This window comes from Bufo gargarizans, chromosome 10, assembly GCF_014858855.1.
Source record: "Bufo gargarizans isolate SCDJY-AF-19 chromosome 10, ASM1485885v1, whole genome shotgun sequence".
In the NCBI taxonomy this organism is placed as follows: Eukaryota; Metazoa; Chordata; class Amphibia; order Anura; family Bufonidae; genus Bufo; species Bufo gargarizans.
The window spans coordinates 26,482,694-26,543,641 of NC_058089.1; the positions used below are offsets into that span (position 1 = coordinate 26,482,694).

At 43.7% G+C, this 60,948-nt stretch overlaps 1 protein-coding gene across 1 annotated transcript; it reads left to right on the top strand.

The window, feature by feature from the left end:
• Positions 1-6,724: 6,724 nt before the first annotated feature.
• On the top strand, positions 6,725-53,737 carry CD81 (CD81 molecule). The gene is made up of 8 exons (XM_044270725.1): positions 6,725-6,856; positions 39,991-40,105; positions 42,077-42,174; positions 43,918-43,992; positions 45,455-45,565; positions 51,437-51,505; positions 51,603-51,686; positions 53,079-53,737. The coding sequence occupies exons 1-8, from the start codon at positions 6,791-6,793 to the stop codon at positions 53,139-53,141; spliced, it is 681 nt and encodes a 226-aa protein (XP_044126660.1). The 5' UTR covers positions 6,725-6,790; the 3' UTR covers positions 53,142-53,737.
• The last annotated feature ends 7,211 nt before the right edge of the window (positions 53,738-60,948 follow it).

The following is a 60,948-nucleotide window of genomic DNA, read 5'->3' on the forward strand; positions in this document are numbered from 1 at the left end:
AATAGGGAGGAATGCCCTGATGTGCTCAGTAGATCTTCAGGACGCCTACTATCACGTCCCAATTCATCCAGAGTCACAAAGGTTCTTGAGGTTTGCCATCCAGGACCACAAGGGGGTAACCCGTCACTTCCAGTTTACGGCCCTTCCCTTTGGGATATCATCTGCACCCAGAGTCTTTACGAAGCTGTTAGTCGAGATGGTGGCCTTCCTGAGACACAAAGGACTAGTGATTATACCATACCTGGACGATTTCCTCCTAATTGGAAATTCAGAGAACAAACTCAGAACAGACCTACAAACCTTCCTGTCTTTCACTCAAGATCTGGGATGGTTGGTGAACCTGAAAAAATCGAACCTGGTGCCCTCCAGCACTATTCCGTTTTTGGGCGTCATCCTGGATTCCCGAACGCAACATACCTTCCTTCCACCAGACAAGGTCAGAAACCTTCAATTACAGGTTCGACGATTCCAGAACAGGAGGTCTTGTCCCATAAGGGAAGCTATGAGTCTCCTGGGTCTTCTCTCGTCCTGCATCGCATCTGTCCCATGGAGCCAGTCCCACTTCCGATCTCTCCAGTCGTGGATCCTCAGAACTTGGAACAAACAGCAGTCCTCCTTGGATCACAAAGTTCTGATCCCTCTAGCGGTGAAGACCTCCCTAAATTGGTGGAAAAGCACAAGCAATCTGTTCTTGGGAGTTGCCTGGGAGAAGGCTCCCTACATTCAAGTGCTTACGGATGCAAGCAAAAAAGGATGGGGAGCGAAAGTGGGAGATCATTTGTTCCAAGGTTCCTGGATTCCAACAATCCGCTCTCAGTCCTCCAATTTCAAAGAGCTGAAAGCAGTCTGGAAAGCCCTGAAAGCTGCAGAGATCCTTCTGGTGGGTCAACACGTAAAGATTCTTTCGGACAACACGACGATGGTGGCTTACCTCTCTCACCAGGGAGGCACGAGATCGGAGAAACTGATGTCTATTGCAAGGAAGATTTTCAACTGGGCAGAGTCCCACGTGAGTTCCATCTCCGCAATTCACTTAAAAGGGATACTGAATGTGGAAGCAGACTATCTCAGTCGCCAGTTAATAGATCATACCGAATGGTCCTTAAATCAAGAAGTGTTTCAGGTCCTGGCAGAAAGATAGGGCACTCCACAGGTGGATCTGTTCGCCTCCAAAAAGAACGCGAAGGTACCAACGTTCTGTTCGTTAAACCCGCGGGACAATCCCTGAGCGCTGGATGCGCTCACGGTTCATTGGGACTGGGATCTCAGCTATGCATTCCCACCCTTGCCTCTACTTCCCAGGATAATCCAGAAACTCTACCTGGAAGATACAACACTAATTCTAATAGCTCCCTATTGGCCGAAAAGGAGCTGGTTACCTGCTTTAAAAAATCTATCAATAGAGGACCCATGGCCTCTTCCTTCCAGGAGGGATTTGCTTCACCAAGGGCCAATTCTACACCCAAATCCGAGCTTCCTCAAGTTGTCAGCCTGGATCCTGAGGTCCAGGGGTTGAGGTCACAAGGGCTCTTTGACCAAGTGATAGCTACCCTAAAAGCGAGTAGGAAGAAGGTTACCTTCTCAATTTATCTAAAGATTTGGAAGAGATTCTGTACCTGGATTGGCAACCCTGCCCCAAACTTAGAGCCGCCCAATTTTCTGAAAATCTTGGACTTCCTCCAGCAGGGACTTGAATTAGGTCTCGGACCCTCTACCCTGAAGGTACAGGTCTCGGCAATAGCTTTCTTCTTTGATCGAGATCTAGCCAGTCATCGCTGGATCAGAAGATTCATGAAAGCTGCCCCCCGACTACGCCCCTCTCTAAAATCTAGGATCCCCAACTGGGACCTCAATACGGTACTCACTGACTTAACTCTCGCTCCGTTTGAGCCCCTATCTAGTTGTTCCACCAAACATCTATCGTTTAAGACTGCATTCTTGGTGGCCATCACGTCCGCAAGAAGGCTAGGCGAGATCCAAGCACTATCGATACAGGAACCCTATCTCCGTATCACCGATGACAGAATCATTCTTAAATTAGATCCAGGTTTTTTGCCTAAAGTAGTATCGGATTTCCACCGTAACCAGGAGATAGTCTTACCTTCCTTTTGCAGTAATCCCTCTAATGTTATGGAATCTATCTTCCACTCTCTAGACGTAAGACTCTCTGTCTTACGGTATCTCGAAGTATCAAAAGGTTTCCGTAGATCCAACAACCTATTTGTCTTATTCTCAGGTAAGAATAAGGGTCTAAAAGCCTCCAGGTCCTCCTTAGCACGGTGGATAAAGGATTCCATTTCCATCTCCTATGAGTCCCAAGGCCTGTCTTGCCCCTCAAATTTGAGAGCTCACTCTACCCGGGCTATGTCCTCCTCCCAGGCCGAGCGGGCCGGAGCTTCTCTTGAGGATATCATTAAAGCAGCTACTTGGTCTAACATCCACACCTTTACAAAACACTATAGGTTAGACCTATCTAGTTCAGACTTGTCTTTTGGACGTAAGGTCCTTCAGGCGGTCGTCGTCCCCTAAGCTATATTTTTTTATATCTCCTTGTAGCCGTCGTGGTGATGAGGTGGAAAGCCGGAATTAGACTTACCGGTAATTCAGTTTCCACGAGATCACCACGACGGCTACAAGGAGATTGACCCCTGACCTCTGTAGGGGCAGGAACAGAGAGAGGGTTTAAATCCCCCCCTCCCACCACCAGCACCAGTGTGTCCAAAATTACAGAGACAGAAATAAGTGGTGAGAACAAAAATACAATAAATCGAGAGGGTATTACTTCATAACCTCCCAGGTAAGGCTAAAGGAAGGGTAGGGAATAAATGTGCCGTCGTGGTGATCTCGTGGAAACTGAATTACCGGTAAGTCTAATTCCGGCTTTCTAGAAAAGACGGTTGGCTTGCCTTTGGGAGCTGAAGAATTCAAGCTAGCGATGAGTCAATTGATTCTAATCTGATTTGTTATGAATTTTACAGAAATCAGTGAACTAAATTAATATACTGTAGCAGTTTCATTCCACCCATTGTATTACCATTGTGACAGGTAGGTACCAGGGCTCTATTGCAGCACATAAGGCAGCAACACTAGATCCTTTGGGAAAATAGAACTGGCCATCATGCCAAATCAGAACAAGTCTTGTCCTCCACCAGTGAACAAAACATCACTTTTGTCATGGAATGGTGAAGTTTTTCACACACCTGCAGCTGAGGCCAATGAATACATCTGTCATTGGTAACAGTGACTACTGAGCGACAGCTCCGTAATACCACTGATGCTGTCTGCCTGCCTACCATCATAGTCTGCACTGTATGGCTGCTGCAGAAACAACCACAGCTGCTCCTCCCTGATGCTATTCCCCTGCCTCTACTGCCACTACAATCACCCCTACACTGCCGCCACTAATATGACTACTACCCCAGCACATCTATGCACACATCTAGTTGCTGCCTTGTCTGTTCCATGCTGTGCTGCTACTACTGGCACTACTGCTGCTGCCACTATAACCCCTACACAACTTACCCTTTCTACATCCCCACTGTACTGCTGCTGCTCCCAAAAAAAAGAGATAGTTTTTCCAGGCTTGTACAACTTCAGCCACCTTTTCCTCTGACAACTAACACATATACTGTATGATTTAATAAGCCCCTATTAACACATAATTTTTGAGTGCTCATACAGAACAAGCCACTGTTTTTCGTGACATTACCATGTGTGTGCTTATGGTGTTTTTTTCAATAACACCATAAGTATTTAAACACTAGCTGCCCCCAATAAGGCCTCTTGTACATGGCCGTTGTTCAGCCATTTCATGCATTTGCGGGGCAGAGGTAAAGAGCACAAATTCATTAAAAATACAAAACAGAGGATATAAAATAAATCTGGGTCCTAGGAGACCTCAGGGTGTCTTATACCAATTTTCAGGCCAATTAGAGGATTTTTCTTTGTACAGAATCAATTCATCCATGAAATTTTTTTATACAAATCAGACACAAAATGCATTTCAAGAAGTTTTCGCATCTCTTGCATAAATACTACCATTTCCTTGATATTTCCTGTCTTATTTCTATATTTATTCACTCAGAGTCAAGACTACAACCTCTGCATAAAAGGCCTTCCTCTCTTTCTGTTGGGGCACCTTCCTGCTTTCTTCTACACAATGTCTAGGAAGGGACATCCGGGCTGAAGCTTCCACTATAGACTATAAAATTTAAACCACTTGAAGAATCCCACTATCAAAATATAAATCCCTGTTTGCCTATACTGAAATGATCAAGTATGCTAAAATCCAACATGTCCAATCCTTTACTTCATAATCTACAGATGATGGATGTAATGAGTTATAGATAGATAGATATGCGATGATGACGATCGATAGATAGATAGATAGATAGATAGATAGATAGATAGATATAGAGATATAGAGATAGATAGATTTAGGCTCGGACTGGCCCACCAGGGAGGCGGGGGATTCCTCGGTAGGTCCCCAGTCTCCTGCACCTGGAGATAAAACGGAGGAGTAATTATTTCTCTTGTTTCTCAGGAGAGATAATTATTGTAGCCACTAGGTGGCAGTATTGCACAGTGATGCAGTCTCCTTCTGGTGTAAATAGTACAGGAGGCCCCACAGTGTCTTCTAAATTCCAGGCTGCTGGCAGTGAAGGAGGAGAGAACATGTCTGGCCATCATCCTGCCCTCCCTGCTGTCAGAAAACTGTGAGAGTGTCCTGGGCCCTTTATTTATGCGCAGTTCAAAGGGTGTAACCCCTCAAAGTAAAACATGATTGGTTTACAGATATTTCAATAATGGCTTTTGATGAAATAATACTTCTGATTGGTTACAACTGAATCCATCTATTGATTGGCTAATTCCAATAATGTGTTAAATGCTGAGTTAGGTTTATTGGCAAGAAATGCATATTTGGTTATTAGTAGGTACATGCACTTATCTTAACATACACGGCTAACTTCTACAGTTTTTGCTTATGTCATCTTGTCTTGCAGTTGTCGCCGCACACAGAGAAAATAAAAACATAAATGCATTTTAATATCCACTTTTAGAAAAGCTGGATAATTTCCTTAACACCCCCCTAATACCTCTGCTCCAGGATCACCACTATTTCCCTGCCTCAGGCGACCCTAATGTCTCTGCTTCAGTTATGACCCTCCGTTTGTGCCCTTTGCTCACGTTGCTCCTCTAGCGCATTTGTTTGGGCTTTGTTAAAGGTTATGACCTGCAAAGGGGGTTGGACTTATGCCAGAAAAATTCTGCACAGTACGTCACATTCTGCAGTATTGACACGTATGGTTTACATGTCGGCAGTGATGATATTCTGTATTTACAGGCATCCCTGCTGCCATATAAAGAGATACGGAGAGGCATATGCTCCACCTGCCACTCAATCAAGAAGGGTGATCAGTGGGGGCTCCAGCGTTCAGACCCCCACGGATCACTTAGTTATCCCCGATCCTGTGGATAGAGGATAACTAGAAAAGTGGACCCAGGCCCTCTAACAGGTGAGCATTTCTATTTTAGTTTGACACATATTTTGGGCCAGATTTTTAATTTTATTTATTTTTACACCCAAAGAAAACATTTAAAGGGTTTCTCCCATCAGAATTTGTGTTATGTAGCTGACTGACATTAGCGATGTGCTAATGTCAGCAGTACATAACAGTATGTTTCTAACATTTGTCGCTGCAGCCGTTCTGCTAAAATACACACTTTTACAATATGCTAATGAGTCTCTAGGTGCTATGTGGGCGTAGATTCAGCACCTAGCGGCTCCGTCTACTAACCATGTATCCCGCCCATGTCCTCCATTCTGCCCGCCCCGCTCCTCTCGATTGATGTCCAAGTTCCATGCATCGTTGAGGAAATCTAGCGCCTGCGCCGTTCACTTCTGTATAGGCGCAGTGAGTGAAGGCCGCACTCCTGGCCGCACTTACATTGTGTGTCAGGACGGATCCGTTTGACTCAGTTTTATCAAGCGAACAGCAAAACACTGCAGGTAGCGTTTTGGTGTCCGCCTCCAGAGCGGAATGGATACTGATCGGAGGCAAACTGATGCATTCTGAGCGGATCCTTTTCCATTCAGCAAAACTGATCCGTTTTATGAGAGCCCATGACGGTTCTCACAAACGGAAAACCAAAACGCCAGTGTGAAAGTAACCTAAGGTGCGCCCCCAGAATCAGTTACACTGGTGGGCCCTAAGTACCGCAGTCCGATACGGGATAGATAGATAGATAATAGAAGGAATAATACATTTTTTAAAGAAAATAAAGTATTACGTAGAGATAATAGAGAAATATTTTACAGATACATGGTAGATCTATGATCCGTCTCTCTAGCTCAGACTGGTCTTCCATGACCCTCTGTTTTTGCTCTTTCCTTTCATTGTGACTCTGACCTAAGGATCGCACTATCTCAATGAAGTTTTGGAGATGTCCCAGCCTCCCGTGTCTGTTTATTGTCACAGGCTCTCAATGGAGCATTGAGGTCCCCTCTTCCCAGCTCCTCACCAGTTAGCTGGTGTCTGGATCTCCATGAAAAACCCCTCTAAGTTACCCTATAATAATATATAAATAAAAAAAAAGAAGAAGAAGTAAATGTGTTCCTGTAAACGCTCCCTCATCCCCCTCCCTTACATAGAGGAGGGGGTGGCAGGAGGAGTGGCACTAAGTGCAGCATGGGGAGGAGGCCTGGGCTCTGTCTGCTCCCTCCTTCCTCTCCAGTCACTCATCTGTGATCCTCTTTGCAGCCCAGATAACGGTCCCTGAAGCAGTCGCCATGGGGGTAGAAGGATGCACCAAATGTATTAAATACATGCTCTTTGTCTTCAACTTCATCTTCTGGGTGAGTCCTCCATGCTGTGGATGTCTAGAGGATGTGCTGCATTTACCTACAGCCTCCTACATGTTTGTGTCTGAGCATCTTCTAGGGGTGGGCTGCTGGCTTGCTGTGTAGAGTCCCCTAATGTGCCTCTGCTGCCTGTTAGTAAGCTGTGCACACATCCTGCCTAGGAAGAGACAGTGTAGCACAATGTGCTAAACAATAAGATTGCTCAGGACAGGTGCAGATTTGAGAATTTCTCTGCATATTGGTGGAGAGGAGGCAGCTTGGTTGAAAACAACATCTTTATGCACGGACCCCCCCCCCCCCCCCAACCCCACGTGGTGCAGCAGGGGATCTGTGCTGTGTGGGTTTGTGGGGAGGGCAGAGTCCCTCCATGGTACCCCTCCCTGTCACTGGTCTGTGGGACTAACAAAGCAGCTAACAAGTGGTGGGAAAGTCACCAAAGACGTACATAGTCACAAAGAAGTATAATCTAAATATGTTAGTTAAATATAATACTAAAAGTAAATAAATAAATATATACATCTAAAAATAAATTATACATATGTAGTTATATAGAAATGTAAATGTTATATCAATATACAAAAATTAATAAACCTAAAAAAATATATAAATCTAAAAAGCAATGAAGTCACATAGAAATATAATATAAATATGCTATTTATATATAACACAAAAAATAAATGTATAAATCTAAAAATAAATTATACATATGTAGTTATATAGAAATGTAAATGTTATATCAATATACAAAAATGAATAAACCTAAAAAGAAATAATAAATCTAAAAGCAATGAAGTCACATAGAAATATAATATAAATCTATTATTTATTTTTAACACAAAAAATAAATGTATAAATCTAAAAATAAATTATACATATGTAGTTATATAGAAATGTAAATGTTATATCAATATACAAAAATTAATAAATTGAAGAAGAAATAATAAATCTAAAAAGCAATGAAGTCACATAGAAATATAATCAAAAATTAATAAATTGAAGAAGAAATAATAAATCTAAAAAGCAATGAAGTCACATAGAAATATAATATAAATATGTTATTAATATATAATACAAAAAATGTATGTATAAATCTAAAAAGAAAATCTTTATATGTAGTTATATAGAAATGTAAATGTTATATCAACATACAAAAATTAATAAATATTAAAATAAATATTAAATCTAAAAATACATTATATATATATAGTCACATAGAAATACAATATAAATATAAAAAATATAAATGTACAAAAATAACTGTATAAATAAATATATATGTGTAAATATATATATATATATATATATATATATATATATATATTCCCAAAGAAAGCTAAATATGTTATATAAATATAATACAAAAAGTATTCCCCTACCTCAATCCACTGATCCATATCCTGAGCTTAACAATTATACACATTTCATTGTGTACACCATGATGATTCTTTGAGAATAAGAGTTTACCTGCAGTCCTATGCAAACCATTCAACTACGCTACTTGCTTTGAGGACTACAGTCTTACAATACACCGGGTTATTTATAATGACTATAATCATCTGATAGATTAGAATTTTGCTCAATTATTTTTATTTAACCCAGTATTCTATGATAGGATGATAGGATTTCCCATGAACGTCATGAAATATTGTTCAGAATGCAGCAAACATTAAGATGATTTACATTTTCTGACAACCCCGATGGGAAATTTCCAGGAAATTGTTAATTGACACTAGAATTGTAGTGATAGTAACTGGCAACCTGTGATATATTTTTCCGTACAATATTGGTTGGGACTGGAGAGGTCTGCGCTCCTATACAATATTCATCGTGGACCTTTACCGGTCATCCTAATTCCTTTAAACATTATTTATTTATCTTGAATTGTTCGTTTTTTTTTTTTCCTCTGCACTTATATGCCTCTATCTGTGGAACTTTGGGCCTCCTTGGACCATGGGCCTATTAGTTCACCCTTTTGTCCTCATTAACCTATTGAAAATCATGCCAACTGCCAGTCATGGTAGTGATGTGGTAACACTAAGTAATCCCTTGTACCATAATGTCCATGAGCAGCTGCGCAGATGGTACGCCGGCCCCTGCAATGACATCACTCTGGAATTTATAGTGCTATGTAGGGTCTGAATACAGATAGAACCCACACCTGTTTTTCATCTACAAGTCTCAATCTCTACACAATGTTAGCGCATAAACAGTATTTGATTCCCACTGATTCATTTCCTCTTTCAAAGGGGTTTTTCTACAATTACTAGATGTTTTCATAATTCATTGTACTATATATTTATGTAAATAAAACATTGTTAATGCGCCTGCACTGTCAAACAATGTGGCTGCAAATGACGTGTCATCAAATGCGTCATCATGCAACTTGAACACCGGACATGACATTAATCACAGTACCCTTTGATAAGATGTCACATTGGACCTTACATCACGCACAACCATCCATAGAGACTACAGCTGTGGGGTTTTGACCGGGACCACCAACAGAAATTTCTGGGCCCCATATAAGTCATCAGTATTAGATCAGTGGGGGTCCGACACCTGGGATCTGCTGTTTGAAAAGGCACCAGCGCACACAGTTGCACCGAGCAGTCATATTTCCCTGATGGTGGCCCTGGTTTTGACAGTGGGGAACTAGTGCTGATTTCTAAACTGCATTACTTGAATTCATTACATGCAGAGGGTAAAGTAGAAAACCATTTCCTTTAATTCCTAAAAAAGAATGTAGTGTCCTCCATGTATCGTTGTGCACCCGAACCATTGGTGGTCTTCTGTTTACTTAGCTCAGGAAAGTGTCCCCCATCCTCAGTCCACTGGTCCACATCCTGAGCTTAATGGTTCCTGCTTCAATCCCCTGTTCCTCTTGCTCAGTTGCCTCTGTAGCTCAGTACTCCTCTTCTGCATCTCAGGATTTCTCTTCTTCAGATCAACATTTCACTTCCACAGCTCAGTTGTCCCCTGCTGTTTGCTTTCTTCACCTCAGTGTTCTTCTACCATACCTCAATGTTCCCCTAAGTCAGCACATTATTCAAATACTTCAGTTCAGTGTTCCCCTTCCTGTTTCCCTACTTAATCTCAGCGCTACCTTTTGCCCTCTCAGTGCTCCCACCTTCAGTTCAGTCTCCTCTCAGTTCTTTGCTCCCTAGCTTCAGTTCAGAGCCCCTCCTTCAGTTCTTTGCTCCCTAGCTTCAGTTCAGTGCTCCTCCTTCATTTCAGAGCCCCTCCTTCAGTTCTTTGCTCCCTAGCTTCAGTTCAGAGCTCCTCCTTCAGTTCAGTGCTCCTCCTTCAGTTCAGTGCTCCCCCTTCAGTTCAGTGCTCCCCCTTCAGTTCAGTGCTCCCCTCTTCAGTTCATAGCCCCCCCTTCAGTTCAGAGCTTTCCCTTCAGTTCAGTGCTCCCCTCTTCAGTTCAGTGGTTCCATCTTCAGATCATTTCTTCCCTCTTTAGTTCAGTACCCTCATGCTTCAGTTCACAGCTCCACTGCCTCAGCTCAGTGCTACCCGCAGGGGCATAGCTGTAGGGGAAGCAGGGGGGCCAGAATTCAGAAGGGGCCCCTCAACAGTATTATACAATAACATAATATACAGTGACAGTATATACAGTGAGATGACATACAGTATGTACGTGTAGCAAACGGATGGAGCAGCTGCCTGGTCTGGTCTCAGAGAGATCTTGACTAGCCACAGAAGTTTGCTGGGTGGGGGTGGGGTGCGGCGCCTTCAAAAATTCACTGTGGGTCACAGTCATTTCTAGTTACACCACTGGCCAACTGGCTTCCCTCCAGTTCAGTGCTCCCTGCCTTCAGATCAGTGCTCCCTTACCATACTTCAGTGGTTCCATCTTCAGTTCTGTGCTCTCCTTCCTCAGTTTAGTGCTCCCCTCCCTTAATTCAGTGTTTCCCTTCTTCAGTCCAGTGCCCCTACCTTAGTTAATTGTTCCCTTACCTTAGTTCAGTGCTCCCCTTCCTTAGCCTAGTGCTTCCCCCTTCATTTCAGTGACCCCCTTCTTTAGCTCAGTACTCCCACCTTCAGTTCACTGCCCCCCTACCTTAGTTCAGTGCTTCCCCTTCAGTCCAGTGCCCCTACCTTAGTTCATTGTTCCCCTACCTTAGTTCAGTGCTCCCCTTCCTTAGCCCAGTGCTTCCCTCTTCAGTTCAGTGCCCCCCTTCCTTAGCTCAGTACTCCCACCTTCAGTTCACTGCCCCCCTACCTTAGTTCAGTGCTTCCCCTTCAGTCCAGTGCCCCTACCTTAGTTCAGTGCACCCCTTCCTTAGCCCAGTGCTTCCCCCTTCAGTTCAGTGCTCCTCTTCCTTAGCTCAGTACTCCCACCTTCAGGTCAGTGCCTCCCTACCTTAGTTTAGTGCTTCCCCTTCAGTCCAGTACCCCCTATCTTAGTTCAGTGCTCCTCATCTTCAGTCCAGTACCCCCTATCTTAGTTCAGTGCTCCTCATCTTCAGTCCAGTACCCCCTATCTTAGCCCAGTGCTTCCCACTTCGGTTCAGTGCTCCTCTTCCTTAGCTCAGTACTCCCACCTTCAGTTCACTGCCCCCTACCTTAGTTCAGTGCTTCCCCTTCAGTCCAGTGCCCCTACCTTAGTTCAGTGCTCCCCTTCCTTAGCCCAGTGCTTCCCCCTTCAGTTCACTGCCCCCTACCTTAGTTCAGTGCTTCCCCTTCAGTCCAGTGCCCCTACCTTAGTTCAGTGCTCCCCTTGCTTAGCCCAGTGCTTCCCCCTTCAGTTCAGTGCCCCCCATACTTAGCTCAGTACTCCCACCTTCAGGTCAGTGCCTCCCTACCTTAGTTTAGCGCTTCCCCTTCAGTCCAGTACCCCCTATCTTAGTTCAGTGCTCCTCATCTTCAGTTCAGTGCTCTCCTTCCTCAGCTGGTTGCCCTCTTCCTCACCTCAATACTCTACAAGAACTAAGCAGCAAAACATAAACTATGAAACAATGGCACAGCGGAGGATGTGTTTGTGCAGGATGTGTATATTCACAGCTATAGTAATAGGGATGTGAGTGCTCAATTACTTTAGGTAGAGATATGGAAGTAGCAGAGTATTCTAGACATTATTGTTTTCAATAGAACCTGTGTAATTTCTTTACCAATAAATTAGGATTGCTTTATTCTAAGCATCTTTTGCTACAACTGAGCAAAAACTACTATTAATATGTGCAAATAGTCATCTACATCATCGCTTTGACTGGGGAATCAGAGCGGTTAGTATGATAGCAATGATGTAGCACTTTGGTGCATCTCGTGTGGTCCTTTTACAAAATATAGACTGCTGCATTCTTCTGACCTCACATGCAGTAAAGCAGTGAGGATTTTCATGTATTGGCCATAGCTCGCCTTGGTATTTAGAATAACAGTTGCAAAGGAGGCTCTTCAATTAATAACATTCCTCCAACATCCCGCACCCCTCTTCTCCCTCCGCTTAGCTGTTTTGGACAGCTGCTGGCTTCATAAACTATACAGTGAACAGAAGGCTGCATCCACTGAGTATTTTCCTCCATGCTGCAGCTCAGTTCCTATTCACTTGAAAGGGAGCTGAGTTGCAGTACCCCAGCATGGCCACTATGCAGTGTTCGGAACATTGTGCTTCCGACTCCATCTACTGTATAAATTCCACCACCAAAGGCTGCCAGAAACAGCTGATCGTGGGGGTGCCGGGTGTCATACTCCCACCGATTTGATGATCTATCCTGAGGATATGCCATTAATAAAGTACCAAAAGAAAACTTTAAAGGGGTTGTCTGACCTAAGAGTTGACTTACCCATCCATTAGAACATGTTCCCATATGAGAAATAAAATACTCTCCTGTCCACAGTCCTGCTTTCACAGCACTACATCCCCCTTTTCAGGTGCTTCAGGTTCCCCGAGGTGACTTGGACCGCTGTAGCCACTCACTGGCCGGAACCCGGACATACCTCCATTTTCCCCCCGGCAGCCCCCCTGACTTGAGCATCGGATCAGTTCTTGCTCCGATGCTCTCCTTTGCCCTGTGCTAAATCGCGCAGGGCAAAGGCATTTTTTTGAGATCCGGTGATGTACCGGGGCTCTCCATGGGGCTGCCAGGAAGCCCGGTGACGTCACCGGCACTGATGGGCGGGATTTAGCGCTGCCCTAGCCAGGAAAACGGCGGTGTGTTATTGAAAACAAAAGAGACCCTAGCCTCAGGGGGGCTGCCTGGGTGAAAAGAAGGGTATGTCCGGGTTCAGCTCTGAACCCGGACAACCCCTTTGAGGCCTCATGCACACGAACGTATTTTCTTTCCATGTCCGTTCCGATTTTTTATGCGGACCGTATACAGAACCATTCACTTCAAAGGGTCCGCAAAAAGAAACTGAAGTTACTTCGTGTGCATTCCGTTTCCGTATTTCCGTTCAGCAAAATAATAGAACATGTCCTATTATTGTCCGCATTACGGACAAGGATTGTACGGTTCTATGAAGGGCCAGCTGTTCCATTCCGCAAAATACAGAGTGCACACGGGTGTCATCTGTATTTTTTGCGGATTCGTGTTTTTGATAAGGTAAGATCTTCCCACGTATGGTAGTGGTAAATTACGCCAATTTGCCAATGTATTTTCCAGCGCTTCGATATACGGCAGAACATTAGCCCCATATAGTCTCGTAGTTATAGTGGCCCCCAAATATGTTATTGAAGTCGATTGCCACCGAAATGGGAAGGGGGAGGCCCATTGTGGTTTAGTTGGGCCCTTTAAAAGTAACGTCTCTGATTTATCAGGATTCAATATATATCCTGAGAGTTATCCTACATGTTGGAGTTCAGTCATGATGTGTGAAAGAGTTTGTGCTGGATTTCTAATAATCAGTAAGATATTGTCAGTAAATGTGGTCACTTTGAGGTCGTGTGAGAAGGAGTTTGGCGTGTTTGAGGGAGATAATGGGTGTAAATAATAAAGTAGTGGGTCAACAGAGAGGTTAAAAAGGATAGGGGATAATGGGCAGCCCTGGCATGTTCCTCTGAATATGTCCAGAGGTGCTGTATTTCGGCCATTGATTGTGAGCGTGGTTTAAATGTCTGTTTGGATGTGTTTTATAAAATCACAGAATATTGAGTTGAAACCCCTTTTCGTCATTGCAGCCTATAGGAAGGGCTAGGAGACCTGATCAAATGGCTTCTCTGCCTCAAGGCTGAGTAATAGGGTGGTGGGTACTCCCTGGTCACCTGCAGTTCTGATATTTTTTATAGATTGTCTGTTTCTGAAAAAAAAAAAACTCTGTTCTGGTTGTATCAGATCTGGTAGAAAGGTTTGGAGGAGACTAGCCAGAATCTTAGTTAGACATTTATAGTCACTGTTTAGCAGTGATATTGGTCTGCATGATTGGGGAAAGGTATGGTCTTTTTTGGGCTTGGGGAGAAAAAATGGTCAGAGAATCCAGGAATAAATCCACGGGGATGTTCTGATTGTATATTCCATTGTACAGTGTTGTCAGGAGTGGTGTTAGTTCCAGGTTTAATATTTTAAAGTATTCATTGCTAAACCCATCAGGGCCTGGTGTTTTGTTGTTGGAGGATGACCCTATTACCTCTTTCACCTAGTCCTCTGTGATGTTTACCTCCAAGACCTTTCTATGTTCCTCGGCCAGATGCGGGAGCCGAATGCTATCTAGGAATGTATTTATATCCTCCTAATTGTGGGTGAAGCTCTATAAAGATCCTCATAGTACTCATAAAACACCTCCCCTATTTTGGTTGGGTCTATATGGGTGGTGTTGGTGATAGGATTTTGGATTGAGGTTAATGGTTTGTATTTAGTTTGGTTAGTTTGGCTAGGAGACGTCCTGGTCTGTTGGCCTCTCTGAAAAAGTTGTTTTGGGCGACCTTATTCAGCCACACTGCTTGGCTTTGTACCAGTGATTCCAATATCAGTTTTTTGTGCCTGTAGCAGTGTTTTGTGTATTAAATGGAATTGATTTGTTGCCTGTTTGTGTTTTAGTGTCACATAACTTATTATATGACCCCCGAAGACCGCCTTTGCTGTGTGGCCCATAATAATGGGGTGTTATCTATGTGTGTCATATTATCATCTATATAGTTGGCCCATTGTGTCTTTAGATAGTCTCTAAAGTCATCCGAGTTGTATAGGAAATTTGTAAATCTCCATATTTTAGTCCTTGTTGTGGATTCTAGGCCTTGGAGTGTCAATGTGACTGGGGCATGATCGGTTATAGCTATTGCCTGTATGGAAGTGTCTGTAACTTTATTGAATAGGGAGGAAGATATTAAGAAAAAAATCTATTCTGGAAAAGCTATCATGATCTGAGTGACACGTATATTCTCTAGAGTTGGTATTGAGTGTTCTCCAGGTATCATACGGAGAGAGTGTCTCCATCATGTGTGCAAGATCTCTGGAGGCTAGGGTTATGGGTGCATTTTGTGCTGATCTGTCTAGTAAAGGATATATAGTGGTATTAAAGTCTCCCCCTATAATGAGTTTGGGATCTTGTCTTTTAAGCAAGAGAGTTTTAAGTTTGGAGAAAATTTTTGTGTTTGTTATGTTTGGGGCGTAGATGTTCAGTAGGATATATACACAATTATTTATGCGGACTTGCAAAAGGATGTATCTACCTTTTTCATCAATTAGTTCCTTTCCTACAGAAAGCGGCAATCCCTGGCAGAAGAGTATTGCCACTCCTCTAGCCTTTGAGGTATAGTCAGCTGAGTAACATGCCTCCAGCCAAGGGGCTTTTAGAGTAGCGCCTATTTGACGTTTCCAGTGTGTTTCTTGCATACATATTATATCTGGTTTGGCTCTTTTCACAATACAATATAACAGTGCCAGTGTGGTACCAGCCATAACATTAAGAAAAATAATGAACAAAACTGAGGAGATAGGGGTTTGGGGTAGCCCCTAATATTCTGCCAGTAAGGCAAATGATTTGTATGCACACACTCCTTTGTGTGCTCATTGGTGATCAGTCATCATTTCGGATGTAGAAGTGTCGATGTGCTGAGGTCAGATCTTCGAAAAATAGTTGTCTGTCGTTATCTTGAACTTTCAATTTTGCTGGGAATAGAAGTTGGAAACGGATTTCTTTTTCGTGCAGGTATCAACATATAGGAGTAAACGCTCTTTTCTTTTGGGATACTGTGGCGGAGAAATCTTGGAAGATTAATAAAGTAATATTCCGGACCTTTAGTGAGGCATTAAGGATTTGTTCTTTGATAGCCCAGTTAAGGTATTTGGTGATGACCGGTCTTAGGCAGTTATTTCCTCATTCTGGTTGTTTTGGGGGTCGGATTCTGTGCGCCCCTTTCGATGCTAAGCTTGTCGATGGAGATAACTGCGGCCAAAGCTTGTGGAAGGTCTTCTGTGAGGAATTTTATGAGATTGTCTGCCGCTATGGATTCTGCTATGCCAATAAACCTCAGGTTGTTGCGACAGTCCCGATTCTCCAAATCCTCCAGCTTGTCTCTCAGTGTAGATTCCATTTCTGGGCATTGTGTTCCAGGTTAGCAGTGGTTATTTCCTGGGCTATGACTTTGTTTTCTAGCTCTGTTATTTTTTTGGCGTTTGTGGTGATGAGAGCCAGTGCTGAATTTATAAAGGAATGGAGGACGTCCAGCCTCTTGTCAAATAGTTGCAGTAAAATACGGGACACTTTCTGCGCCACTGCAGAGGCATTATAAATGTCGGGTCTTGGAGAAATTATCGGGTCACGGTTGGGGGATACGTTTGGTGATGTAGCGTCCTCTTCCTGCGGGGGGTTTGATATATTTATTATGTTTACTTTTTTATCTTCTGCGTGAGAAAATTATTTAAACTGGTTGCCTCTAATTTGTCCATATATTTATATCACTAGTTAAAGGGGTTCTCCGGGAATTAAGAAATTGAAAATACTTAAAGGGTAACTGTCATATTTTTTTTTATTTGCTAGTTTATTAGAGCTAGGCATGTATACCTGAGTTAGTCTGTCAATGATTGTCAAAAGATCTGTAATTACCTTATAATAACAGCTTTCATTAATGTCCTCTGTCCCTTTCCACTGCTCCGTTAAAAGACCTTTGCTAGGGCTTGTCAGTCTTCCTTTTAGTATAAACAGAAGACAGAGGGGCGGTCCTCCACACTGCATTCCTGCATTAGGCTTCAGAGTGAGGAGGCGTGTCTCTAAGTAATCCAATCTGATTAGCTGGCAGGGAGTTTCTGGCTACAGCAAGTATGTATGGGAAGTGAGGGAAAGCAGTTTTGGCCTCAGAGAATTGGCAGAAGAGCCATCTTGAGAAGGTCCTCTTATTGTAAATGTTTAAACAGCCGTAACTAAGGGAAAAGCTCAAGGAAAACAGTGGTATGTGAAGAAACTAAAGATTGCTTTATGCATAATGCTGCTGCAGCAGTAACATGCACAAAACTTTATTTTTTTATGAAAACATTTTTGACAGTTACCCTTTAGATAATACTTTATTATAAATATATTTCTAAATACCTTTTATTTGTTATAATAGCTCGTTTTATCTAGGGAGCAATCATCAGGAGAAATAAAATGGCCGCCGTCCTATTAGTACACACAAAACCTGTCCTAATCTCACTGAAGGACAAGTTACTTCAGGACACTGAAGTAAAGAGCTGCCTCATCCTCCTCTCTGCTGTGCTTGTCAGGGATTATGATAAGATCTTCAGCTGAATCTTTGTGTGAATGGCGTTAATGAGGAGACATGAAGTACAGAGAGGACAGACAGGACAGACTGTGGTAATGGAGATTGCATACAAGAGCTGCTGCTTGCTAGCCACATCCCCACCTCCTCTCTGGATTTCATTCGTACAGAGATGCAGCTGAAGATCTTATCAGCTGCATGCAGGATCATAATCTCTGACAAGCAGAGCAGAGAGGAGGTTGAGGCATCTCTTTAGCTCAGTGTTGTGAAGTAACTTGTCCTGCTGTGTGATTAGGACAGGTTTTGTGTGTACTGATAGGATGGCGGCCAGTTTACGTCTCCTGATGATTGCTCCCTAGACAAAATGAGCTATTATAACTAATGAAAGGTAGTTGGGAATATATTTATAATAAAGCAATATTTAGGTATTTTCAGTCATTTTATTTTTTTTATTCCCGGAGAACCCCTTTTACATTTCTAAGGACTTAGAGGGAAGTAGTGCTGGAAGTAGACACTGGAACTACACAGTTTTGTCCATTGTGTAGTTGACAGAGCTGGGTACTGCAGAGCTGCTTCTATTGAAGTGAATGGGAGGAACACTGCATAAACCAGTCCACTACACAATGGATGGAACTGTGTAGTTTCGGTCCTGGAATTACTGCAGAACAGTTGATCAAAGAGGTCAGATATTGATGGTCTATCCTAAGGAAAGGCCATCAATATAAAAGTGCTTGACAATCTTTCAGATAAATGACCTATCCATTGGCAAATATTTTTAATGTAAATTTGACTCCCATCATGCCTGTGGGTGGACTAGAGATTTTATGTCGTGGGACGAGTTTTCTCGTCTTCCCTTTGTCTCTCCTGCTGAATTCTGCACATTTCATGACCTGTCAAAAGGCGTGGGATATGTGACAATGTGCAGCTCAGAGAGTTCTTGTGTGGGTGTCACTATATGAAATAGCCTAAATAAGACATATGTGAATAGTTCATTGTCTATTTACCATGAATATCGCAGGAGGCATGGTTATGGCACCCTGCCTGGGCCACACACATTTTTTCATGGTGTTTCAAAAGAGGACCATCTGCAGAGAAGCCATGTTGTGGGCCAAACAAACATGATCATTTGGCCCATTCAGTGAAGTAAGCTACTGTCTACAGATCATCCATGTAAAAATAAGAATTGACCCTTAAAACTAATAACTGATAGGTAATCCTTCAAAGCAAAAATTGAGATAAAACAATTCATGTAATTTTAGTTCACTCTTCTTTAGTCCTGAAGGACCAGGTGCCACTGCCACAGAAAACCCTGATCACCCTCAGGGGCCAATGGCCACATGGCCGTGCATGTAAAACTAATTTCTTCAAAACCGTGAAAATTGTATGGCCAATGGCTGCCATGGGTTGGCAGGGTTTCAGATGCATGCGGAAGTCCCAGAGTTCAAACCCATCCCAAGACCACTGCTTTAATTCAGGCAAGTTGGCACACGTTATACCAGAAACCCTTGCAGTCACTTTCTTCATCGTCTTCTAAGATGTTCTGTGACTTTTTGGAAGTGTTCTTGAAGGAACTTTATGGAAACTGCTACACAGTAAAGTTAGGCTTCCATATTTAATAAAACCGAAATAAAACTGATTGCAATAATGCGATCAACCAAAAATTTGATCAAGTTTATCTCCATTGAACATGAGACGTATGCATTGTTAGTGGGCATCTATCTGAAAGGGACAAATATTTTTCACTAAAGACAAAAATCAGCCATAAAAAAAAACCTTTTTCTCTTTGGAGGACTAGCCTGTCCTTGCATTGCACTGACAGATGATTAATTCCACTGGACAGTATGTAATACTCCCCTTGTTCTGTGGTGGTCCTGACAGATACGTTAACACGTGTTGCCTGGTCTTCCTGCAGAACACAGTTGGTCAATTGAGTCTCAGTAGAGGGAAAATCCAATGGTCAATTTATTATTTGAGGGGTTTCTACTAACACAAAGCTGTTGTTCAAGGCATTTATATACAGGTCCTTCTAAAAAAAATTAGCATATTGTGATAAAGTTCATTATTTTCTGTAATGTACTGATAAACGTTAGACTTTCATATATTTTAGATTCATTACACACCAACTGAAGTAGTTCAAGCCTTTTATTGTTTTAATATTGATGATTTTGGCATAAAGCTCATGAAAACCCCAAATTCCTATCTAAAAAAAATTGCATATCATGAAAAGGTTCTCTAAACGAGCTATTAACCTAATCATCTGAATCAACTAATTAACTCTAAACACCTGCAAAAGATTCCTGAGGCTTTTAAAAACTCCCAGCCTGGTTCATTACTCAAAACCGCAATCATGGGTAAGACTGCCGACCTGACTGCTGTCCAGAAGGCCATCATTGACAGTGACACCCTCAAGCAAGAGGGTAAGACACAGAAAATAATGAACTTTATCACAATATGCAAAATTTTTTAGAAGGACCTGTATATAATACACTATAATGATGTATACTTTTTCTTTCAATTTCATGACCTGTTTAGCTCTCCCCCAAGACCTAGATTAATCAACCAGAGAAGAGAACCACTAACATGTACTGGCTCTCATCCTAGTGGAGTTAGACCATCCATATAATACATAGACAACAATTCATCTGATTGGCCAACATGCAATACTACATTATGTACTATTATTATACTATATTGCCATCTGAATCTTTCTGTAGCAAAGTTAGCTGTTGTGCATGGGGTCTTGGTAGTCAGACCTAAATCTCTGATGTTTAAGGGGTTGTTTGTGATGAGACAACCCGTTTAAGGCTTCCCAACACCCGCTGTACATGTACTGCGGATGTTGGGTCTTTAAACATGGTGCCCCTCAGGAGCTAGGAAAGCACCATAGCCAACAGGTGCCTGCTATCCCCTGGTAGTGTCCTTTATCCGAGAAAAATTAAAAAGTATAAAGAAAATTAAAAGAGAATTAAAAATTCAAATTACCCCCCTCTCCCCATTAAGCACATCGTATTTTTCGGAACATCAGACGCACCTAGGTTTTAGAGGTGAAAAATAATATTTAAAGGGAACCTGTCACCGGGATTTTGTGTATAGAGCTGAGGACATGGGTTGCTAGATGGCCGCTAGCACATCTGCAATACCCAGTCCCCATAGCTCTGTGTGCTTTTATTGTGTCAAAAAACCGATTTGATACATATGCAAATTAACCTGAGATGAGTCCTGTCCCTGACTCATCTCACGTACAGGACTCATCTCAGGTTAATTTGCATATGTATCAAATCGTTTTTTTGACACAATAAAAGCACACAGAGCTTTGGGGACTGGGTATTGCGGATGTGCTAGCGGCCATCTAGCAACCCATGTCCTCAGCTCTATGCACAAAATCCCGGTGACAGTTTCCCTTTAAAAAAAGGTTCAGACGTCAGATCAGACCTCCAAGCTCCATCAGACCTCAGATCAGACCCCCATTCCTCCTCAGACCTTAGATCAGACCCCCAAGCTCCATCTGACCTCAGATCAGAACCCCATTCCTCCTCAGACCTTAGATCAGACCCCCAAGCTCCATCTGACCTCAGATCAGAACGCATCAGACCTCAGATCAAGCTCTATTAGACAAAAAAAATACATTAACTTACCCCAAACTCCATCAGACCTCAGATCAGACCCGAATTCCTCCTCTGACCTTAGATCAAACCCCAAGCCTCATCCGACCTCAGATCAGAACCAATCAGACCTCAGATCGAGCCCTATTAGACCAAAAAAAAAAATACATTAACTTACCTTTCCTGCTCCGGACAGCGCACTCTTCCTGCACTCACTGCTCCCTGGTCTTCTTCTGGGGCCTGCGCTGCACTGTGACGTTACATTGCACAGCGTCAGGTTATAGTGCAGAGCGGAGCCCAGAAAAAGACCGGGAGAGGTGACTACAGCCAGCACAGTGCTTTATTCACCGCTCCCCTTGCCTTCTGCATACTAATGACCGCTTACATAATGGCGCTCATTAGTATTCACCCTCTAGGATGCACTGCCTTTTCCTTCCCGTTTTTTTGGGGGAAAAGTGCATCTTATGCCCCATTCAGATGACTGTATTTTTGGTTCGGATCCCATCCACATTTTTTGCGAATTGGATGTGGAACCATTCATTTCAATTGGTCTGCAGAAAACTCCACATCCATATGTCTGTTCCGCAGTTCCTGTAAAAAAGATAAAACATGTCCTATTTTTGTCTGATTTTGCATTTTTACAATGAATACGCAAAAAAACGGATGCAACAGGGACATCACACAGATATCATCTGTATTTTTTGGCGCATCCGCATTTTGCTGACTGCTGCATACATACGGTCATGCGAATGCCCCCTTATAGTCCGAAAAATACGGTAATTGGTGTCACAGCGTCCAAAAATGGGCAAACTATTAAAACATCAAGGTATTTATCCTGTGCACCATAATGGAAAAACTCCAAATGTACGATTCACATTTTTCTTAAAAAAGTGTAAAAATGATATAAATGTGCTTTTACTATAATTGCACTGACTCACAGAATAACACCAAGGTGTCATTTTTACCGCACAGTGAACGCCATAAAAATGAAACCCATAAAAAATGGCACAGCGTCATTTTTCCCTGGTTCCCAATCATGTGGAATAATTAATGATCCCTCAGACGGCTATGTGAATGGAAAAGTAAAAAGATGTGACTTTTGAAAGGCAGAGAGTAAGAACGAAAATGCTAAAATTGCCATATCAGGAAGGGGTTAAGAGTGTTTTCCAGGAATTCATTTTTTCAATATAAATGTGCAGATTTACTAAAGTGCCAATTTGAAGTCATCTTCATAAATTGTTTACCGGATCCGGCAATACAAACGCAAACTGATGGCATTTGTCAGACGGATCCGTCTGACAAATGCATTGAAATGCCGGATCCGTCTCTCCGGTGTCATCTGTAAAAACGGATCCAGTATAAATTTTTTTTGCATTTTTTTAAAGGTCTGCGCATGCGCAGACCAGAAAGCCGGATCCATTTTGCCGGAACAATTAATGGCGGATCTGGCACTAATACACTTCAATGGAAATTAATGCCGGCAAGTGTTCAGGATTCTTGGCCGGAGAGAAAACTGCAGCATGCTGCGGTATTTTCTCCGGCCAAAAAACGTAAGAGGGACTGAACTGATGCATTCTGAACGGAATGCTCTCCATTCAGAATGCATTAGGATAAAACTGATCAGTTCTTTCCGGTATTGAGCCCCTAGGACGGAACTCTATGCCGGAAGAGAAAAACGCTAATGTGAAAGTACCCTCACTTATTCAATCCCTGGGAATTATTAGCTGTATCAATAGACCCAGTCTTTTGGACCTATTCTACACCGTTATTTTATCTATCAGCAGCCGAGGAGCCTTAAAGAAGTTGTCCGGTCCCAACATCAATTTTTTTTATGTGCTCCTAACACCCCTCACCATCCATACATAAGCCCCCAATACCTGTTTTTCATGTCTGAGCTTTCCTTCCCCCCTGGAAGACATCACATTATCCAGGCAGATCTGTTTACTTTCTCCCCTTCTTGTTTTGTTGAATACATATCTTTATTGATACACAAGCCTGGCTGCACTGCACAGTGATGAGTCACAGGCTGGCTACACCCCCCACTCTGCTCTGTCTGCAGCAGCTACTACATCTATAACTCCTGTGTCCATCCACAGTGCCCCTATAACAGTGACATCCACAGTGCCCCTATAACAGTGACATCCACAGTGCCCCTATAACAGTGACATCCACAGTGCCCCTATAACAGTGACATCCACAGTGCCCCTATAACAGTGACATCCACAGTGCCCCTTTAACAGTGACATCCACAGTGCCCCTATAACAGTGACATCCACAGTGCCCCCATAACAGTGACACCCACAGTGCCCCCATAACAGTGACACCCACAGTGCCCCCATAACAGTGACATCCACAGTGCCCCCATTACAGTGACATCCACAGTGCCCCCATAACAGTGACATCCACAGTGCCCCCATTACAGTGACATCCACAGTGCCCCTATAACAGTGACATCCACAGTGCCCCCATAACAGTGACACCCACAGTGCCCCCATAACAGTGACATCCACAGTGCCCCCATTACAGTGACATCCACAGTGCCCCCATAACAGTGACACCCACAGTGCCCCCATAACAGTGACATCCACAGTGCCCCCATTACAGTGACATCCACAGACAGACACAGAGGCTGCAGCAGCTAATAGTAAATGTTATATCTCATCAATAAAACCATTACCGGCCTTTCTTAAAGGGAACCTGTCACCTCAAAAACGCATATAAAACGGCCAGCATTACCTCATAGTAGCCCCCAGTCTGTTAATAATCATATGTTTGATCCTTTAGGGTCCATTCACACGTCCGTAAGTGTTCTGCGGATCCGCATTCCGCAATTTGCAGACCGCACATCGCCGACACTATAATAGAAAATGCCTAATCTTGTCCCCAATTGCGGAGAAGAATAGGACATGTTCTATTTTTTTGCGGAAACAGAAGCACGGATGGGGATCCGCAAATGCGGATGCGGACAGCACATTCCGGCCCCATTGAAAATGAATGAGTCTGCACCTGTTCCGCAAAATTGCGGAACAGATGCGGACCCATTTCGCGGACGTGTGAATGGACCCTTAGTCTGATGCCCCATAGTTTCAAAAACAATTTTTTTAAGCGGCGTCAGCGCTATCTTGCCGTTCAGCTTCAAGTCAAGGTAAGCACGACCCTAACCGTCCCCTCTCTTGTTAGATTGACAGCCTGCAGTGCGGCCGGGATCGCATAAGTCTCGCGCATGCGCAGTGCGCCGCTGGAACCCGGCTAACAGCGGCAGCTAGAGACAGGAAGGCACCTTACCAAGGAGTGCACTGCGCATGCGCGAGACTTACGCGATCTCGGCTGCACTGCAGGCTATGAGGTAATGCTGGCCGTTTTTTATGCGTTTTCGAGGTGACAGGTTCCCTTTAAGAAATTTGACAAAATCTACACCCGGTGCCCAGTTTTCTGTTCCCTCGTCAAATTTGTTGCCGTCTTTTGTGATAATATACTCCAAAAGCTTAGTAAATGTGGGCCAATATATCGGACGGGCGGCCTCAGCTCACATGTACTAATACTGTATTACATATTACACAGTGGTACATGACTATTGAGGAATACAGGATATCTGCAATACCACACCTGACCTGTGGATAAGTGTGGCGCTGTAGTTTGGCCGGCCTGTATGCTGCTGGTGACAGGAACGTGTCCAAGGGCCTGGCCGTAACCCTGTGTGGGCTTGCGGTTTCCTAATCTGGTTGACCACCGTATTGTACCACATCCCTATCTCGTGGGAGGGAGCGTTCCTCATTTGTTTTTAGTTATTTTAGAAGAATGCGTTCTTTCCGTCAGTAATTTATCTTACTGATTGTGTGAGGCCCAATGTTACAATTGCTTTGTCTCTCTGCTGCCCTTGAATCTGTTACTGAGACGTTTTTCCATTGTTTTTCGTATCTGATTTTATATTTTCCCCTTTTTTAGGTGAAATGCTTCATTTATATTGGTTGTCCAGGACCAGAAAAAAGGGGCATTTTAATTTTTTTTATTTCCAGGAACAGCGCCACTTATGTGCATAGGCCGTGTCTGGTATTGCAGCTGAAGAACATGGCATTCACAATATGAACAACGAAGAGATGGCAGCTTTTGCCCCCACCACTGATCGGCGAGAGTGGGACCCCCACCCATGATTGACCATAGGCCATCAATTTTAAAAGTCTGAACTCCCCCGTTAATAGAATTCAGCTATCTATTGGTTATATCTAGGAAAACCGGGCGATACCCATACCTGCGCCGATACCCCTCCCAGCATTCCCACGTTACACTGGCATGCATAGATCGGGGTCTTACTTGGTATATAGACCTGATACCAGGTGGCGGCAGTATACAGATAGGAACGAGTTTGGTCTCTTCTGAATGGACTTGGCAGGATATCCTAAGTTCTGTGTCAGCACGCCATCTTTTCAGCCCGTAAAATCATAGGTACCTTCCCTCCCTCCCTGTGCGCGTTCACAGGCGCAGCCTGTAAAATGACGGTACCCAGGTTGGTTGTGCGCAGGCGCCAACACGCCTTCTTTTCAGCCAATCAGGTGCCGGGCTCTAAGATCACACCGGAAGTGACGAGGGTACCAGATTTTAACAGGTACTATAATTTCACCGAACACCGGCTCTTTGCTATCAAAAGGATGAGGGTTAGGCTACATTTACGCCCGCGTTTTGGCTTTCCATTTGTCACAAGCAGGTCCAAAACGGATCAGTTTTGCCCTAATGCATTCTGAATAGAAAAGGATCCAGTTTGCCTCCGATCAGTCACCATCCCGCTCTGGAGGCGGACACCAAAGCGTCTTGGTGTCCGTCTGATGAAACTGAGCCAAACGGTCGTATTATTGTAACGGATCTGTTTTTGCAGGTCCACGACGGGTCCGCCCAGAACGCCAGTGTGAAAGTAGCCCGAGTATGATTTTATTTGTATTTTATTTATTTATTTATTTATTTTACACTGCATTATCGCTGACAGATGAACGTGGCATCTGAGGGGCACAATGACGGGGAACGGTGCTGTCATTGTGCCCACCACTTACAAAGAAAGCAAACCTTTTTGTAAAATTCTGCGACCTGTGACTGCAGACGGAGAAGAGGAACTCTTTATTCACTAAGCTGTAGCAGCGCATATGGATGTTGTGTGTACATAGAGAGCAAAGACCGGTAGAAAAGTGTCCTAGAACCATTGCTTCATCCAGCTGCTTTATGTGAGTCATATTTGTACTGACCCCCTTTAATGGATGCCGTACGTAAGGCCCGACTGGAGCGTGGTACTGCCTGTTGTCTGAATCCTGCAGCTGTATCCGGCACGTGACAAAACTGTATCTGTATCAATGCCCCCCCTGCCGTCCTCCCTTCAGTTTTTACAGTTTTTGTTTGATGCAGTCATCCTCCGCACTTCCTCCACTCAGTTGATTCTGCTCCCCCTCCTATGGCTATTTGGGAAGGGGGGGGAGGGCGGGGGTCATTAAACACGACGAGTATCTACAAAGGAACAGCAACTTGTAGAACTTATATTTAAAAAAATAAGTCTGGAAACAGTAAAGGGTCGGCCTTGGATTTCCGCAGTCGAGGTGTGAACATCCGGCACTCCAGCTGTGGTGAAACTACAACTCCCAGCGTGTTCCATTCATTTCTATGGAGTTATGACAACAGCCAAGCAAGTGTACATCTTGGGAGTTGTAGTTTTACCACAGCTGGAGAGGCGTAGGACCCCATTTTCAATCCGCATTCTTCATTTCAATGGGGCCGTAAAAGATGTGGGCGACACACCGTTTGCTTTCCGTATCTGCGGATGTTCGTTCTGCGGCACGCACAAAAAAATAAAACGTGTCCTATTCTTGTCCTTTTTGCGGACAATAATAGGCATTTCTATCAAGGGCTGTACGTTACAATCTGCAAAATGCGGCCGGTATCCGTTTTTTTTTTTTTTGGCGTGGCGGCTCTGCAATTTGTGGCCCGCAGAAATGGATATGGTTGTGTGCAGGAGGCCTAAGGCCCCTTTCACACGGGCGAGTTTTCCGTGCGGGTGCGATCCGTGCGGCGAACGTATGGCACCCGCACTAAATCCTGACCCATTCATTTCTATGGGGCTGTGCACATGAGCGTTGTTTTTAACGCATCACTTGTGCGTTCAGTTGAAATCGCAGCATGCTCTATATTGTCCGATTTTGACATGACGCAGGCCCCATAGAAGTGAATGGGGTGTGTGAAAATTGGATGGCATCCGCAAGCAAGTACGGATGCCGTGCGATTTGCACGCACGGTTGCTAGGAGACAATCGGGATGGAGACCCGATCATTATTATTTTCCCTTATAACATGGTTATAAGGGAAAATAATAGCATTCTGAATACAGAATGCATAGTAAACCAGCGCTAGAGGGGTTAAAAAATAAAATAAAAATTAACTCACCTTAGTCCACTTGATCACGAAGCCCGGCATCTCCTTGTGTCTACTCTGCTGAACAGGACCTGGGGTGAGCTGCTGCATTAAATACCGGTTAAGGACCTTCGATGACATCACTCCGGTCATCACATGGTCTTTTACCATGGTGAATCACCATGGTAAAAGATCATGTGACGTACCATGTGATGACCGGAGTGACGTCATCGAAGGTCCTTAACCTGTATTTAATGGAGCAGCTCACCCCAGGTCCTGTTCAGCCGCTCAGCGCAGAGGAGACACAAGGAGATGCCGGGCTTCGTGATCAAGTGGACTAAGGTGAGTTAAATTATTTTTTATTTTATTTTTAACCCCTCTAGCGCTGGTTTACTATAAATTCTGTATTCAGAATGCTATTATTTTCCCTTATAACCATGTTATAAGGGAAAATAATACAATCTTCAGAACATCAATCCCAAGCCCGAACTTCTATGAAGAAGTTCGGGTTTGGGTACCAAACATGCGCGATTTTTCTCACGCGAGTGCAACGCATGACAATGTTTTGCACTCGCGCGGGAAAATCGCGCATTTTCCCGCAACGCACCCGGCTCTTATCTGGGCAAAAAAACTGACGCCCGTGTGAAAGAGGCCTAAGGGTGAGTTCATATGTCTCATGTGTCCTGTTAGAGCAGGCATCCTCAAACTGCGGCCCTCCAGCTGTTGTAAAACTACAACTCCCACAATGCCCTGCTGTAGGCTGATACCTGTAGGCTGTTCGGGAATGCTGGGAGTTGTAGTTTTGCAACAGCTGGAGGGCTGCAGTTTGAGGATGCCTGTGTTAGAGTGTGGCCTCACCCTATGATTGCTTTCTCTCATAATTTGACCCCACCACCACCCTTGCCAATGTCACTCATTTCCTTACAATTTTTTCTGCTTCCTACACATTAACGGGCATCTGTCAGCAGATTTGTCCCTAGGACACTGGCTGACCTGGTACATGTGCACTTGGCAGCTGAAGACATCTGTGTTGGTCCCATGTTCATACAGTATGTGTCCGCATTGCTGAGAAATATGATGTTTTGTTATATGCAAATGAGCCTCTAGGAGCAACGGGGGCGTTACCATTACACTTAGAGAACGAATAATTATACAAACGCTCTTCCCCGATACTATGCCAGATGGAACTTTGCCACTTTTACTGCCTGTACATACTGTATCAATAAAAAATAAAAAAAACACCAGTGGCCGTTTGCTGGGTGACTAGGTCAGTAAACAGTTCATAGATTTTTTAAGTTTTTTTTCATTAAATTTTCCATGTCACTATCTATATAGAGGAAAAAATCCTAAAATTCTGCAATTTTCAGATTGGCCCCTAAGTCTAATATTACAGTGAGACTTCCTGTCAGTAGAGATCACTTCTTAGTAGTCATCACATTATCATGACAGGCCGGATTACAATGACAGATAACACAGGATCAAAATAGGCAATGTCACAGCTTATCTACTCCCCTCCCTGCACAGTGACCTCTGCACAGATCACAAAGGATGTCTAGAAGACTCTCCAATAGAAGTCAGTGAGGTCCATACTGTCTCCCTAAACACTTGCCCTATAATTAGGCTGAGAGTCCAGTTCGAAACCAGCCCAATTGTAGGATTTTTATTATTTTTAAATATAGATAAAGACTTTAATTTTTTTTTTTTATATCAGTAATTCAGTTCAATATAAAAAACTTGATTTAAACAGTAGGTCATTTTCTGATGATACTTTCCCTTTCAGAAACCTAGGGTGGCGTGTGCACCAGTTCTCCATTGAATAGGAGATGTACTTTTTTCCTGCTGCCTTCTTTTTGATTTTTCCACCAAGGAACTGTGTTATGTTAATGAGAAGCAGTCTGGAATACATTTCACAGGATCTTGAATCCAGAAGGTCTCGTTTCCTCTTTGTCCTCATGCGTTTCCAGTGTCTACTCAGCATTCCTGCATATACTTTTTGAGTCTGCTGGGGTCCACACCCTTCCTGTCCCAGCCGTGAGGGTCTCCATCCTCCGCATTCTTCATGTCGCTGCTCAGTCTTTTTATAGACCCTAAGAAGATGGTTAGTAAGTCTCGGCTGCTGGGCTGGCTTCTGAAGCTTGCTTTTGGCAGTCAAGCGATATAGACAGCTGCAGCCAGTAGGACCCGCATTAATCGTACAAGCATTGGTATCAAAGCCTTGGCAGGCAGCAAACCGGCTACACAGATGGAATCCAACAAGAGTTTTAAGAATTGTACATTTGAATTCTCCTCTGATTTCCATTTGCTCAGAATGTTAAAAGACAGTTTAGGTCTACAAATAGTTTGGAGTGAAGCTCAGTCTTTGCAGCCATTTTGTTTTTTTTTCCAATTTTCGTCTTCCTTAAATTAGTCCCACTAGTGTCTGGTACCAAAAAAATATATAATCACACTCGCCTGCTCCCCACGTCTCCCGTCCGGCACCCTCTGGCTCCATCCGGTGATCTTATGATCCTTGATTTGTTTACTTCAAGCTTGGGTACAACCAGGGTCACGCTTGGCGAAAAATGAGAAATCTGGAAGTCTTTGCAGATCTTTGCAGATCTGTCAGCAGAAAGCAGGAAATTTATGAAAGTTTTTTGATAATGCATTGTGTGGGCTTCAGCTGGTATCTACTATGATTGGCTGCCAGCTAATTAAAGGGAGTCTGTCACCATAATTTGGCCTCATAGACCACTTACATAGCGCTGTAGCATAACTATAGATCAGTCAAATGGTACCTTTGTCCTTTCGTTTGGATGTTCACCAGGAGCAAAAACTGAGTTTTATTCATATGTAAATGAGAGCTCGCAAGTGCCCAGGGGCAGTGTTCGGGCTGTAGGTGCCCAGGCCGCTCTTCCTTCTTCTCACATAACCCCTCCCCAGCCTGTTGCTTGGCCCGCTATGTATGCCTCTTACAGGGCAGGCCAAGCAACAGGCTGGGGAGGGGTTATGTGAGAAGAAGGAAGAGCGGCCTGGGCACCTACAGCCCGAACACTGCCCCTGGGCACTTGCGAGCTCTCATTTACATATGAATAAAACTCAGTTTTTGCTCCTGGTGAACATCCAAACGAAAGGACAAAGGTACCATTTGACTGATCTATAGTTATGCTACAGCGCTATGTAAGTGGTCTATAAGGGCAAATTGTGGTGACAGACTCCCTTTAAATATGGTCATGGAGGATGGAGACAGATAAAGAGTGAGCTTACTAGCACGTACACAATGGAGATAAGGTTGCATCTCACACACTGGTGATGACATACAGTGCTGCCCATAATTATTCATACCCCTGGCAAATTTTGACTTAAAGTTACTTTTATTCAACCAGCAAGTAATTTTTTGACGGGAAATGACATAGGTGTCTCCCAAAAGACAATAAGACGATGTACAAGAGGCATTATTGTGGAAAAAAAAACATTTCTCAGCTTTTATTTACATTTGAGCAAAAAGTGTCCAGTTGGCGTAAAAAAGGAAAAGCCTTCAACCCAAAGAACACCATCCCCACTGTCAAACATGGTGGTGGGAACCTAATGCTTTGGGGGTGGGGGAGTTCAGCCAGTGGACCAGGGAACCTAATCACAGTAAACGGCACCATGAAAAAAGAGCAATACATGAGGATTCTCAACGACAACATCAGGCAGTCTGCAGAGAAACTTGGCCTTGGCCACCAGGGGACATTTCAGCATGACAATGACCCAAAACGCACAGCAAAAGTGGTGAAGAAATGGTTAGCAGACAACAACAATTTTGGAGTGGCCCAGACAGAGTCCAGACTTGAATCCAATTGAGAATCTGTGGAGGGAGCTAAAGATCAGGGTGATGGCAAGAAGACCCTCCAACCTGAAAGATTTGGAGCCCATTTCTAAAGATGAATGGGCAAAAATACCTGTGGAGACCTGTAAAAAGCTGATCTGCAATTATAGGAAGCGTTTGATTGCTGTAATAGTCAAGAAAGGCTTTTCTATTGATTATTGAGAAGGGTATGAATAATTTTGGACCGGACACTTTTTGCTCAAATGTAAATAAAAGCTGGAAAAAATGTTTTTTTCCCCACAATAATACCTCTTGTACATCGTCTTATTATCTTTTGGGAGACACCTATGTCATTTCCCGTCAAAAAATTACTTGCTGGTTGAATAAAAGTAACTTTAAGTCAAAATTCGCCAGGGGTATGAATAATTATGGGCAGCACTGTACATCAGTGTGCTGCAGTTTGCTCAAGTGGTTAAAGGGTTTCTGTCCAGAAAAATCGTTATGTAGCTGGATAACATGAGCGATGTGCTAATGTCAGCAGAACATAACTGTAGGACTTGTATCTCCCTGCCTGCCGCCGTTCGCGCTAAATAATAACTCTTATAATTCGCAAATGAACCTCTAGGTGCTAGTGGGGCGTTGCTGCAGCACCTAGAGGCTCCGTCCCCTCACCGTTTGGCACGCCCTTATGGTGCGTTTTTTAGTCCACATGATTTATTGTGGCTGTTCCAGGCTGGATATTATGCTGCAGTTTCTTTGAGTATTTTTAATTATATGTTCCTCTGCAAACATTCCATCTCTGTTATACAGACACATATGGCTTGTGAGTGAGGTTGGTTTTTATGTGTTCAAACTTTCTTACTTTTCTATGACAGGTGAAGGTGTTTAAGGGTGTGCCTCCAGAAGGGGTGAAACCTCTATACCCTATCCACCCAATGAGGGGGGGGGGGGATATACTCCTGTGGACACTCACTCTGAACAGGTTATGATTAAGGACCATGTAAGCTCCGAAACATGTTAACCGTCCACGGTGGTGGGAATAGATACATGCTGTACGTGATTTTATTTTGAAGACCAATAAAGACGAACAATCGTGTGGATTTACCTGTGTGCTGGAACGTTTCCTTTTTACTGCCCTTGTAAAGGTGATTGACATCCTCCGTCTCCTCCGTGTCCCACACCTGCGCCGTCCATTTTAGTATTAGGCGCCGGCGCAGTGAGTGAAGAATGCAGCCACTGTGGACATCACCACAGGTTCTGCTCCAAGCTAATGTTGTTGGGGTAAGCCGTATCAAGGCATGGTGCCCTCATAGAACGTCTCTCCATTCTGGATTATAGACAGAGTCTCGAGTGGTGGGACCCCTTCTGTGACATTTATGTGCCCTAACCTCAGTTCTCCACATATGGCAAGGCTTGGTCTTCAACCATTTTAAGAGTGATCATGCAAAGTTCAAGTTTACAAGCCAAGTTTTGGTTTGAGTGGACACTTAACATGACAACCTATCATTTCTTGACTTTCATTTTTAAAAACATCTACACATAGCCTTTGTATATGTATTATTTCCTGAAACCGTACTTGACCTGTTCTTTCTGATATAGTTAATGAGACAACAAACTTGGCCCTGACACATGACCGGACGTAGAGGAGCTGGTACTTGCTAATCAGTGGGGACTGCACTGCACCAATATGACGGTATATCTACTGAGATATGTCCCTGTGTATGTAAAAAGGAATGGGACTTTTTACAGACTTGTGTATTCAGAACCACACAAATCACATCATTTATATATGGAAATACTATATGGGTGTCAGATAGCAGTGTCGCAATCAGATTGTGTGCCAGTACTGTCAGCCATACACTTATCAGCAGAATACAGGCTGCCAATTTGTGTCTCATGGAATGTGGAGCTGTAAGATGCAGGTGGTAACAGACAGGTTTCAGCTGGCCACACATATACAGTGAGTGATCATTCAGCCGGCCGCTAGGTCTACAGACTCCCTCATACATATACACATTGATTTCGACCAAGCATGTCTAAGTTTTCAATGGGGAGAGAGGAGAGAGCCACTGCCAGACACTTTTGGTGGCAACTTATCACCTGGTAGAACAAAAGGGTCAGGTGAAAATATTTATTTTGCCTGATCTTTCTGTGTACATTAGACTGTCGGTCAATATACTAATGTGTATGCGGGCCTTTACACTGGGTTATCACAATCACTCTCGATTGAACATCCTCTGCATGCATCTGGTGCTGTTTTCTGGAGATATCTGTCTTGGGGTTGCAACTTGCCTGTCTTCTCCAGCAAGGCTGTGGCCTGAACACTCGTGGTCTCCTCTAAGCTCCACTTGCCACCAGCTGCTCCAGCTGGTTCTGACACTCTTCTGCTGATACTCTGAACTGGGAACACAAGCCTACAATTTCTCCACAAGGTGTCAGTTCTCGCCTCTGGCTTCTCTGCCATCGGACTGAGCTATACACTCAGCTCTGCACACATGTGCACACACTGGAGCAGTATTCCCTGCCCAATTCCTGTCCAGGCTGAATCTCCTTCTCTGGCCATCTTGGCACCTTCTGCTGGAGTTAGATGGTACAGCAGCATCTCTGTGTAACAGAAGAGCAGAAACTGACTGTCATATATGTTATATCCTGCATCTTTTGGCAGAGAGATATAATTTGCATGCTGCTTCCCATTTTTCCGGTTGCCTTTGGTTCAACTCTTTAGGAACCCTATTAGCGTCTTAGCTATATATGCCCCCATACACGGTCTGAGATGATCCTGAGAAGGTACGTTGCTACAGCTACTGTGTCTAAAGGGAACACCCATCCCCCAACATCCCCCCTCTTTCCCGGATTTAATATAGCCCCTGTAAGAATATTTTAAATGTAAATAACTAGTAGTTTATACAAGACATGGAGTTCCCATGTACAACAGTATACCGGGACCTGTTTTACATCCTCTCTCTATCTTTCTGACACTTCTGCTTTTCCTGTTTTCTTTAAGTTATTTCCTTTGTTTTTGTCCAACATAGTCAACAGTAAGGTCTGTTATAGAGATGTTATTATACAGGCCCTTCTCTCCCCGGAGTGATACAATGTATTTTTAGATGTATGAGGTTAGTATTTTAATGGTTTCATATATGGAATATTTAGGCCTACTTACATTTATAGTTGGCTCAAGGACACTTGAAATGTGGAATGATCTGTGCCATATTTCAGTGACCATGTATCTCAAGGAACATGTAACTGTCACTATGGGTTTCACTCCTCTTCTATAGGAATGAATAGGAAAGCAGAGGTCTACTATTATTTAGTAGGAGAATGAGAGACGTTCATGTCCAGGTGCTGTCCCAGTGTAGAACATACAGCACCAGAACTGAACACCGATCCATTATAGTCGGAGTGCCAATCCACATGAGCGATTTTTCACATGGATCACTGGTGAGAAAATTGCAGCATGCACCCTTTGGGTCCGATTTTCACTCAAGACTTGCCCAATCAAGTAAATAGAAGCCATCCACATGTGGTCCATTTAGTATACGGCCAAGTTTCAGATCACTTGTCGGAAGGAGCCCTGAGAGCTGATTTAATTTGGTAATATTCATGTATGGTCCTAGAACAGTAAACCATCTTGGATCAGAAAAATAGTATCTCTAAAGAGCCTGTAGGGTTCCTCAGGCATCAGGGCTGGTGTAACTACCACATCTGAAATTCCTATAACTAGGTTCCTGGATTCAAGCTTTTAACCCTCTTAAGGCCTCTTTCACACGGGCGTCAGTTTTTTTGCCCGGATAAGAGGCGGGTGCGTTGAGGGAAAATGCGCGATTTTTCCGCGCGAGTGCAAAACATTGTCATGCGTTGCACTCGCATGAGAAAAATCGCGCATGTTTGGTACCCAAAGCCGAACTTCTTCACAGAAGTTCGGGCTTGGGATTGATGTTCTGAAGATTGTATTATTTTCCCTTATAACATGGTTATAAGGGAAAATAATAGCATTCTGAATACAGAATGTATAGTAAAACAGCGCTAGAGAGGTTAAAAAAAATTAAAAATAATTTAACTCACCTTAGTCCACTTGATCGCGAAGCCCGGCATCTCCTTGTGTCTCCTTTGCTGAACAGGACCTGGGGTGAGCATTAAATACAGGTAAAGGACCTTTGATGACATCACTCCGGTCATCACATGGTACGTCACATGATCTTTTACCATGGTGATTCACCATGGTAAAAGACCATGTGATGACCGGAGTGACGTCATCAAAGGTCCTTTACCTGTATTTAATGCTCACCCCAGGTCCTGTTCAGCAAAGGAGACACAAGGAGATGCCGGGCTTCGCGATCAAGTGGACTAAGGTGAGTTAAATAAAAATTATTTTTTTTAACCCCTCCAGCGCTGTTTTACTATGCATTCTGTATTCAGAATGCTATTATTTTCCCTTATAACCATGTTATAAGGGAAAATAATAATGATCGGGTCTCCATCCCGATCGTCTCCTAGCAACCGTGCGTGAAAATCGCACCGCATCCGTACTTGCTTGCGATTTTCACGCTTACCATTCACTTCTATGGGGCCTGCGTCGCGTGAAAATCGGACAATATAGAGCATGCTGCGATTTTCACTCAACGCACAAGTGATGCGTGAAAATCACCGCTTATGTGCACAGCCCCATTGAAATGAATGGTGCCGGATTCCGTGCGGGTGCAATGCGTTCACCACACGCATCGCACCCGCACGGAAAACTCACCCGTGTGAAAGGGGCCTAAAAGGGTTTTCTGACTTTTTTTTAACTGCGCTGAGTATCTGATCGTCAGGGGTCCAACACCAGGGACCCTCCCTGATCAGCTGCTGTGGAAGCAGCGGCACTGACCGGAGTTCCAGTGAGCGCTGTGCCCTCTTAGCATCTCACCTAGCACAGCGCCGTACATTGTATAGTGGTTGTGCTTGGTATTGCAGCTCAGCCCCATGCACTTGAATAGGACTGAGCTGCGCCTAAGGCAGGCATCCTCAAACTGCGGCCCCCTAGCTGTTGCAAAACTACAACTCCCAGCATGCCCGAACAGCCTACAGGTATCAGCCTACAGCAGGGCATTGTGGGAGTTGTAGTTTTACAACATCTGGAGGGCCGCAGTTTGAGGATGCCTGGCCTAAGCTATGGGAACGATGAATGTGACTTCACTGGCCTAGGCTAAGCTGCGAGAAGGCTGCGGATTCCTATGAGCACCTCTGTCTTCTCAAACAGTTGAGTGGTGGGGGTCCTGGATGTCGTACCCCCACTAATCAGACACTTATAGCCTATCTAAAAGATGGCTCATCAGTTAAAAAAAGTTGGACATCCGCTTTAAGGAGTAATCCCATCAGGATGAACCCTTTTATATATGCAGACTCCGAAAGTGGATGATTCTGCTGTGACTAATGAATGAAGTTAAGGGGTGCTTGGTATGATTGCTTTGTAAATGCTGGGAGCCTGCTATGACTACTAGGGAAATGTATGGGGTGACTTTTGTGACTACTGCAAAGACGGGAGCCTGCTTTGAGAACTAGGGAAGTAGGAGGCACAATTTTATTAGAGGAAAGAAGAACACTGCTGTCAGTGCCATTAAAGGGGAGCTCTACTAATGAATTGCTGCTCAACCATGTTGTGTGAACCTGGTCCTATGGTGTTTCATTGCTGACTTCTAACATTCAGAGTTGGCCCCTAGACTTGGCTAAAATTTGCATAGGCCTGAGCTAAAAGAAGCCAAACCAATAACATTAGATTTTCTCATTGCTATGTATGGAAATCCCTGTGTGCAATACAGTACTGCTTATTATTGTATTAATCCAAACTCCACCATAATACTGAACATGGTTAGCTTTGCAGCCAGATGCTTGCCAGTGCTTTTGCGTTTGCTTGCTTGCATTGCTCTGTTAGAGCAGATAGTATTTTTAGATCTTTAGAATCTGGTCAATTCTTTCCCTTGGGTTTCAAGTGCCACATCCGGATCCTGGTAAAGTAGCAGGGCTACCTCCTTCTGTTTGACCCTTTAACCTGCTGTTGCTTGTAATGAAAGATATGACCCTGCCTTCTAAAAAACAAACCAACATTAAGGCTTCCTTCCCAAGGAAGAGGAACTGAGTCAGTAAAAACATATCTCTGCCCCAGATGACCTTGTAGAAGGATATGTTAGTTTGTCCTCCCCTGAGCAGACACATGCATTGTTACCACCTCCAGGAAAAGGTTTTTACAATGAAACTTAAGTATAAAAGCCTCCACGGCTAAAAACTTGGCTTCTCCATACATGACTCATAGGAAAAGAGCTTGGTTGGTCCTAGATGGAAGACCCAGCAAGGCAGAAAATATTTAGACAGCCAAGAGGAGGAGTAATTTTAGGACCATGGTAGAAGTATTTGTAGGGGGTATCTCTCCTGTAGCCCTCAATGGATATGAGATGGTATCTGCATATGAAGTTATAACCATCCATGTTCTTTCTCCTATGACTTTGTCTTTGTGTTGGTTCTAGTCCTGGTATTTAAAAAAAAAAATGGAGTTCTCTTATTAGCTCAGAAAATTGTGGTAAGTCAAGTTGTCAAAAAATGTTGGGTCCCACGACCATTTAAAATATATATGACAATATGGGTGACAAAATATAGATTAGACCACCTGAGTTGTACAGCAAAAAGGGATAAGTGATCAAATTAAAACTTAACTTTTAATAATCAATTCATAGAAAATCGGCCCCAAGATAAATGGATAACGTACATAAATGATACAACGATATAGAAGCACGGTAGGTCACCCCACAGATGATTGTGGCACTCGGTGACCAGAACACACTTGTATTGCAAAAGGTGCTCGGCGGCACCAAAAATTGTGTAACCAGGTGGTCCTACCGCTCTGATGAAATGCTCTTTGGTACAACGATTGCCTCACTAGTGTTAGATGATGTCCATACACCGAGGTTGGAGACAATTGCAAAACACAGGGTTAGGGACACTAGGCTAACTAGCCCTAATGATACCCTAGGGGACCTACACTGGCCTAGGTGACCTGATCACGGACCCCCGTGACCAGGCACAGTCAGGAACCTAACCCTGGAATTAATGCGCCCTATTGAGCCCTCTCCTGCCTAGTCCCTACAAGCATGTTTCGCTTAAAGATGAGTGTGAAGATCATCTGGGGAAACAAGGGAGCTTGTGCTATCTAGCTGAGCGGGGTATACAGGCAATGATGCCGGCCGTTTCCCCTGGACAGCAGAGTGGTATGTCCACGATCCTGATGTGGCTTCAAATGAACAAGCTGGCAGTATAGAAGGAAGAGGACCCCTGATAATCGACCCCCAACCAAAATACTAGCGCATGGACTGATCTGTCCCCTATTGACTTTCAACGGTGTTCATGATGGATCCGTCTTGGCTATTTTAAAGATAATACAACTGGATCTGTGCAGACTGTTGTATTATCGTTACGGAAGCGTTTTTACTGATCCATGACGGCAAAAACACTGGTGTGAAAGTAGCCTAAGCCCTCTAGCATGTGATACCATACAGCTTCTAGCCCCCGACTATAAGATATGGTTTCCCCTGTATGAAATAAAAAATGTGATAAACATACTATTTTTGCCTTTTCTTTTTTTACAGTTGTCTGGGTACAATTTTTTTTTTAACAAAACTGGTTACCTTTGGCGGTGGACAATCGTCAAAGCTTATAGGAAGGATCTGAGTATAAGGCTACTTTCACACTTGCGTTGTTAATTTCGGTATTGAAATCCTGCAGAGTATCTCAATACCGGAATTAAACTGATCCGTTTAGATTTTGCACATCAGGATGTATCCTTTCCGTTAGGATGCGGTTGTGTGAAATCAAAGCGGGAAAAAAACTGATCCGTCACTAAATACATTGAAAGTGAATGAGTGACGGATCATTTTTTTTAGCCTCCTAAAAAACCGATCCGTCACCATTGACTTACATTTTTTTTTCAGTGGCGTTTTTTTCCTTTTTTGTGACTGGACACAAAACCGCAGCTTGCTGCTCTGTTCAATACAGGTAGGAAAGTAACCTAAAGAATTTTCTCCATAATGGGATTGAGGAGCTTGCTTGGATAACTTTATTGCCTTTCTGTAGGACAAGGGCTCTCATTTATAATAAGTGATCTTTTCACAACTAAGGGAATGGACGCAGGACCTCTCCCAAGGAGATGCAAAACCGTACATTCAGGTAAAAGGCGAGTATATTTAGCATGCACCCGACAGGCTGATAATTGACTATGGCACTGAGTGCTGTGTTAATCTGCTGAGAACATTCATACCATTGCAAACAACATTACTTAACACTACAGTGAGAAAGATTTATGTGTAAAATGTTTTTAACAGCTCCTTGGTGTTGGCAACAAGCTCATCGCAAGTGTCCGCTCTTATTTATAGGGCAGATATATAATATGGACTAATAGGAGGGGGAAGTGGAACCCTGTGCAGAAGAAGGTCCAACCCAGACTCTACTCTTTCAGTCTTGGTGGTACAAAGATTAATAAACTTTGTAGGAGAGGTTTTCTAAATATACTTGTACAGGTAGGGACAGGTTCTAGTTGACCATAGTTTCTCAATTTATGCTCGGTAAACTGAAGAGTGTCCATGTTGGTTATGAAGTTTGCAACATGTATATTGACCATAGCTTAAGCACTGAGGGTCCATAGATGTGTTGATTCATATCCTACTGCTTCCTTCAATTGATTCCAATGTCTTCTTTAGCTGGCAGGAGGAGTGATCCTTGGTGTTGCCCTATGGCTGCGACATGAGCCTACGACTTCCAATCTGTTGATCCAGCAAATAGGAGACAAGCAGGTTCCAGCAACCTTTTACATTGGTGAGTTCCAGCAACCTTTTACATTGCTCAGATTTTTTGATATGTCATTTTCTTCTGCTTGACCTGTCAATACCATGTTACATTTTTTGGTCCACATTTGCCGAGACTGGCGCATCTCACGCTAGTCTAGGCAAAAACCAATAGCTGTAACGATCCGAGACAAGTTTATAAAAGGAGTACTGTCGTATATTCTGGACAATAATGTGTTAGGGCTTGTTCACATCTGTGTTGGAGGGTCTGTTTGGGGCTTTCCATCGCACAGTCCACCAATAAGAGTGGACAAAAAAGTCCAGCATACATTATAGTCAAGTGGATCTGTTTGGCGCTATTCGTTTCAGTTAGGGTACAACCACACAGTGTTTAGGTCGTGGCCAGCAGCGGTCAAGAACCATGCGGCCAATTGGGTCACAGCTGTCTGATATTTAACTAAAAAAGGCTGCACTGTACAGGCGGTCTGAATTCTTAAAGGAGTTGTCCGGGCTTTTACTATCGATGACCTGATCATCGATCAGCTGTATGAGAAGACGGCATGAGCTGTGCGCACGTGCAGTCTCCCTTCTCTCTTCCTGTCCGCTGCTGCGGTCGATGGTCTTTGCCATAGAGAGCAACGGTGAACAGGAAGAGAGACGTGAGACGGCATGTGCACACTGCGCATGCCTTCTCCTCATACAGCTGATCGCCGGGGGTGCCGGGTTTGGACCCCCACCGATCTGATATTGATGACCTAGGTCATCAATAGTAAAAGCCTGGACAACCCCTTTAATGGTCGTGTGGCCATTAAGAATTCAGATTGTCTATACAGTGCAGTCTTCATTAGCTAAATATCAGGCAGCTGTGGCCTAATTGACCGTGCGGTTCTTGACCGCAGCTGACCATGCCCCGAACAGATCACGACCGCACCGTGTGGTCATACCCTTATGTGCGGGATCCGACACGTCCCTTATAGAACAATGGAAATTGCTAATGCTCATGTGGATGTGGCCTCAAAGGGGTTGTCCGACCTAGGAGCTAACAACCCCAGACCTCACTGAGGGCAGCATAAAATAGTGACAGAAATGCTGATGTCAGCGCTGTGTCACTCATGAGATAAAAGAAAGTGGTTGCTGAGGACCAGCATCACAATCATTGCAGCCCAGGCCTTGAAAAGAGTCAAATCTACTTGAGAAGAGTCCTGGTTATTCCTAATCTCCTGCTCTCACCCATCTGCTGATGACTGGCAGTTCTCTCCTAGAGAGAAAGAGAGAAAACTAGGTAGAAGCCTGTCCGTCATCAGCAGGAGAGCAGGAATCCATGAATAACCAGGACTCTTCTCAGGTGGACGGGACTCTTTTCCAGGCCCAGTCTGCAATGATTGTGATGTTGGTTCTCGGAAACCACTTACTTTTAGCTTTTAAAAGACAGACCTCTGAAATCTCTTCTTTGTGCTGCCGTTAGTATGGGCATCATAAAGTTGATGACAGGTTCCCTTTAAAATAAGTGCAGGAAAGTTAAGAACAATGTCATCTTCAGGATAAAAATGGAAACCAAATCTATATTGTATTTGTCCAAAGATGGACCGACCTCTTACCCATTTTATTATTACTGACCTAAGGTTCTCCAGTGCATGACGCCTGCAGTGCCTACACCTGGTAAATAGTGCCTTGAACTTGCTGGCTTTAATGTAAAGAAAAAGTGACTCTGTCAGTCTTGTCTTCGCAGATGTTGTAATAGGTCATCATCACATGGGGCTCTTGACTGGAAACCTCCTCATTGATACGTACATTTACTGTATTGTAGGGCAAAATGAATGGATACGAGGATCGCTAGGCCTCAATTCCAAATCTAAATAAAGCCTATCCTTGTGACCTGTTCCTTTAATGATCAAGGAGCTTTTATGTGCCACCATTCCAACCAGTTATGTACATGGTATCAGGCTTGCTATGGTTTATAACTTCTGCTCTACTGTAACCTTCTTTCATAATATCGTTCCAGGGATCTATATAATTATCGCAGTCGGTGCCGTCATGATGTTTGTAGGTTTCTTAGGATGCTATGGAGCCATTCAGGAATCCCAGTGTCTTCTGGGAACGGTAAGAAACAGACTATACGATATATACTATACGTAGTGTTGAGCAAATAAAAGTCAAACGAATTGACTTCGATCCAAATTTCAGGAAAAAATTTGATTCACCGTGAAGCCAAATTTGCTCGCACTTAGTGGTAACAAATCTATTTTTTCTGAAATGGCGACTAAACAAAAAAAATACAAATATATATATATATATACTTACCTCATCTATTTGCTTGCGGAGAGGCCATCACGACCATTTTGACTGAAGATACCGCGTAAAATCTCGCGCAGGGGGATGAATGATGTCACCACACCAGTGCACTGGCCAGGCAAGGAACATCACTAAATGAGAATTTGCGGTGTCTTCCATCAAGATGGCCGCAATTTTTACTGAATTAATCCTTGAAAGCCCACAACTGCAGCATCAGATGCTGTGATAAGCGATGAACGTGGCATCTGTGGGGTTCAATGATGGGGGGAGGGCGCGCGATCTCCGTTCCCCATCATTGTGCCTGCTACATACAAAGGAATACGATTCGTGATGAAGTAATTCATCACAAAACAAATTTCTTTGTGAAATTCGAAGAAGCAGCCGAATCAAATTTTTCAGAACTTCACTCATCACTAACTGTACGTATTCAGGGTTGGATAAAAGGCAGGGCACCCGGGTCTCATGTCCCGGGGCCTCTACCACTAAACAGGAAGTAGGGCCTCCACCACATCTGCAGGTTTGGACTGATGCACCTTTCAAACCTGCAGATGTCCTACAGGCTAAACTAGACCCTAAATAGGAGTTGAGTAAGTGGCTGCTGTACCTGCAGACTGTGCTGTACAGGGGTCCTATAAATGAGATCCACAGCAAAGAGAAGAGCTATTTTTTTCTGGCCAATAGGTGGCAGCGTTACAACGCTGTACTGAAATAGCATTGGCGATGATCCATACAATATGGCAGTACAGTATGGACTGACTGACTCACCATTTACACTAGACTGTGGACTGACCAGTGGCAGCATGTATGCCAGACCTTAGCGTGGCAGCAGCAGCAGACAGGCATGTAACTCAGGCACAGTAATCTTTTTATTCAAAATGTGATCAATAATCAGAACCTATGCCCATGGAGACGGAGTGTGAGCAGAGTGGCCACGTGGAGTCACCAGGGTTGCCCAGGGTTTTACTGACCTCGGCTCCTCTCCCTTCTCACTTTACACATACCTGATAATCCTCTTAATATCTCTAAGCGGATATCTCAGGACAAGGGGACCTGTCGCTTTGAATTAAGAAGAAGTTCTGTTAATACTGTCATAAACACGTGAGACTTTATCCTCTCCTACGGAAGAAAGGTATCAGTTGATTATGCTTTTTGTTATATCATAAGATAGATCTTAGGACCTGTTCACACAGGTTGACGAGATCAAAATCTTCCACTAATACCTTGGCGAAAACCACTGAAGTTTCTGCTGCTTTTGTCCAGTTTGGATGCTGCAGACCTGCTCACAGCTTAGCTCCATTAAATGGAGCTAAATCGTATCCAAGCGCTGGCTGTCCACACACATTGTCAAGATGGGACAGGACCCTCTTTGGCACGGTCACGGCTTTAGACCACCAGCCCACGAACTTCAGCGTTGCCTCTCATTGAAAACAATAGGAGGCAGACACCACGCTTCCGCTGGTGGAAGTTTGGCGAGGTCTCCGTTCCAAAGTTCCTCCTGCTGTTTCATACTTGTCCAGTGCCTCACCTGTATTCCTCTTCTTGTCTCTGCAGTTCTTCGCCTGCTTAGTAATCCTGTTTGCTTGTGAAGTAGCTGCTGGCATCTGGGGTTTTGTGAACAGAGAGCAGGTAAGCGAGAGATCTTATTCTTATCTTATCTTAGACTTAAAGGGGTTTTCTGACAAAGTAAAAAACTAGGCCATGGGGGGCATAAAATAATAAAAGATACAGTCCCCACCTGAATCCCCTGCCGTACAAGTGCTGCCGATCCAGTGCCCCCATGATGATGTCACCGGCTACCCATGAGATTGCTCAACCAGTCTCTATGGTGTACAATGGTTGGCTGCAGTGGTCACATGGGTATAGATGATATCACTGCAGCAGCACAGATGGTGGGAGCATCGGAGTGGTGAAGCTGGAATGGAGCAGGAATTATTCATGCAGTCTCTTTAAATATAGGTCTTAAAGGGATAATGACAGGGTCCAAAGGTGAGAAAGACATCAAAATATAAAATTTCTAATTTATAACCTGGTCTGATGAGAAATTATGTGCAAAATTGTATTACTGCAGGGATGCCCCCTACCGCTATAAATCACTAACGCCAAGTGCTGTATCTATTAATTAGTGGACAAGGAGGAGGAGGACCTGTAGCAACAGAGTATCCATTGTGGTGCAGAATTTTGTCACCCTGGACCAAAGAGCCTGGTATTTGTCCCCAAGGCGCCTCTTCATAACTTCGGCGGATACACCGCCAGCTTAGTCTAAAATGCCTGTCATAATAAATGTGCCCCGTAGTTCCTCTGCGGAGGAATATCCTGCACAATGTGTATACTTCTGGGCTGCTTATGAGCTGCACCAGACCCACAAGGCCTGGAACACAGTTCTGGCACTGACTGAACTACACATCTGATCTCTGCACACACGTGCACACACTGGAGCAGTATTCTCTGAACATTTCCTGTCCAGGCTGAGTGTCCTTTATTGGCCATCATGAGCAAGTCTATGCTGCCTTCTGCTAGAGTTAGAAGTTACAGAAACGTCTCAGGGTACATTTAAGGGTACTTTCACACTTGCGTTTTTCTTTTCCGGCATAGAGTTCTGTCCTAGGGGCTCTATACCGGAAAAGAACTGATCAGGCATATCCCCATGCATTCTGAATGGAGAGCAATCCGTTCAGGATGCATCAGGATGTCTTCAGTTCAGTCTTTTTGACTGATCAGGACAGAGATAAAACCGCAGCATGCTACGGTTTTATCTCCGGCTCAAAAAACGGAACACTTGCCTGAATGCCGGATCCAGAATCTTTTCTCCATTGGAATTTATTAGTGCCGGATCCAGCATTCAAAGTACCGGAATGCCGGATCTATCATGCGTAGACCGAAAAAAAGGTGAAAAAAAAAATGCCGGATCCGTTTTTCCTGGTTACACCGGAAAGACGGATACGGCATTTCAATGCATTTATAAGACGGATCAGGATCCTGATCAGTCTTACAAAAAAGTAGCCTAATTCTTCAACATAGCTACAGACGTATGTATGGTTTAGGAGAATAATAATGTGTGGATTTAAAATAAATCTGTTTGATTTCTCAGGTCTCAAAAGAGATAAAACAGTTTTATGATGAAGCTTATGAACAAGCAAGGAGCCCGAAGAAGGAGGAGTACGAGAAGGCAAGACCCGTCATCAAAGTTTTCCATGAGTCGGTAAGAAATTTCTCATTATTATTTCTAAATATATTTTCTTTTACAATAAAAGAAAAGGCAACTTGCCATCCACCTTTTCCGTCAATTATTTAAAGGGGTTTTCTGGAGAAATAACATTTTAGAAAAGGGGGGGTATAACGGGATAAGACTAATAAATGAAAAAGCATTATTCGCCTGCTGCTGCTGTCCAAGACGTTACTCTGGTCCAGCCGTTCTCCACTTTCTGGTCCCAGCTCGATACACAGGAAATGGCTTGAGATAGTGATGGACAAACATCGGCCGGGGCTGTTCCTCGCGATCAAATGTTCGCGAACTGCATGTTCGCGGCGGGTTCCATTGACTTTAATGGCAGGCGAACTTGAAAAACCCTCAGGTCATATTTGCAGCCACCAAATACTTACTAGAAGTGCACAAATAGTCCCACAACATGGACAGTGACATACCAGAGGGGGATCATTGGCAAAAATTCCCACAAAAATATGTATTTTAATCAGGGAAACTATCAAAAATGTGCCCTGCTGGAGCCTAGAAATTTTTTATTTTAGGCCATGGGAGTACAGGCCACAAAAATTAGGCATTCACCTGACAGAAAATAACTTGTGATGATGTGGCTGGAGGTACATTAGGCAGTCACTGGATAAAAAAAATTTCTGTAGGCCAGTACAGGCCCCAAAAATTAGGCATTATCCTGACAGAAAAGAACAAGTGATTATGTGGCTGGAGGTACATTAGGTGGTCACTGGATAAAAAATTTACTGTAGGCCACTGGAGTAGAGGCCCCAAAAATTAGGCATTCATCTGACAGAAAAGGCCTTTTATGCTGCTGTATATACATAAGACGAGGACCATTCTTTGTTCTGGGTGGTGGCTGATATGTGTGGGCTGGCATGAGGAAATTCAATTACACATGGTCCTCACAGGTGTTGAATTCCTCCGAGATCCATGCCTCATTCATTTTTAGAAATGTGAGGTAGTCCACACTGTCGTGAGCTAGGCGAGTGCGCTTATCGGTCACGATCCCCCCTGCAGCGCTGAACGTCCTTTCGGACAGGACATTCGACGAGGGGCAAGCAAAGAGTTCCATGGCAAATTGTGCCAGCTCTGGCCACAGGTCAAGCCTGCACATCCAGTAGTCCAGGGGGTTCCTTGCTTCTCAGAGCGTCCACACTAGCCGTTAACCCGATGTAGTCGGACACCTGTCGGTCTAGGCGTTCCCTAAGGCTGGATCCGGAGGGCGGCTGTCGATGGGTTGGCTGAAAGAATGATCTCTTTGATTGGTACCCGCACCTGTTTCGCTGTGGGTGGAAATTCCTCGGCCAGTACCCGTAACAGCAGAATGCAGCATCTCTCGCAGCAAGGCCCGGAAATGCTGCATTCTGACAGCCCTCTGTGATGCTTGTAACATGTGATGTGTAACTGATGTGTTTGTTTGGGGGTCTAAGTACGTTGCCACCCAGTACTGGTCCGTGCCCTTTATGCTTCTTATACGGGGTTCCCTCTTCAAACACTGGAGTGTGAAGGCCCCCATTTGCACTAAATTGGTAGCGGTGGAGCGCCCTGGCTCCTGCTCATCGCCCAGGAGAATGTCATCCTCGGTCTCCTCCCCCCAGCCACGGACAACACCAGGGATCCCCGAAAAGTTTAAAGTCCCCATGAAAGCCTGCTCTTCTTGCTCTTCCTCCTCCCCCCAGTCACCATCCTCCTGTGACTCCTCTTCAGACTCCTGCTGACTTGTCTCAGATGGAGTAGCCCCCCTGGGAATTCATTCAGCATTGTGGCTTCCTCATCTTCCAGCTCCTGCACCTCGATGGCTTGATCAATTACACAACCCAATGCGTACTCCAGAAAGAAGGCGTAAGGTACGATGTCACTGATGGTGCCCTGGCTGCGACTGACCAGTTTGGTGATCTCATCAAATGGCTGCAGAAGTCTGCAGCCACTGGCGCAGTGAAAAGAAACCAAGCTCCCCAGAACCTGTCCTGCTGCAGAGTTCGTACAGGTAGTCGCTAACGGCACGTTGCTGCTGGAGCAGCCTATCAAGCATTAGTGTTGGGCGCGAATATTCGAATAGCGAATATTAATCGCGAATATCGGCACTTCGAGAATTCGCGAATATTTAGAATATAGTGATATATATTCGTAATTTCGAATATTCTCGATTTTTTTTTCTCATCAGTAACCTCCCTTCTTGCTTGTGGGCCAATGAGAAGGCTGCAATGTCTTTGTCTGAGCTTAGCAACATCCCTAGCAACCAATAGGAAAGTTGCCTACCCCTTACTATATAAGAACCTCCCCAGCAGCCCTTGTATGCAGTACTTTGCAGATCTGAGAAAGAGAGCAGTGTCATTGCTGTGCTCTGTGCTTTCCTGTGTCATTACATTAGATAGTTAGTTAGTTAGTTAGTTAGTTAGCTTATATATATAAAATACAGATAGTTAGTGGGAGATAGTCAGTGTAGGTTAGATAGTGATATAGTGTAGCTCATAGGTTCTGCTGTCCATACATACATGCTACAGACATAGTGATGTGATGTCACAAGTTCACAACAATATATAGTGCACCAATCACTAATAAGTAGTCAGACCTGTTAAAATGTGAAGTTGCATGTATTGCACCAAAATATTCGCATCATTAGTACCAATTTCGCATTTGCGAATATATTGGAGCACTTTATCTTCTTATAAAGCTATTGTAATGTTCTGCCGTGCCAACCATTTTCTCCAGTCTTAGAAAACTTCTAGCAGCTTGAAAAATGTAGCTATAGTGAGCCACGCCTGTATTTTGCGCACATTACGAGAATATTACATTGCCAATTTTTCGCGATCAAGAAAATAATCTCGAATTCGGGAATATATGACAAATATTCTGACAAATATTTGCAAAATATTGCGAATTCAAATATTGCCCCTGCCGCTCATCACTATCAAGCATATAAAAAGGTGGAATTCCAGCGCGTCGGGCTGTCACAAATCAGATGTCTGACGGGCAAGTGGTGTCGTCGCTCAATGTCAGCAAGGCGAGCCATGGCCGTGTAAGATCTTCTAAAATGGGCAGAGATTTTCCTGGCCTACCGCAAGACGTCCTGGACCCCGGAGTATTTGGCAATGAATCACTGCACGACTAAGTTCAGGACATGTGTCATTTTGCCCTGTTTCAGTGCGCTCAGCAGATTGACACCGTTGTCACACACCACTTTACCAACTGTCGAATTGAGCGGGGTTAGCTTCCAGCACAGCATGGCACATCCGCAGCACAGCATGGCAACGTCTCACCTGGCACGCCGAATAGGTTCTGGGGAGCTTGGGGGGTGCAGCTGAAGAGGCAGTAGCAGTGGAAAAGGAGGAGTCAGCCAAGGAGGAGACGGACGATGGAGTAGGAGGAGGAGAAGAAGAGACAGGCCTGCATGCAATCAGTGGCGGTAACACCAAATCCACACGGGAGCCACAGGTTACATGCTTGACGGCCGTCAGAAGGTTCACCCAGTGGGCAGTAAAAGTTATGTACCTTCCCTGCCCGTGTTTGCTTGACCACGTGTCTGTGGTCAGATGTATCTTGGCATCGACACTGTGTGCCAGAGATATATTCACTTGCCGCTGAACGTGGCCACATAGCTCTGGGATGCCCTTCTGGGAGAAATATTTCCTTCCAGGGACCTTCCATTGCGGTGTGCCAATGGCCACAAATTTTCTAAAGGTACTGTCATCAGACCGCTGGGTGGCGGCCGTTGCTGCCACCTCTTCCTCATCCGATGCCAAGAATGGGAAAATAATTCCAATGGCTGTGGTGGTGGTGGTGGTGTATTATGGGGTGCACACAACAGAGAGTGAGGAGGGTGCAGATACAGAGGATGAGGAGGGTGCAGAAGCAGAAGGCTGAGTGAGCCACTCAACCAACTCTGGTGCGCCCTTCGAAGTAATCGCACGCGCCTGCTCCAACTTCCCACTTAGGCTCCGGTCTGCTGCACCTGCCCGACCCCTACCACCCCTGCGGAATGGCCTGCCTCTTCCTCTGCCTGTCATTTTAAAAATGACCCTGTGACAAAGTCCCTATAAAAGAGCAGATTGTGGAAGCAGGTATATCGCAGGCCTCAATCAATATTTGGTGGAAACAGGTATTTCAAACCCCTTAATCAGTATTTTGTGGAAGCAGGTGTATCGCAGGCCTCAATCAATATTTGGTGGAAATTGGTATATTAATCCCCTTAATCAGTATTTTGTGGAAGCAGGTATATCGCAGGCCTCAATCAATATTTGGTGGAAGCAGGTATATCAAACCCCTTATTCAGTATTTTGTGGAAGCAGGTATATCACTCCCTTCAATTATTTTTTTGGCCACAAGAGTTATATCACACCACCCTGTTTTGGGGCAACAGGTATATCGCAGCCCTCAATCAGTAATTTGTGGAAGGAATATTACACCCTCAATATTTTTTTGGGGGGGCAACAGGTATATCACACCCGTTGCAAATAGTTGTTCTAATAGCACTTGTCCCTCTATATAGCTGCAGTATCGCAGTAGAACCGCACACAACTGCTGCACAATACAAATGCACTATAATATACTTTCTATGTTAGAAAGTATATTATAAGTATATCACACCCCTCAGTATATCACACCTATCGATAGCACACCTATACTAGTCCTTAAAAGGACTTTTGTGGCCCTATTAGCTAGTGTTTGGTGTCCCTAACAGGCTGTCCCTGCTCCACAAAACAACCTCTCCCTACATTGGCAAAACACAGAATGTAAAATGGCTGCCAGATCGTGTACTTTTATAGGGTGGGGATGTGTCCATGTGCTGAAACGTCTCAATTGGCTGTCCTGTCCCACCTGATGGATGTGACATGGGTCACAGTTCGGTGCAATGCAAAAGAATATGGTGCCGGCGGACATTGCCATATGTTCGCATGTTTGGCGAACGTGCAAAGTTTGCCGTGAAACGACCACCGGGCAAACTGCAATGCCATCTCTACTTGGGATGTCCAACTCAGCCATTCCATTTCCTGTGTGTTGAGTCAGTACTGGGACCATTTTTTAAGGTGATGGCAGGAGATGTGGCAAGCAGAGCTGACAGTTTGACAACTTATTACTAGCCAATTGGGCTCAAAGGGATTGTGCAACTTTAAGGGGGTTTTGGAAAACCTCCCCTCTTGGGCAGGCCTGCAAAGAGAGGCATACTCACCTGCTTCCCTCTCCTTCTCTGTCAAGCCTCGGCTGCCAGGAAGTAAACCACCGTTTTGATGCTGTAGTAGCCAATCGCTGGCTGTAGCGATGATCAGCTGCTTTAGCGGCATGTCAGATGGTCACGTGATGTAAGGGGACAGATCACTGCTGCAGAGTGACATCAAAATGTACTTTTAAATCTTGGGAGGACAGCGAAGGAGCCGAGACCGGGGAGAGAAGGATAGGAGAGTCAGCGCTGGGAAGCAGGTGAGTAGGCTTCCTTTTGCAGGTCTGGCCAAAAGGGGGGGAAGGGGTTGCCACCCCCCACACTCCCTTAAAGTTGCACAACCCCTTTAATAAAAGCCACTCACCAATATTTATTATAGTACCTATAGATAGGCAGTTTTAAAAGAATCTATCCAGTAAAAAGCAAAAAAACATCCTGCCTTTGGTTTCCCAGCTTATGTCCACAATTCAGAAATGTGCACATGGTTCTCCTACGTGCTCGGACTTTGCATGGCCGGACACAGAGTCCCTCAGGATCCATAATATGGACTGTAATCTATCTGTGAGCTGCTGTATGTTGCTCTGTATGCTCATTTTACTGATATTTGACATACTGAATAATTTTACGTCCTGGTTTATTTTCTAGATTTGGGAGTTTTTATTCTTGTTTAGTAACTCTATGTTACGTTTCCTCTCTTTCAGCTTCAGTGCTGTAAACTCGACATAAGGAACTTGGGCGAAAACCTCTGTCCATCAGGAATAATGAATGTGGTCAGTAGACATTGTGATAAGATGATGACCGTGGTGGTGGTCAAAGTGAGGTATTTCATGTACCTAATATACAAATGACATTTTTTCTCTCCTGTAGGATTGCCATGAAAAAATTGATGCTCTGTTCCAGTCTAAACTACACTTGGTTGGTATCGCGGCTGCAGTGGTGGCTGTTATTATGGTGAGACCCTACATTTTTTTCTGAACTCTTGTCAAAACGATGAATTCTTCAAATAGTCTGCCATCCCGACAAAAAGCATGTCATTTTATGCTGCAGATTTCCCTGGCAGATTTCACTCATTGCAATTCAGAGGGTGAAATCCACAGCAAACTCCACAAAAGGACATTTTGCATAGTATTTTCCACTGCATTTTCTGGACCGTGTGGACATACCCTTACATTTGTTGCGGGATGCATTTTTTTTTTAGAAAAGGGGGCAGAATGGGATAAATTTTTTTTTAAAAGAAGCATTACTCACCTTACTGAGCCCTGCTTCCTTGGTCTCTGCCCCATGCTCGACACACAGGAATTGAGAGGATGTGCCCACCCTGCAATCACTAGCTACAGCGGTGACCTACCTTAGCCACTGATTACCAGAGTGGGAATTTCTTGCCATTTCTTGTGTGTCAAGACTGGACCAGGAAGGGAGATCAGTGAGACCCTGGTAAGCACCAGAACAGCAGTGGCAGAGGATATGTGAGGTGAGTAATGCCTCTTTTTTTTTTTATTTCAAACCATTTTACCCTTTTTCTACCCATCCACAGGATTAATGATAATTATCAGAGACTAAGACCCTAAGCAATCCTGATAAGGAGGGGTTTCCAAGTCCCCTGTTTGAATGAAGCAGAAGTGCGTGTCGGTTCCCCCACTCCATTCACTTTCATGGAACTGATGGAGCGCTTTTTACATTAGTCCCATATAAGTCAATAGAATTGTGGACTGACATGCACATCACTTTATTCAGAGGGGATATTCAGGGACCCCTTGTTTTCAGAATTACTGGGGTCCCAGTGGTAGGACCCTTCCATGATCAAGTAATTACAACCTATCCTATTACAGACTGAGATATGGAGAGATTTTGGCAGGATCTCCAATCTGGAGAGCCAGTGGTCACAAGTAATTTTCCTTTCCCTGACTGCAAACCGACAGGTTTCCTGTCCGGGGATCCTGCCAAACAATTCCTTATGTCAAACCTGAATCTTGTGAGTGATGTGAGGCTTTAAAGGTTACTGCATGCTTCCTTGCTGAAATAAATAATAAGTACTTGTACAACAATTTTTTACCATCTTTTCTTAGAACCCACCATTATTCCTCCTGGAAACGTGAAAAACAAATAGACTATTGGATCAGTATCTGCGTCAAAGAGTGTAGCAACTCGCCCAATTGACAGTGTGAATGCTGTTTGTTTAGTCCTATATTTCCAGGAGGTATAACAGAGTGTTCTATGAAAAGATGATGCAGCATTTTAATTTGATTGGGAATACATGTCAAGGGTGTTGACCGAAAATGATAAAAACTGTACATTTTTGTTCTACCAATTGCCTAATTTAGAAATCTTTGTCTTGTCTCTTAGATCATCGAGATGATATTCAGTATGGTTCTGTGCTGTGGCATCCGGATCTATTCTGTGTACTGAGGGCCGCGGTTCTTCCCTTGTGTAAATAACACCCACCCCGTCTATTCTCCTTCTTCCCTCCCCGAGTGTGTCTTTTATTAACACTTGTTCAGCGCTCTTGTGGAGCTTGTGCAGAAGTTTAACTCAGTGGAGAAGCAGATGTTGGCTTCTCGATTGGTTTTATGCCACCCTTCCCTGGAGGTTACAGCAACAAGGCACCCAGGATCTGGGGGTCCTGCAGAATGTACTACCTTTGCTTTTAGGGCCCCTAACTCCTAGCCTTAGTGTGAAACAATGTCACCCTCTCACTGCCACAAAATCAAAGCTTCTGGAGTTGACATTCCTACAGAATGAATGTTGATGAGAAGGCATCAGTCCAACTCTTGGAGGCACGCCAGTGCCTTATTGCATAATTTCTCTGCCCGCTCCTGTGTAAAATATATTGTGTTAGTACTGTCGGGGAAAAGGAGCAATCCTAACAATACCCGTTTCCTGCACGATCCCTCCACACAATCTGTCATCTGATGGAAAAGTGAATATATATAATTATATATAAACATGTATAAAGGTTCTCATTAAACATTTATTGGGGGCTTTTCCTCCCAATTCACACATAACATGTCGTCTTTTTTATGCAGTAGGTGTGCTGTCCCAGCTAATGGCTCTCATTTAGAATTCATTATATTCTGTGTTAAAGTTGTTATCCACTATACATAGTGTACTTTGCTGCCATCTAATGGTCATTGTTATATTTGGTTTTGTGAAGTTATCTATGGTTGTAATTCATTACGTTGTTAATCTTGCAACTCCTCATCTTCTGTGAGCTCATATCCCATGCCCTTCATTCTTTTCCTGTTTGTCAGACATGCATCACAGAGCTAGAGGGAAGATTTTCCTTTCCCCTCTATCATCATTTCTCAAGGTACCTTTAATAAATTACATAAAGGCATATCCATCTCCATCATTGGAATTATATGTGCAACTAGTGTTGCTAGGGGAATAATTATAGTGAGTTCACTATCTTCCAATGCTTATGTACAAGAGACTGCCACTCACACTCATCAGAGACTTCTTTCATGCACATCGGTGGCAGAATAATAGGAATGATCGAGTATAAAATGTGTGAGTGTTCGTACATCACAGTGGTTATGATTGGGATGCATAGATATCAGTGTAGTATTTTCTATTATGTAATCATTCAATGTGTACGCTAGGGGTTTACCTGGTCTTTGATACTTAAAGGGGTTATCCATCCTCTATAATGCGCCCCCCCCAATGCCTGGGCCCCTCATATACATTATACTTACTTGCTCTCTGGCACCCGCGTCGGGACCCAGGCATTGGGGGGGGGGGTGGCATTATAGGGGTTGGATGTACAGGTATATAGTAAATACAGTAGTGTAACATGTGAGGTACGAGATATAATGGATGCAGTGTGTACAGATATATTGTATATACAGCCTGTACTGACATGAGGTACGAGGTACTGTATAATAGATGCAGTGTGTACAGGTATATTGTAAATAAAGCAGTGTATTGACAGCTCGTACCTCACATATCAGTACACTGTTGTATATACTATATATCTGCACACACTTCATCTATTATACCTCATACGTAACATATCAGTAGACTGCTGTACAGTATATACTATATATCTGTACACACTGCATCTATTATACCTCATACCTCACATATCAGTACACTGCTGTATATACTATATATCTGTACATATTGCATCTATAATACTGTGTAATATATGCAGTATATATATATATATATATTATTTTTTATACAGAGCAGTGTATTGATGTGAGACATACAAGGTATAATACTGTAGATGCAGTGTTTACAGAAATATGTGGTCAGTTATAATATGGTCACTGTGTGTGTGAGATACATTAGTTAGTTGTGACTGTAACTGTCTGAAGTATTATACATGATGAGCAATAAATAAATGACAAGAAGTGGAGGACCTCCTTTTACCACCCATTCCAGTCCAGTCTGTATGGATCAATGCAGAGCTGCTTGTGAACTTCTAATACTTGCTGTTAGGGGTTGAAGGACCTGTGATGATGTCATCACAGGTCCTGGCAGATGTACCTTTCAAACCTAGGAACTACACCATTTTTGGTGCAGTTCCTTTTCTAGATTCTGCAGGACCTGTGATGTTGAAGATGATGTCATCACAGGTCCTGGCAGATGCACTGTTCTAACCTGGGAACTACACTTTACACTGTGCAGTTCCCTTACAGGACCTGTGATGACATCATCAAAGGTCCTTTAGCTTTAGAAAGATAGACAGGAGCAATTAGGGGGCCCCTCTTTCTCACGGGCAGCATAGCAGCTGCGTGGTCTGCCTATATGGTAGGTACTCCACTGGACCTCACTGAGGGCAGCATACAGTTGATGACAGGTTCCCTTTAAGCTAACTTTCATTCTTTACCCAGTAGAGCTCCATAGCATTTGGTAGGGCCTGAACCTGGTGTAGCAGCCCTCTCTCATTCACTTAAAGGGACTGAATTGCAAAAAGCTGATATACCAGTCACAGTCACGACCAAATATGTGGCGGTGTGACTGGTCAACAATTAAGGGCCCCTTACATCAGCTAGTAGCGCAGGTGGTGGGAGTCAGACCCCTACTGAACTGATATTGATGGCCTTTCCTAAGGATAGTCCCAGAAAACCCCTTTAATGATATGACTGCCTCCTGTGTAGGCTTTGCTCAACCTCAAAAGTTTGTGTCTGGTGCCTACTTACTGTTATCTGCATACCATCCATATGAACCTGGCCATGTCATGTCCAGGAATGTCACCCCATAGTGTTCCCTGTTATACTATTGCTGTACATACACTCTCCTCTGGAGATGTGTATGAATCTGGGCTGAAATTTCATCCTGAATTATGATGTACTCAAGAACAAAACTTCAAATCATCTACATAGGCCTAGAATTAAAAAGATAAGATGCAGGCCGCCACAAGATGGAGATTTGGACCATGCTGTATACTGTCTTATTATTGCAGTGAGTTCCCGAGCTCCCTCTAGTGGTGGCTGCAGGCATTTAAACTTGGTTCTTTTAAATCGGCGTGTATGAAGTGGATTTATATCACCAAAAAAAAATATATATATTAAATCAGTTCTATAGAGCTTTAGTAAGAAATGAAACGGTACAAAAGGCACATTTGTGGTGGTAATTTGCTGGAAAGTACTGTTATAGGATGGGGATAAGTGTCTTCTCAGTGGAGGTTTGACCGAAAGGGGACCACGTTGATTAGTACAAGCCCTTGGCTGTCTCCAGCAGTCCCATAGAATTAAATGGAGCAGCAGACAAACATGCATGTCTGTGTCTTCATTCAAAAGGAGAACATGCGCCCCCATTTTAGTGATTGGCTGGGGCCCAATCAGTCAGATTTCTGCAGACAAGAAACGTATCCCCTATCCTTTGTATAGGGAGTACATTGTTGTCATGGGACAACCCCTTTAAATGAATAGGCCGCCTCCAGCTCCAGGAACGATATAAAAAACATTTGTCATTTTCCAGTGAAATACTGTTCTAAGCTAAAGGGTCTATTGTCTAATTCAGTATCCCTTTTAATGTTAAAATGATGTATAAAATATAATATAAATAATAAAAAATAAAAATCCATGAAATAAAGCTATGGAACATGATAACTTAAGTTACAGCCCATCCATGGGCTTCAAAATACACTCACCTAAAGAATTATTAGGAACACCTGTTCTATTTCTCATTAATGCGATTATCTAGTCAACCAATCACATGGCAGTTGCTTCAATGCATGTAGGGTTGTGGTCTTGGTCAAGACAATCTCCTGAACTCCAAACTGAATGTCAGAATGGGAAAGAAAGGTGATTTAAGCAATTTTGAGCGTGGCATGGTTGTTGGTGCCAGACGGGCCGGTCTGAGTATTTCACGCACAACCATTTCTAGGGTTTACAAAGAATGGTGTGAAAAGGGAAAAACATCCAGTATGCGGCAGTCCTGTGGGCGAAAATGCCTTGTTGATGCTTGAGGTCAGAGGAGAATGGGCCGACTGATTCAAGCTGATAGAAGAGCAACGTTTACTGAAATAACCACTCGTTACAACCGAGGTATGCAGAAAAGCATTTGTGAAGCCACAACACGCACAACCTTGAGGCGGATGGGCTACAACAGCAGAAGACCCCACCGGGTACCACTCATCTCCACTACAAATAGGAAAAAGAGGCTACAATTTGCACGAGCTCACCAAATATGGACTGTTGAAGACTGGAAAAATGTTGCCTGGTCTGATGAGTCTCGATTTCTGTTAAGACATTCAAATGGTAGAGTCTGAATTTGGCGTAAACAGAATGAGAACATGTATCCATCATGCCTTGTTACCACTGTGCAGGCTGGTGGTGGTGGTGTAGTGGTGTGGGGGATGTTTTCTGGGCACACTTTAGGCCCCTTAGTGCCAATTGGCCATCGTTTAAATGCCACGGGCTACGTGAGCAGTTCAGAAGGCAAAAGGGGGTCCAACACCGTATTAGTATGGTGTTCCTAATAATTCTTTAGGCGAGTGTATAATCTATTGAGTACACAATTCTATCCAGAGGTATGTTGCAAAAATAAATGTATACCATGCAGGATACTTTTTTTTAAATGAGAGCCTAAGGGTCAACAGATGCCAATGTAGCCCTCATGAAATCCTCCCAACATATACAGTACCTCTGACTACAGTGTGAAAGTGTGAACACGTCCTAATGTAGGTGGCCCATTATTATATAAACCTGATGTACCTCTTTTTACCACCAGGTGGCACTGCAGAAGCACTGACAAGTACACTAAAACAGAACATCCTTTTCTCTTATCTCCAGTATAGAATATTTTTTGCACTAAATTGCATAAGGTGAATCAATGAAAAGCTGAATTAAACACTACCCGCAAGTTGCTAGTTGTAGGAACGGAATTGCGGACCCATACATTTCTATGGGGCCGCACGACGTTCGTCCCCGATCCGGAATTGCGGACCCGCACTTCCGGGTCCGCAATTCCGATCCTGAAAAAAATAGAACATGTCCTATTCTTGTCCGCAATAGAGGACAAGAATAGGCATATTCTCTTAGTGCCGGCAATGTGCGGTCCGCAAAATGCGGAACGCACATTGCCGCTGTCCGTGTTTTGTGGATCCGCAAAACACACACAGATGTGTGAATGGACCCTTACGGATGCATTTCCGTATGCATTCAGGTTTTTTTGTGGACCCATTGACTTTAATGGAGCCACAGAACGTGATTTGCGGCCAAATATAGGACATGTTCTATCTTTGCACGGAACGGAGATACAGAAACACGGAAACAGAATGCATACGGAGTACATTCCATTTTTTTTGCGGACCCATTGAAATGAATGGTTCTGTATACGGAAAGCAAAAAACGGTAGTGTGAAAGAGGCCTGACCCTGTCACCGGTATTTGATGTATACAGCTGAGGACATGGGTTGCTAGATGGCCGCTAGCACATCCGCAATACCCAGTTCCCATAGCTCTATGTGCTTTTATTGTGTAAAAAAATCGATTTGATCCATATGCAAATTAACCTGAGATGTGTCCTGTACGTGAGATGAGCCCAGCACCGCCCCGCATCCTACGAATCTCCTCCTTGCTCCCCAACGTCAGAAAGCCAGAGCGCCGTAATCTCACCTGGCGCGAGCTAGCGCATGCGCAGTTCCTTCCCTGAGGCTGATGCCAGCACAGGGAAGGAACACTATGAGGGTCACTGCCCATGCGCTAGCTCGCGCATCGCTAGATTACGGCGCTCTGGCTGTCTGATGTCGGGAAGCAAGGAGGAGATTCTGAGGATGCGGGGCGGTGCTGGGCTCCTTCATGCTGGACTCCTCTCACGTAAAGGACACATCTCAGGGTAATTTGCATATGGATCAAATCGGGTTCTTTTACACAATAAAAGCACACAGAGCTATGGGGACTGGGTATTGCGGATGTGCTAGCGGCCATCTAGCAACTCATGTCATCTGCTCTATAAATCAAAATACTGGTGACATGTTCCCTTTAAGAACTGCGACTTTTAAAAAATCCCCTAATCATACTTTTACAGAAATATTGTGCACCATTTTCATAAATTTGGTGCCAATGCATATAGCAACTTCAGTGTAAAAACTAACCCTTAGATACACCTACAATGATAAATCCCCCCTCCCCTTACTGTGTCAATTCTACCCACCTACCTCCACAGTCTGGCAGAGAATCCTATTGGTAATACACACACTACAGATGAAAGCTTTGTGGTTTAACGTCAATGACTGGATTCGCCATCTTGTGCATTGTATCCAAAACCTGTTGAGCATTTGTTATGTCAGCACTTCTTCCTGTTGCACCATTACTTCTGGTTTTTCAAGGTGCAACAATATGTAATGGATGACTACAAACCTATTGTATGGGCGAATACGTCCACTGTTTGTATATGTAATGTGTCACATTCCTAGTAAACACGGCAAGGCTATGGAAACGTCCAAAAATAGCAAGGCTACACGCAAGAGCTAGCCCTACAGGTATTAATCGAAGAAGAGGCATAGGAAAACTATAGGGTTCTTTTGAAACATAGACACTAAACACATGCAAGGAATGTACAAGCCCAAGATGTTAGTGTCTGACTCCTTAAAGGTGTTGTCTCACTTCAGCAAAATGTATAAAAAAATGAATACAAGGCACTATGCTAATTTGCATATATTTCTCCCAGAAACCGAGAGCAATGTTGCCTGGCCTACAATATTCCTCATGCATATTAGGCGCTCTCTTTAATAAGTGCCCACTGGACAACACATATATTTTTCCCAGAAACCCAGAGCAGTGTTGCCTGGCCTACAATATTTCTCATGCATATTAGGCGCTCTCCATAATGAGTACCCACTGGACAACACATATATTTCTCCCAGAAACCCAGAGCAACGTTGCCTGGCCTACAATATTCCTCATGCATATTAGGCGCTCTGCATAATAAGTACCCACCAGACAACACATATATTTCTCCCAGAAACCCAGAGCAACGTTGCCTGGCCTACAATATTCCTCATGCATATTAGGCGCTCTCTTTAATAAGTGCCCACTGGACAACACATATATTTTTCCCAGAAACCCAGAGCAGTGTTGCCTGGCCTACAATATTTCTCATGCATATTAGGTGCTCTGCATAATAAGTACCCACCAGACAAGACTTATTTTTCCCAGGAATCCAGAGTAGCATTCTACATTCTCTCTCTCACTCTCTGTTTCTTATTTATTATTTGTATCTTTTCATAAAAATATGAGTCCTAGGGCACCGGAGACTGTCATATACCAGTTTTCAGATCAATTGTAGCATATTTGGTAGAATCAATTCAGACCAGAATCGAATTCATAGAATCGGACACAATTCAGACCTTCAGTTTAATATTATAATTTTGTTTCATAGTAGATAATGTAGAAGGAAGACTTTCACTTTCATATGGAGTAGTGTTAGTCTTCTTTTTCTATCTTCCAGCTTCCATTAATCCTGTACAGTAACCTGAACTCATCCATAAACCCGTCTGTCTAGTTAAGTGAATTCTGAAACACAATACAACTTAATCTGGTAAAACCAGCACTTTAAAACTTGTAAATTAAATTCGGCTAGCTTTTTTTTTTGGGTCTTCTAGAGACAAAAATATCTACCAAGTTTGTCAATTACATGTTGGTCCTGAAACTCTCTCTCCCTCTGACCCATTTAATATGAGCTTAAAAATCAGGGAAGACACCAATTAAAAATCAGCGAAGACACCAATCCAGAGACAAAATGAGGGTTGAGCACATTTTTGT

Coding starts and splice junctions, on each gene's coding strand:
- CD81 (XM_044270725.1), top strand. CDS start 6,791: ATGGGGGTAGAAGGATGCACCAAATGTATTAAATACATGCTCTTTGTC. Junction 51,506..51,602: donor CATCAGGAATAATGAATGTG/GTCAGTAGACAT, acceptor TCTCTCCTGTAG/GATTGCCATGAAAAAATTGA. Junction 51,687..53,078: donor CAGTGGTGGCTGTTATTATG/GTGAGACCCTAC, acceptor CTTGTCTCTTAG/ATCATCGAGATGATATTCAG.